We start from the raw sequence: 72,089 nt of genomic DNA, 5'->3' as shown, positions 1-72,089 counted from the left end.
TGAGTCTCCCTGGTAAAAATGCCCAAAGTGAGAAAAGATAATCTGCCACTTAATTTTTATACGTTTATTCAAAAACAAAGGAAAAAACCTTCACCTATTAGGGCCACTCCAAACTTGGGTTCTAATTCCTTACACCTCAAGCCTTAGAGGTGAGCAGTAAGTAGGCTCCGCTGTAATGTCTGTCTGTCAGGCACCGTAAGGAACCCCCCTCACGTGCTCCATCACACTGAATCTCCTGTGGGATGGCACCACGGCCATGCGTCCTGTAACGGTGGAGATGGTGTGATGAAAAACTGCATCACAATTTCGTCACTGGGAGAAGATCCTAGAGTGCTTTCCTACAAACCTCGATGGTCTGGGTCAGTCACTCGAGTGGCATCTTGATGCAGTCAGGCGTCATGGTCAAGGGGAGACGTGAGGCTGCTGCTGGTAAAATGTGGCAAATACATTCTTAGAAGTAGACAAGTTACATTCTAAAATAACCACCAAAAGTGTGCCACAATATATACATAAACCAAGGACAGTCATTTATTACCTTTATCAAGTACTCTGTGCTACTCATAGTGACACGGCTGTCCTTTTCTATGATGGGCACCAGCATCACCACAAACATGAGAGTCACGCATAGCATATGACATCGGGAAGATGACGTCATCACTGGACAATAGGAAGTTCTCAGCTCCGCTATAATCTTATGGACCACTGTCTCTCTGGTCCATGATGCAACACGTGACCATCTTATTAGTACTGTACCCATTTTAGGGAGGAGGAAAACTGGGGAACAGCTCATATAGGCAGCTTGCTCGGGTACATCCTTGTAGCCAAGACAGAAGCAACTCTGTCCAGAAGCAATTCTGGATTGACCCATGCCGCAGTCCAGCTGCAGCAAAATAACCGGGGTGGGGTGGGGGGGGTGACAAGCAACTTGTGTACATTGATACAGCAGGAGTGGGAGCCGTTTATTGTAGGACAGGAGGGGTATATATACATTCCACACAGCTTATCTTAATTAGCATAAACTAGATACAGCAGTCAACCAATAAGGAATCCCCACACTTAATGGCTCGCTGGCGTTACTTCACAAACCAACCACTCCCTCTGGCAGAATGCCAGGCGCCATCCTGACTTGTTTACAGACTCTAACAGACCCAGCTTCTTCCTTGGGAAACTAAAGGACAGAGATATTTGTGGAAGTTTTCAATAGACAGTTGAAGGCAGCCAGGGATGGTTTCTAATTTAAATTCCAGCCTTTCAACCATTCCCCCTAGAGTCAACCTTACTCAAGATTTAGCGATCTTGTGATTTCAGGGAGTCGGGGAGATTTTCTTACACCCCAAGTATTCACTCCAACTTCTCCAGGAACCATGACCTTCCCTAAGCCTTGGGGTGAACATGAGAATGATACATCCATTTACACAAGTAGTGGTCGGCCCAGGTCTGTACTCAGGGGTCGGGTGAAGATCAACACCTATCCTGAGAGCCCACTCAGGCAGGAAGAGAGTCGAGAAACCTGGAGGAGCTGAAAGAGGTCACATGGAGCAGAGAGGACGGGTGGAGGGAGGGGACAAAAGACTAAGCTTTCCACATCCACGGTGCCTGGTGCCTGGCCTGACTCCTGGCTGGGCAGCCCTGGTAATCCTGGGGGCCCTGCAGAATGCAGAAGCAACCAGGGGCGTCCCCAAGTCTGGCAGCCCTAATTAGCCACAGAGACTGGCCTGGCAACCGTGCAGCCAGAGCTTCCGCCCACTGTCTCCTTGTTGCCCATAGACCACGAGGCCTCAAGGCCACTGCTCCTGTTGCCACCAGCTTCTGCTTTGGGGAAAAGACACGTAAATCATCGGGGCCAGATGGCATCTGACAAGCCAAGCCACTGTTAAAGGAAGAGGGCTATGCAAAGCCCTTTCAGATGTTGGAATTCACATCCTCCACAGCATTAAGTAAATCCCAGCTAATTCTTAGAATCTCCAAAAACTCGGGCATCACAATACATGTCGAGTGGTTAGGATTCCCAGGTTTCTCCGTGGGGCTAGTTGGAATTTTCTTATGATCATTAATTCCCTGAAGAGGAAGGTTATTAAAGAAGTTCCAATCACTTCTGTTTTTAAAATCCTAAAGCTCCCCCACCTTTTTTCTTTTCCCTGTGGAATAGGGATATGTAGGATTGGAGAGGTAAGCCAGTCCTTGGAGATGAGAGACGAATGGTACAAGAATCAAGAAAATGAAAAATCACCAGCAGAGAAGCAAACAACTGAAATGTTTTGCTCCAAAAGCAGGCTTCTATTTCTGTCACTGCTTAGACTCGAGCAAGAGAGAGATGGAAAATCAGGAAAGAGCAAAGAGAAACCAGGGAAAGCTCTGTCGTTTTGTAACCTTCGTCAGATGCAGCTTAGATCTCTGCCTGCTGGGCCCTGGGGTGCTCAGGGTCCCTGGGGATCCAATGGATGAGATTCTTATTGGTTTCCTCACTGAAGATTAGAATCCCCTGAAAGGGCTGACCGAGGACAGTGGAGACCCTCAAGCAGGGCTGATTCTAAAAGGAGAGACATTTCCTAAATTCTCACAGGTGGGTGACAGTGCAAATCTATAGATTTCACACGGAGCCACTTAGCACTAATCTGCTAAGTCAAGTATTAGGAGCCTTGCAAACTTCCCATTCATAAATCAAGAATAGACTTGTACTGGGTTTGACCGAGAATGCCAATCCCATATTTAACAAAAAATTGAGATGCTCAGCAGAAGTGCCCAGCCCCCACAGCACAGGGGCAGGTACAGATATTTATTTAGAATCCTATCATTTTTGAGAAGGTGATTTTCAGTTTAATACTTCATCCCTTCTGTCTTACCCGGATAGTTTTGGATGGTTGTCATTCTTGCTTTTTAATGAAAAAAATTACACTTGCCTAGCTTCATTATGACTAATTGAGTTTGATGTCATTAGGAGATTGGCTCCAGAGTATACAGTAATACATTTTGACATAGCATTTATTTTTGGCGTATAATTCCCCAGTCACCAACTAACTTGTGTCCCGCACTGTAGTGCCAGAGCAGCTCTAAGCCTCCAACATGTACTTAAATGGCAGATCCTCCAGGTGACACATGCCAGCTATTAATTCATCCCATTAAGTAATTTGCATCACACTAGCAAACTAAATGTAAAGACATTCCTGGGTTAGCTCCAGGTTTTCGTGACATGACATAACTTGAAATCGCAGGTCTAAGCTCAGATGCTTTTAAATTAAGTGAATAAGGGATTCTTAAATATTGCCAAAACATGTGACATACTTGACTTGGTTTCTCTTTTTCTCCTCAATTGTAGGTGACTGGGATGTTTGCTTTTCCAGTGGGAACGGATAGGTGGGTCCTGGGTGTTCTGCTACCTAACACACGTGTTCTTTAAAAAAAATTGATTTAATAAAGTCTATTTGCAAATAACTGAGATAAAAAATTTGAAGATTCTTCTGTTTGAATAAACATTTTTATCCTGAAAAAATGAGACTTATAACCTTAAAGCAGCATAGAAAAAATCATTTTTTAGAAATGTTGTGCTTGATGATGCTTGTAATAAACCCAAGGATTGTGGCTGTCATATATAATAAAACTTCAGACTCTGTCCCTTCCTGTGTCTTCACCATCAACATCATCACCAAAGGTCTGAAGTGCTACTCCATGTCCTCATTTTTTTGAGGCTATTCCAGAGGCATATGCGGGGGGCCGTAGCGGATATCAGACTTTAAGTAATATTTTTAGTCTCATAAAAATACTGTCTGCTCATGTTCAAAATTTTGGATAGTCCAACAAAACCCAAAGGCAAAATATTAATGGCCAGTCATTTTAACCACTCCCCCTTGATATGTAGGAATATTAATCTGAGTCCTTCATTTAAACAAACATAGATGCAAACATAGATTTTTATTACAAAATTAGAATCATTTTGTGCAGGCTATTTTGTAAGGGGCTTTTCCTGAGTAATATATCAAGAACATTTCCCCAGGTTATTAGATGCTATTTTTGTACAACAACATTTTTATGGCTGTAAAATAAAATAAACTACCATATAAATGTATCAGGGCTCATTTAAACAACGCTCTTGGGCGTAGGATCTTGTTGTTATAGAGGCAGTGTCATGTCATCCTGATAGCTAAATCTTTCCCTTCTTCCATATTATTTTTTTTTATCCTTAAAAAAAAAAAAAGAATTGTTGGAGTTTTGGGTTGAAGGTCAGGCTCATTTAGCAATCATTTGAAACATATAGTCAAGTTTCCTTCAGAAAGAGAATCTGACCTTTTTTGTGCTTTCAAGAGAAATATAGGATGTTGAGTGGCAGAAAGCCCAGTTTCCGGCCTCCGCTGGAAATTCTGCCCTATGGTCAGAGTGAGAATTGGCTGCTTGCTTTGTAAAGGCAATGCCCAATAGTCCTGCTGTGACCTTGAACTATAAAGACTGCCTTTACTTTACACCCATTGTTGGGAATCTAATACAGTGGAAGAGTATAGGGCTTGGAGACTGGATATTGAGTTTCAGTCCTAAGTCACAAACTAACCCATGACAATATTGGGCAGATAATCCAGTGTAGAGCAGCTAGAAGCCCCCAACATGTACTTAAATGGCAGTCCCTTCCAGGTGACAGGTGCCAGCTGTTAATTTGCATCAAACTAGCAAGATAAATGTAAAGACGTTCCCGGCATAACTTGAAATCACAGGTCTACGCTCAGATGCTTTTCAAATTAAAGTCCAAGTCCTAAGCCACACACTAACCCAAGACAACATTGGACAGATAATCCAGTGTCTATGGTCTTTGGTTCCTCACCTATGAAATGAAGAATTCATTCTAAATGATCTCTATGTCTTTAAACTCAAAAATTCCACACTGCTGTGTGTTTTAGACAATCCACCCATCTATCCACAGAGACATATACATTTGTGGACCTTGGGCTCAGTCACTGCAAAAATAACAAATCTAGGTTCCTTCAGATTTCTTGACCACAAGAGAAGACTCAAGATGCTGTTCCAGAAAAGGGGTGATCCATATTTCACAGATGTCACATGAATTTCATCACCTCAAACTGGTAATTTTCCCAAATAATCAAATACTCCTGGATGTTCTTGTTTAAAAGGACAGTATGACCTATTTGGAGCTCCTTGGACATAGGGAACACTGGAAGGTATTGCATGCAAACATGACATTTCACACAAATTTTTGAGTATTGTGACCTAAAACAAGGTGAGAAGCAGAGTCCCATTTATGGCGGTGACTGGTTCTAAGGCCGCCTCTCACTTACTCACCCTGAACAGAGACAATATGTTCTTTCGTTTTGCAACTGGAAAGCAGCCCGCAAGTGATATAGCTCCATTAGCCAGATTGAAGAGGCATCTTGATGCCATGATAGAAGGGAAATCAACGTTCAGTGTTTCCTATCTGTGCCAATTTATTATTCTCACCTACTAAAACCTTCTCTGGGATGGGTGAGGATAAAGTTGAATCTTGCTCAGAAGTCATCTCTTGAGTAGTTTATCAGATCTCACGTGGCTTGTTCTTCACTTGAACTTTTTAGGTTGGAAGAGGAGAAGATTATTTAAATTTTTTTCCATCATAAAACTTATCGTTTATTTATTGAGAGCTTATTATGTGGCGGAGAGTAGGCCAAACATATATTAGCTGACTTAGTCATTAAAATAACACTGTTGTAGTAATGATTATCCTAACATTAAAGATAAGGTAAATGAACAGAAAGAGGCTAAGGAATTTCCCCAAAGCCAAACAATTAAAGGATGGTAAAATTCCGATATGAAGTCAAGTCTGATGGCAAAGCCAATATCCAGTTTATTAGGATTTTTTAAAAGGACTTAGCGGGAGAAAAGTACCAAGGGTCCCCAGGCAGAAGAAGTTGGTGTCTGGGATGAAATTGAATGCATTCTGTTTCCTCAGAATTAAGAATTCTTAAATGTCTATTCCTCTGATCTATCTGTATGGAAGACTTGAAGTGCTTCAACTAGATCTTAGACTCTGTTTCTATATTAGCATAAAAATATTTTAAATGTTTAACCCTTCTCCAGATGTTGACCTCTGCATACTGTTAGAAACAACATTTCACAAAGCGCCGCTTCTTCTTACTACGCAGCATGCAAGCTATTTTCTCTTCTGTTCTATTTTATTTCATTATAAAATGCCATTTATGATTCAATAAGGTGATTCATGATCTCATAACAGGACTCACAGTTAAACACACACTGCTAGTGACAAGGGATTTGGTGACAAGAGGACACTTGCTCTGGGGTCCGTGCGTGACTCCTTCGTCATCTTCACTTTCCCTCTCCTCCTCCCCAACCCTGATGCCTACCCACCGAGAGCGGAACCCAGTGCTTCAGATAAAATATTTTAATTTCTCAAAACCCTCCTTCGTTTCTTATTCCAAGGGAAGTCTGCCCTCTAATGATGCAAAAGCACCATTGATTTCAAAGACTTATCTCTTAGAAAATGAACCAAAAGGGAAATTGCAAATGCGAAAGGGTGGAACAGGACCTCAGAGCTCACTGGGCCTGAGCTACTTATTGAAAAGTAAGGGAAACCAAGATCCAGAGAGGCATCTGCCACCACAGTCCTAAGCGGAGTGACCTCAGGTGAGACAGAGACAATGTCTGCATCCCCAGGTGGACCGGCAGGGTGTTCTGCGGAACTCTGGAATTGTCTTGAAGCAGCTGCATAGAGCCGTGAGAAGGGAGGGAGCCGGGTGCCCAGGCTTGCATTGAATAATGGAAACCAACATCAAATCCATAGCTTTAGAAAGACCCATAAATCCAGACTCAGGGAACAGAGCAGGAGGAGGAATTTAACCTCCATTCTGAATATCTTGACTAACATCACATCAGAAATTTCTAAGGAACTCTAAGAAGTAAGGTGATCGTTCATGGTGAAAACAATATCAGAACATTCATATATTCCTCATTTCTTTGATGAGGAAGGGCTGAACGAGGGGCAGAGGGTAAGAGCCTGATTTTCCATACCTGTCCACCATATGCTGATAAGATCCCTGGCCCCCTTTCCTAGCCTTCTTCAGTATTGATCAAACTGTGTCATGTGCATTGGGCCCTCAGTAGGCATCAAATGGCTACGTGCTATTTATTGTATCATGGAAGCAACTAAGTCTATCATATTAGCCATCCTTAGGTCTGTAGTACTTTTGTAGGTATTTCTGGTGAATGAATGAATGAATGAACGAGAAGTAAATAAATACTTAAGTTTGCCTCGATTGTTCTAGGTATATCTGGGAAAGAAACTTCACTTGCTGATTTCCTATTCATCTTTAAGATCTCACTTAAACATCATCTTTGGTTTAACTGAATCCTCATTTGCTCTGAAGGAATGCAAAATTGCTCAACTGGTCTCTTTCCCAATTTATAGAAGCCTTGCTTATAGCCACTAGGTTATTCGGGGATTTTTGACTTTTAATGCTCTGGCTTTTAATGTAGCAAAGAATGAGGAACAAGGTGAATGCTAAGTCTGGATGCAAGCTCAAAAGAACTTGGTCCCTAACCTACAGCTACCATTCAGGATCCTCCTCACCATCTTATTTCCCATTTTTCATCAAGGTCACCTGAGGATGAATACAAGGAGAATAGCTTTTATGTTTGTGTGTGTGTGTGTGTGTGTGTGTGTGTGTGTGTGTGTGTGTGTGTGGATATAATGGGAGGGACATCCCCTGGGACTGCCCATTGAAAACATTAAAAATTTATAAAAATTCTCCTGGGATCTACCAAGCTGTTCTGACTCACAATTGGAACCACAGACCTAGTTTAATCAACTGCCATTCTGACAGCAGGTTCAGAGACATAAAGGCATCTCTTAATTATCCCTGGGAAGGGACCCTTGGTACAATTCCTGTGAAACTGATTAAAACAAAAAGCATTCCGCTCAGTCCTCTACAGTCAATATTGCCTCCAGTGGCCTTTGCACAGGGAGAACTAATCTGTCCCTCCTCCCTGATAGAGCTTTAGAAAGGCCAAAGGAATTTGGCATTATCAATGTGCTGGTTTATCAGATATGAATTCATTTGTTTTTCTCAAAACCACTTATCAGCGTGCCCAGAGCTGGCTGGCCCAAGTGTGAATTGTGCTTCCAAATACCCTTTCCCAGTTCCCCAGGGCGCAAGGATTTTTTTTTATCTCCCAGTTTGTTTCCCCTGTTTGTTTGTGTTTTTCTAACCTCTTACCCATTGAGGTGGCTTTCTGGGTCAGGATCCCTGTAAAGACACCAGGAATGAATGCCGCTGAAGGAAATGCCCAGCTCAGGCGGTCTGCCCGCCGCAGGGTAGGATTTCAGCTGATAGCAAAGCCCTGGACAGGTGGAAGTGAGATGAATTGCCTGGACTCTTCTCCATGCCACCATCATTTCCTCTCTCTAACTAGACACAATGGAAGACGTACACCATGAAAGGAAGGACTCCGGCCGAGCAGCCCTGCGTGCTAACATGCAGAAGAAAGGAAAGGACTTCCTCAGCTGATCCCATTGCCTGCCTCTCCTCACCTCCAGGGGCTTCAGGGCAACCCACACTGGTTGATGCGGGCAGCTGGGAAGGGCCCGGTCTTCCAGTCTCTTTGATGTCTGACATGGATCCATCTTGCTCTGTGTTTCCCGGATCAGCTCTCCTTGCACATCTCTCTGCCCGCAGAGTTGATCGGTGGAAGGCTTGACGCCCATCTCCTTCACACAGATGTATGTGGAAGGCTTAATTCAGAAAGGTCTGTTTCCCCATCCCTTGAACAGAAACCAAGCTCAGGCAACTTAAAAGAAAATGCCGTCAAGTGCACAGAAATCCCTCTAACAGGGAAAGGGATGCCAACTGGAATTAACTACTAGAAATATTTAACAGTTAGAGAAGAAATAAAAGTCCTTCTTTTTTGGAGGTGGGTTTTGCTTTGGATTATATCATCGGGATTCTATGTTGTTGTTGTTTTTTACAGCATTTCTAAGACCTGTGTCTACACATACCTGACATATCTCATGTGAGAAGGAGCCTGAAATTGTACCTGAGATGAGGTTGTGAGAAATTTCTTGTAGCTCACAGTGATTCTTTGTTTCTAGGGTGGAAGGGGGTGGTTTGCAGCAACAGTGTTGGTAAGGATCTTAAAACTCTAAGGCAATCTCTGAGTCCATGGCTAGACTCATACTATCTGAGTAAGTTTGTTCAGCCTCTCTTATGAAAACTTCCCAAGGAAGTGACTTCACAAGCCGCCTTCATAAGGTCTGTAGAGCTGTATGGTGTCTGAGGACCGCAGCTCAGCAAGGAAGTCAAAGTCTGGGTCAAACTAACAAATCTGACAGCTGTGTGGCCGAGTGCTGGTGGCCTGCAGCAAGCATGAGCCAGCTGTTGAGAGCCCAGGGAGTGGAGGTGAAAGACCACAGTACAGGGACTCAGCAGAGGTGAGCAAGGAGGAAGCAAGGGGTTTGAGGATGCCATTGGTGGAATCTGAGCAAATGCTGGAGAGCTAAGAATACAGTCCAGTAAAATATCTACAGGTAGATAATGATGGCGTGAACCTGATTCTTAGGCCTCTCTGTTGAAGGCCTTAGGTTAGGATGGGAAGATGGGCCAATTCAGAATGGTCCAGCTGAAACCAGCAGAAGCAGACCAAGAACCTGACTTTAAATATATGTCACACACAAGGACCTCACTGGAAATGGGAAAGCCACCTCCCTTCATCAGCCCCCACATGAGGACATTCTCTCCTCCATTTCCATTCCCCTCTGCTACCAAAGTCCTTACCACCAAGTCACACTGACTTTGGATTGTTCTAGAAGGATTCAGTCCAAGTGTATGACATCCACTGAGCCAGTGAGGCTCAATAGGGAAAGACTCTCAAGCTCCCACCCACCCTCACATTGAACTCTGAACAGATCTACCTTCTTGAAGTTCACCGTTAAGATAAATTAAATTTCCAGCAAGGGCTAATGTGCCCGGTTTGCAAACACGGTAGAGTTTAAATTGTTTACTCTCACTCACAAGTTGCAACGCTGTGCTGTAACGCTTATGGAAAAGGAAACATCCTCATCATCCCCATTTAAAATACTGTGATAATTCTCTGGATTGCCAAAAAATTAAATTGGTTATTTATTGTCTCTTGATGCTACCAAAGTTTCTGCATGGGGCCTTCATTCATTTTCACAGTCACTAAATTTAAAGAGATCATAGTTATTTTCTGTATGCTTTGATGGAAAGAAAGGCAATACGGATGTCCTAAGTATTAAGCATTAGGGAGCAGGGTAACTTTCCCTCGTAATTTTTAAAGAACTTGAATACATTTTAGAAAACTTCTGCATGACTCATGATGAACCCTTAGAAAATAGTGATAATAACCGGCATGACTGTAGCTTCCTGGTGACCAGTTTGTCAGGATTTCAGCTGATGGGAAAATGCTGGACAAATTTCCTGGAGGTAGTGCCCAGAGCTGAGCATCTGGGGCCCTTCTGCATGCCACCATTGTTTTCTTTCTCAGTCTGGGCACAGTGGCAATGTCCAATCTGAAAGGCAGCCCTGGGTGCCAGGTCTACATAATTAGAATTAACTGCCGTACCCTCGTTCACACCTGGGCCACCACCACTTCCATGCCAGGCACTTCGGTCCATGTGTGTCCCTAACTCGGACCTCTAGCATCCTGCCTGGAGTCCATAAGCCTCTGGTGAACTCTATAGCTACCCAGTTCACTGCTGCCCACAGGGATAAAGCCTAACCCCCTTCTTTGGCATTCTGGACCTCCCAGCATCGCTCCAGTCTCCAACTTTGCTTCCTGGCCCTGTCCTTTATTTTCTTTCCTCTACTAAACTGATCTCTACTATCCCAAGAACCTATCCAAAGACCCTCTTCTCTGGGTCTTTATTTCTAAAGTCATCCAGCTAGGAATACACTTCCAACTTCTCCAATGATTGAACTGCAACTCAGGTGCAGCCTCCACCATGTGGCCCCTAGAACTGACCAGGGCCACCTGCTTGGCACTATTCCATGGGCCTGTCTTCACTTGGAGGTGTTTTGTCTCCACGCCTTTGATTCTCACTGATTCAATTCAATCTTTGATTTATTGGTTGATTCAGAAATATTTACTGAGTACCTACCAGGGCAAACACAATGTTACCAGGGAAGGAAAATGAATTAGAAGTAGCCCTTCCTGTCAAGGGTCTGAAAGTTTAGCAAGAAAATTTCTGCATGAATTCTAATACCATATTTTATCACATACTCATTGCTGCAGCCTTCATGTATATTCATGAGCACTCCATGCACCAAAGACAGTTCAGTAATAAATGATTTTTAACTGATTCTGGCACAATGTTAAAAAGTTTTAACTATGATTGCACCCCACTTTCTTGCAAAAAAATTTTTTGGCATAAACTCTGCAAAGATTACGCAATAAAATATGATAGCAACTGATTGATTATTGATTATTATTGAATTATTATTATTATTGAAAGCCATATTTAATAAAAATAGAATTTAGAGATATTTTGCTTCAGAATCATGAAAGCATAAGTACATTTTAAAAATCTAGTACATGCACAATGTCATAAAAAGTTGAATTGATGCCAACTCATCAAAGTTGTCAAAATCAGACAATATATATATATATATATATATATATATATATCCTATAACGGATGATTTTACCTGAGAAAAAAATCAGAAACAATAAAAAGTGATGTCAATTATTCAATAGGACCTTGATAACTCAATTGATCTGCTTAAAAATAAGATGGTGTGCAGGGATCTGCTTAGGGCCAAAGGAAATAAATTATTTGGTCCTTTTCTTTTTTCTTTTCAGTATTTCAGTTGTGTCCTGGAAATGCATCCTGCAAGTTGTATGTGCAACTGATGATAATTGGTGCATGACCTCTTTTCTGAAGGCCCTCCTTACAGATAAGAGTGCCCCTTGTGGAACAGAGAAAAGGAAGAATCACCATCATCTCTGTGAGTTCTTACCTCCTCCATCACCTTTAGGTCAGAATTAGCTTGATCACACAAGAGAAGGAAATACCTGTGCTATTAGTTCCTTTTAAGATGAGAGTTTTCTCTGATTTTTTTTAATGACTTTGACTATCTTTCAATAAAAGATATTTATTTCCTATTGATAAAACTCTGTTCTTCATCACCTCCTCAGTTGTTCTTTGCCTTTCAAAAAGATGGACAGATTGTTTTTTAAGAAATAAATGATTTCCCACCCATGTTTGTTGCTTCTTAAAATTGGCATTACCCAGACTGTCTCTCTACAGTCATCTACAAAGTGTCTTCTTGTTTCAGTGGATTTCCTCCATTATGTTCACTCGTTTACGCCATGGTACCCCTGGAATTTAATTTTTTTATAAGATCTAATACCTCTAAGACTCCCTGGGTGAATTTCCATCTGGTTACTTTTTGTTATGGTTTCGATTTAAGAAGTCCCACAATAGTTCCTATGTGAAACAATGTAAGAATTCTCAGCTCGTAAATTATTAGATTATGAGAGCCTTAACCTAGCATTAATCCATGGATATGATTAACTGAGCAAAAACTATAGGCAGGTAGGGTGTGGCTGGAAGAAGTAGGTCACTGGGAGCATGCCTTTGAGGTTATATTTTTCCCCTATCTCTCTGTTTGCTGGTTGCCAGGTCCTGAGCTGCTTTCCCCTCCCACACACACACCCTTCGACCATGATGTTCTGCTTCCTCTCTGACCTAGAACAAGGGAGTCTGCCAACCATGGACTGAGCCTCTGAAACCATGGGCCAAAGTAAATGTGTTTTCCTTGATGTTGTTCTTGTCAGGTTTTTTGGTCACAGTGGTGAAAAATGTGACTAAAACAGAAATTGGTACCAAGAAGTAATTTCTATGACTAACCTGACCTCGTGGTTCAGAATCCTTTGGAGCTCATTTGTGGGGGCTAGGAGGGATTACTGAAAAGTTTAGAGATGCAAGCTGAAAAAGCTTTAGAATGGTATAAGCTGAGTTTAATGGACAATTCTGGTGAGAGCTCAGAACACCAGAATGGCAAGAGGACTGTGAACGGTAAAGACTGGGCTCATGAGATTTTAGAGGGAAAGGACTTTATTGGAAATTGAAGTACAAGTCACTCAAGATATGTCCTGGGAAAGAATTTGGCTACATTTTGCCCATGTCCTCAAACTTTCTGTGAGTCTGATTTTAAAGGTGATATACTAATTAATCTGGTGAAGGTAATTTCAAGGCAGCATAGCATTTAAACAATATCATGGATATTGCTAGCATCTTTAAGTCAAATTTACTGAGATAAAAAGGAGTAGAGAACAGAGCAGAAAGATTTGAAAAACTTGCAGTTTGGCCAGTAAAGTGCAAGTAAAATTGAATCTAAGGAAGTTGTGGTTATTAAAGAGATTATGGCCACTAAAGAAATGCTAAGTCCTTTACCCAGAAACAACAAGAACTATGGTGTGAGGTCATCTCAGGAATTGGAAAGATCATACCGATCTGATGTTCAAGGGTGTAAAGGTAAAAATTCCTTAGAGAAAAGACTATGGGGGGGGGAAGCTGCTTGCACAGGGGGGCCTCAGAAATTATTCTTCAAGGCTCAGGCACTCAGAGGTATCTGCAACAAATGGTCTCGGGAGGTTTGGCTACTGTTTGAGATGGTGGCAGACCTTGGCATCAACCATGTGGTGCTGCTTCTGCAGAAATGCAGGATTCTGGAGTTAGGGGGTCATGGATACATCCTCCAAGACTTCAAAGGAAGACCTAGGAGTCTAGGAAATGTAGAGCAGGATCAGAGTCCTTGCAGGCGGCCCCTGAAATGGTGATGCATGAAAGTGTGAGAAGGAAACTGAGGATGCAGTGAAGATTCATAAATGCTGATAATGTGGGAGGTCTGCCTGGGAAAGCTCAAGAATCAAGCAGAATCAAGCCAAGAGAGAGGCCATGTGGAGTGTAGCCATCAAGGTCCTGTGGAAGTGCTATACAAGCCCTTTGGAGGGAACATCAAGTTTCCATGTGCCCCAGATGCTAGATGTGGAACTACGGGACTTGTTTGTCCAGCTAGATTTAGGTCCTATATTGGTTCCATCCCTTCTTTCTATGTCCTTATTTCTTCCATGTGGAATGAAAACGTTTACTCTTTTCCATTAAAATAAATTAATATATATAAATTATATATCTATATCTATCTATATCTATATAATAAGCATATATATATAAAACTTGCTTTTGATCTCTATAAGGGAAAAATACCTAAGAGTATGCCTTACGACTCAGATGAGATTTTTTACTTGGACTTTTGGGCAATGCTGGGACTGTTAAGACTATGGGGACTCTTGGAAATGCACTAAATGGATTTTTCATTGTGAGATGGACGTGAGAGTTTAGGTGCCCGAGCAGAATGTTATGGTTTAGATATGAGGAGTCCCTCAAAAGTTCATGTGTGAAGCAAGGCAAAAATTCTCAGGGTGAAATGATTGGGTTCTGAGAGTTTTAATTTAATCAGTGCATTAATACACTGATATGAACAAACCGGGAGGTACCTATAGGCAGGTAGGGTGTGGCTGGAAAAAGTAGGTCAGTAGGGACATGACTTTGGGGTTTGTGTTTTGCCCTTGGTGAAAGAGCTCTGTTTCCTGGTTGCTGGGTCCCGAGCTGCATGTGTCCACCACATATGTTATGCCCCACCTTGGACCCAGGGCCATGCAGTCAGCCAATCATATTCAGGACCTTTGAAACTGTGAGCCAAAATAAACTTTTCCTCCTCTCTATTGTTCTTACCAAGTCTTTTGGTTACAGTGACACAAAGCTAACTAAAACACTTTTCAGTGCAATAAAGATCAACAAAGTCATTTCTTTGAACATGTATTATTTTCAGCTCTCCATACTTGAACTTATGCTAACATTTTCTGCAGTCTTTTTCATATTCTAGCAATTAAATGTATCAAAAAATTCCATGCAGTACATCTTCTGAAATTTTAAATTCAATATTTTACATGTGGAAAGTCCAAAATATGTCGACTGAAATCTTTTGCCCTTTATTCAAATACGATACAGAGGCATCAACATGTTACTATTGAACCTTTCAAAAAGTCCTGGTCCTTCGGTAGATCAAAGCTCCCTTTTCTGTATAAAACCGAAATAGTTAATTTGCACAATAGTATAATATCGTGCCGTTAGATTGTTCATTCATTTATTTATTCAACAAATATTGATTAAGCCCTCATAAGGTGCCAAGTAGAGTTCAGCCAGTGGACATAAAAAATGAGCAAAATTGTCTGTGGAACTTGTAATCTGCTGGAAAGTAATAGACATAAAATGAGTAGTGAAATGGCATATTAGCTGTGAATAAATGCCCAGGGGATGCATGAAATAAGGGAAAAGGAGTGGATTCGGTGGCCAATCCAGGGCTCAGTAAGAAGACAATACTGAGAAAAGATCCAAGTAGGTCAGGGTGTCAGTCCTGAGAAAGGCCAAGCAGGGAGCAGGAGGCTGCATGTAGCTGAAGAGCATTTGAAGAGCCGGGGAGGCCAGGAGAGGCAAACAGAGTCCATAAGACAGAGAGAATTATAGATGAGGGGGTTGGGAGGGGAGGGGGAGGAGAACCAGTCCTACAGGGCTCCAGGGGTCTTGTTGGGAAGCTGAGGTCAGAGAGCAGCAGGAGGTGTGGGGCAGAGAGAGAAGATGCTCAGGCTTGGTTTCATGGTTTAGATGCTTCTCTACTCCCCATGAAATCAATAATGCATTTAATACACCTCGCTTCCTGAACAGCCGAGCTTAGCAACAGAGAGCCGCGTAAGTCAGTTGTTGGCCTTTGTGATCCTGATCATGGGGTTGATGGGCAACTGCTGCTCACTGCTACTGCCCCAGGAGGGTTGGACTACATGTCACCAGCCCTGGGAAAGATCCAAATCCCAAGCTCCAAGTGTCGCCTCTACTGAATGCCTATGGCTTTCACACCGTCTCCAAGTAAGAACTCAGAAGTCGAAGCATCTAAAGTCACGGACTCCCTGAGTGAGCAGAATGAAGTTGGCCTGGCGGTATTTCCATGTTAAAGAGGAATTTTGTATAGAAGTATCACTGAAATCAGAAGAATTTCTAAAGAGACTCGTGGAGATGGGAACACAAAGAAAATTACTTTCTTCTTACCTCATGTAACAATTTAACATTTTTCTGAATACAAGTTGATCTAAGGACACGCTGCTCTCTCTTTTCCTTTCAGAGACACTAATCCAGCACCTTCTCTGGTCATGTTTCTATCAACCTATAACTACTGAAAACAATGCACATATATATGTATCATTATCCATAAACCATAGATGTATGTTCCTAACACATATATTATGAGATACCCACAAAAAATTTAAAGGGATAAAATAAAATTGAAATATGTTTTAATGTAGTTTTTATTGGGGGAATTATTTTGTTAAGGTTTCATTTTCTGTTTATAGATGGTACGAAAATAGGTTTTAGCTCCCACTTAAAATGCTCTTCACAATGTCCAGGATTCTTGGTTTTAAAATGTCTTGCTAATTCTAATGGCTGATGTCTCAAAGCATATATTTATATCCTCTTAATGACTTAAAACCGTGTGTCAAACAATATTCTTAACTATTTTGAATTTTTTATTATTTTGACTTCTTAAAGCGTACTAGTCATTGTTCTTTGCCTCCTAATTTGGTTGATGAGAGCTTATAAAGGGTGCAAAAGAGTGAGCCCCAAATTCCTCCCTTTCATCAACATTATTAGTGTTATCTCAGTGATCTCTTTGCCGCCATGTGTGTGTCACTTAAACTTTTGGTGAGACTTGATTTACTAACGCTGGTTAATATCCTCTGCAATCCACTCAAGCAGGCAAACACAAATGACAATATATGCCACTATGCCGACAGCCAGCCATCAGTGACTGCCAAGCCCCTGGCACACCCTGCAGGCCCTCAGGACCCCTCATAGACTCTGTGTGATGTGCACCATTTCTCACTCAGACCAAGGGTAACAAAGATGTAAAGAGCTATGACTTCTCTTTAGATGGAAAAATCAGTATAAATAGATGCTCAATGTTTTGCCCTCCTCCTGCCAAAGAATTGCCCTGATCAACAATCAGGGCAAGACACCCCAACCTGCAGCCTTCTCAATGGAACAAGAGAATATCTGGAGACAGAAAGCTGGAGCCTTCATTACAGGGAGAGAGATCACTGCATTTGACATCATCACCGAGCACTGCGTCTGAGGAGAGGAAAATAATATAGAAATACCAGTTGTAAAAAAAAAAAAAAAAAGAAAGAAAGAAAAATATGGATACCCTATGGGTTGGGAGATAAATAGATGAACAAGAGGCTCACGGTTACATGCATGTGTCTTGGGTCCGACAGACCTATGTTAACTCCAGCCACTTGCCCTGAAGCTGAAGCTGAGGTAACATCAATCATCAATCATCCTCAGTTTCCTCAAGAGTAGAATGAAGATCCTAACAGTGTAGATCTCTTAGAATAAGAAGGAGGAATACAAGCTCATGTGCCTCTGGTGTAGTTACTCTGTTAGGCCTATGGAGCATCTGGAGTGTCAATAACTAAAAGGAAGCTTCCAGGAAGCAGGACATTTTTGACTCTTGCGATCAGACTCTCTACAGTGCCAAGGGCCACCCGAGGAAGTCAGTGGAGCAGACCCACTGAGCCCGGGGCCTGGGAAGTTCAATGCTGTGTCTGCTGAGCACACACCCATCAGACAGTCCATTGGAGTCTGCAAGACAGACCCCTAACATAGCATTTCTCCCTGCAACCCTTTCAGGTGAACCACTAACAAGCAGGTGCGTGTACAAGGGATCTCATGGAAGAGGAAGAGCTAAATTATCCCCTGCAATGGCCCCTGCACTGAGCAAGTGGGTCATCTGGATGGAGGTGGGGTATAGGACCATCACCTTTAATAACCTTCTCCTCTACCTGGAGGGATCCAGGTCATCTTCATCTGTCACAAAGGTAAAACAGAAGAGCGGTTTTTAATCTTCACAAGAAATTGTAAATGCTCTCAAGTAGGCCAACAGTTAACATAATTGACACAGTTGTGAATTCCAAGCACTGGATCGATACACCAGCAAACTGACAAATTCCCTTTGGTATTGGAAATCTAAGATATTTCCCATTGGAGAATTTTCTACAATTCTGAAACTCTCAAGAAGTCATAGTGCTTTTTTTTTTTCATGTATCTATCATGATTTAATAATTTTTGCATTTGGTCCTGAATATATGTATTTATTTTCTTAGCTCCTGATGAGAGTGGAAGGGCATGACTTTTCACCAGGAGAACTCCATCCCCTCTCCTGGGAGACTGTGCATGAATGATCCAGGGGCCATTCCACAGACCCCAGGAATAATTTAGCAAATTCTTGCTTTTCATGCAGACTGGAATAAAAATATAAATTTCTGCACTCTTTACAAACAGAAATTTAAAAGAGACCCATTGAAAAATGCACCTAGTCACACTGAACTCTTAAAGGTCTGTATTCAATTCTGTTGTTCAAGGAACCCACGTTTCCTGCTCGCTCCTTTTCTGTGAGTTCTCAGACCTCGTAAAATCAGGAGCTTGTGTTTCTTCAATTTCCCCCAAGACAAAAGTAGAGGTCCTGAAGGGAATCCAGAAGAGGGCTTATTTAAAAATCATATTAAAATAAAAAATATGCAATTCAGAGAACAAGAAATGTAGAGAAATATTATTTTGCCCAATTTTAGAGTCAGGGACCCAGACAGCACCCAAACATCTCATGGGTGCCTGCCCCACTGCTGTAGGTCATCAGGGACATACTGCTCACGGGGTTGGGGATTCAGTATGGATTCTTCCTCCTTTATCATTGCCAAAGCATTATATGGACCAAAAATGAGAGGGTTGGCACCTCCATAAAGAGGAAGGAGGAGATCAACGTAGTTGGAAATTCAAGTCTGTAGAAGTTTTATGTTCTGTAAAAATGCAAACAAAGCTAAGGCCACAATGGGCTCTCTGAAAGATACTGGTGCAGAAGATGAACAAGACAATGGGCAGCAGATTTTACTGTGGTCCTTTAAGGGCCTAGCAAAGCTCATAATAGGATCTAAACAGCCCTGGTGTTATCCCTACCAAGACTGCTTGTGGGTACACCCCGGACACCCTAGGATGGGACACCATTGGAATTCCAACCTTGACAACCACGTTTCCAGGAGGCATGGTTGAAGGAATGGAAGACTTTTGTGAAAATGAAAGAATTCCCTGATTTCTGTGAAAGTTGCCTCTACCAAAATGGAGCCACTGTGTCAATCCCTATCAGAACGGAGCCAGGCGGCCATGTTGAGAGGGTCTCATGCTCACAAGGTGCCTATGACAGGAACTATCCAGGGAATTGCTCAGCTTAGTGAGACCCTGTTTCAAAATAAAAAACAAAAGAGCTGGGGTTGTGACCCAGTGGTTAACCCGCCACCCCTGGGTTCAATCCCTGGTTAAAAAAAAATAAATAAAACAACAATTTATGTAGACTCTTTTTGTTATTCGTTCTAATTAGTTATACATGACAGTAGAATGCACTTGGACACATCATACATAAATGTGTTAAATGTGTCTCATTCTTCTGGTTGTACATGAGGTAGAATCACACTGGTTGTGTAATTTTATATATATATGTAGGGTGATAATGTCAGATTCGTTCTAGTATCCCTCCTACCTCTACATCCCTCCCCTCCCTTGTCTCCCCTCTGCCTAGTCCAAAATAACTCTATTCTTCCCTAACCAGCCCCCCATTGAGAATTAGCATCCACATATCAGAGAAAACATTTGGCCTTTGGTTTTCTGGGATTGGCTTATTTTTATTAGCATGATATTCTCCAGCTCCATCCATTTGCTGACAAATTTCATTCTTCTTTAAGGGTGAGTAATACTCCATTGTGTATCAACTCCTTAAAAAGAAAAAAGAAAAAAAAAAGAAAAAACCTTTCCCCCGTCCCAGCCTCTTCAGATGCACCACCCATGGTCCACCACAGAATACATATCCCAGATTAAAATCTCCTGATGCTCCCCGACAAACCCTTTATTACGATAGCTGGTTTTCTTGGTCACTTGTTTCAGATGGACATTGTGCTGGCTATTTTAGCTCAATTCCTGAGAAATCACTCTGACCTGGATGAACCCATGAAAGGAGGAACACAGCAGCTGTCAAACAGGAGGGTGACACTAAGGACCAGGAAGATGACATCATTGGAACTTGCAGTTTGCCTGCCAAGTTTGGACACACCCACCAGGAAACTGGGGACAGAGAGAAAGACGGAGGCTGGTGGATATTCCACTGCAATTAGAGCTGTCAGCTCCCAGAGTGACCCAGGTGTCACATCCACAGCCTGCTGAGCAGCACGAGGATGCTTTGGGGAGGGCAGACCCCCATCAGCTGAGCGGACCCTGCTGCCGCAGAAGCGAGAAGTCACCTCCTCTCCCAGGGAAAACCTCTGTGCTGGGCAGGTTGAGGTGCCAGGGAGCACCTGGGTCTCCCTCCAGCCCCAGCTGTGCAGGGGGCTGAGTGTGCTGAGCTCACAGACCCCATGTGTCTTCTCACTGGAGGGAGTAGACGTGCTCAGGAAGACCCCCTCAGAGAGAGGGAGGGACGTCTGGACACTGAACACTGGTTTCTCCATGCCCTGGGCGGGTACCACGTTGTCCGCATCTTGCAAATGACCCAAAGAGGCCTTTTGAAGTCTGTTTCAAGCACCACATTTAAGAGAACCCGTAAAGACTCTGAGTGTTAGGTCTGGAAAAGAAACAGGTCCCAGAGAAGAACAGAGGCCTGATTCCACACCCTTCTGCACTACAGTGTTCCACCCTGAACACACAGGGGACATATTGGTGGGAGATGTGCCTCGGCATTAGGGGCACAGGGAAGAAAGGACAAGACTAGCCGGTGGGCGGAGAAAACAGCAAGGACGTCAGCTTCACAACTTGGAAACGGAACTCAGCAGGCAGCTGTGGCCATGTCCTACCCAGAGGCTGCCTGAGAGATGGCAGGTGAAGATGTGAAGACAGAGTCACCAATAACGGCCCTGCGGTGCTGTCCGTCTCACTCCTCTGCCATGGCCTGGGGCTGAGGCCCACACTGCCTTGCTCCAGGCCCACATTGGTGGCATTGCCCACGATTGGCAGGCAAGGGGCGTTCTCATTTCTGGAGCCACAAACCACTTTCCATTTCCCTATCTATTTGCGTATTTTAATCTCTTCCTTTTGTTTTTGATTGACGAATCACAACGATACCATTTATGGGATGCAGTGTGATGTTTCATGGCACTGGAGACAGGATGGCATGGGTAGATCAAGTGACATTTTCATCTTACATACTTACCGTGTCTACGGTGAGATACTTGAAGTTTGCTCTCTGAGTTATTTTGCCAATTTATAACACCTCATTCATGGCCACAGTCACCTGGCTGTGCAGTAGGTCTCAAAGCCTGCTCCTCCTGTCCCCCTGACTTGGACGGTTCCCTCAGTGATTCTCCACCCCCTCCCTCCCCCACCCCCAGCCTCTGGAAACCTGCACTCTCCTCTCGGCTGCTGTGAATTCAACTTTATTAGATTCCGCCTCGAAGTGAGATCATGCGGTGTCTATTTTGGTCTGGCTTACTTCATTTAGCAGAGCATCCTCCAGATGAATCCATGTTGTCATGAATTACTGAATTCCCCTCCTTTTAAAGGCTGGGAAGTGCTTAATTGTGGGTTTTTTAAAACTGAAGTGACGGGGCTTAACTTGAGATCTACTTTCTTAACTTCAGGTGCACAGTACAGTGTTGTGAAGGACGGGCTCATTGTGACAAGCAGGGCTCTAGAATCCAAGCTTCTCAAGTAACTCAAACATTATGCCACTGGAGTAGCAGCTCCCAATCCCCCCTCCCCCAGGCCCTAATACCACTATCCTATCTATGTCTTCTATGTCTTTGGCTATTTGAGATTCCTCAAATAAGTAGAATCCTATAGAACCTGTCCTTCTGTGACTGGCTTATCTCTGTTAGTATAATTTCCTTCCAGGTTCATCAACGTTGATGCGTATATCAGAATTTTCTTCTTTTTCAAGGCTGAATAATATTCTATTCTGTGTGTTTGTGTGTACATTTTGCTCATCCATCAGTTCATTGATGGGAATTTAGGTTGTTTCCTTGACTATGGTGAATAATGCAGCCACGAGCGTGGGATTGGAGATTCCTCTTTGAGATCATTATTTCAAATCTGGGGAACGAATGCCCAGAAGTGGCCTTCCCGGGCCATTTGGCAATTCTATGTTTAGTTTTCTTGAGGGACTGCCATTCTGTTTCCCCTAGTGTCACTTTGCATTCTCAGCAGCCTGTAGCAGGGTTCCAATCTCTCCTCCCCCTCACCAATACTTGTTATCTTGAGCTTTTAATCGTTTTTTCATTGTTGAGAATAGCCATCCCAACAGGCATGAAGAATCACTTCCAAATTTTACCATAAATAGTTTCAATGTCACTTTAAAGAGTCTTCCTGGTTCAGAGTTGGAGCCCATGTTAATAGTCTTCAGCAGAAAACAGAACTTGAAAACTCGACATTTTGCACTCAACTGTGGAGCCCACCAGAAAGACAAAATAATATGAAGAAAAGACTTTAGGAATTAGGGTCACAAAGACCGAGTTCAAATGCAAGCCCATTAATCATCGTGTACTGTTTGGCAAGTCATATGGTCTCTGATCCTCTGTCACAGACTGGTTAAAAGAATTGTAGGAGATAACGTGTACAAAAGGTCTTCGCAAACAATGGGATTCCACAAAACAGAAGAAATATTAATGTGATAGGTTTTGAGCATGTTAGAATCAGCCAGGTGGGTTTTGAATAAACTTCTCTATTTTTTTCCACATATGTTGGACTTTGCCTTTCACTTTAGATGTACCCAGAAGTGGGGGCAAATGTGGTCCATAGGGAAGCACATCTCAAAATTATAATTGTGCTTGTCAACCCAGAAAGTATATCCTGAAGATGGGTGCAATCGAGATGAATGTAGTAGGAGATAATTAGCTCAGTTTAACCAATAGAGATTGAGGACCTACTAGGTGTCCTAGGGGGCAATAAATAGATGTGTCCAGCATATCTCCCTTACTCGAAAAGAGGAGAATCAGAAAAAAGGTTCGAAGGAGAAAGGGAAGAGAAGGATACATGGGATTCCTGCACACATTTATTTGGTCGATAAGCATTTATTAATCATTGGTTTAGTTGGTGTGAACACAAAGTCAAATACGATGTACAGGTGTAATCTCCAGTTTTGAGGAATTTATAGTTTACTTAGGGGACCAAATATGGAAATAAATCCACTAGCCTATCATGGTTGTTCATACAGACAACTCTAGATCTTTATGAACCAGAGACCTTGAGCCCAGATCTCTAGCAGGAACTCTAGACTTACATAGTCAACTGCTTCTGTGAGCTCTCCACTGAGACATTTGGTGTGTAGCTCAAATTTAACATGCACCAAACTTCACTCCCTATCCAGAGCTGCTCCTCCTGATCCGTAGAGTGAATGGATGGGGGTGGGAAGGGAAGTTCCTGCAGAATGAGGTGGATCAAATGATGTTTTGTGCAGGTACAAATGTGTCATGATGAATCCCGCTATCATCTATGATTACAACGCATCGAGAATTTGTTTGAATAAAAGCTGCTCTTCTTGCTGGATTCCACGTGGGGGGAATCAGCAACCCCAACCTCCCAGGTGCTCAAGCTAAAATAAAATCATTCTAGGCTCCTTTCTCTTTCTCTCTCTCCCCGTGTGTATGTGTGTGTGTGTGTGTGTGTGTGTGTGTGTGTGTGTGTGTCCCTCTATAACACCTTACATTCAAAACCTGCAGCCTCTACTTTCAAAATATATCCTGAAGCTAAGCCCTTCCCACCATCCCTGCTGCTGCTAAATTACTACCATCTGTTTGCCGGACCGCTGCACCTGCCTCTCACCTGGCCCTCTGGCTGTTTCTTTGCTGAGGCACGGCCCACTCTCAACACAGCTGGAGGGATCTTTTAAAACCCGCATCAGATCATGTTAGCGTTCTGCTCGATGGTCCCAGTGGCTCCCCATCGCTACTCGAGCAGAGTTCACGTTCCTGTCCCTCTGACCTCATTTTCCAGTTCTCCACAGTGATCATGATTTCCACCACGATGGCCCCCTTGCCATTCCTTTAGGTGTCTGGAACCGGCCGGCTCTCTGCTATTTTATCAGACACAACCTGGCTTGCTCTTTTATTTCATTTAGGTCTCTCTTCAAATGTCACCTTATCAAGGAGACTTCCTGACCATCTAATATAAAATCACATCCCTTCTCCTCAATCCCAAGCCTTCTAATTTTGCTTCATCTCATTCCCTAGCCTTAATCACAGACTGATTCACTATATAGTTAACTTTTTATTAATTGTTTTTATCTCTTTTACTAGATGCAGACTCCAAGAGAACAGTGACTTTATCTGTTTTGTTCAGCACTGTATCTTTAAGTGATAGAAGAGTGTGTGGTATGTAGTTAAGTGTCTATAAATACTGATTAAAGTGATAAATGGAAGAAGTGGCATAATTTCCATATGATTCTGAAGTAATTCATGAAAGGATGCACACAGAGTTGATCGTTAAGCTGTGTGTTGAAAGTGATGGTAAGTAATCTCTCCTTATCTATGGGGTGGGAGTATGTTCCAAGGAATTCACTGGACTCATGAATAGTACCAAACTCAGTAGATACTATGCTTTTTCTAGGCATACACAACTATAGCAAAGTTTAACTAATAAGTTAGACTCAGTAAGCTGGGTGCAGTGGGCGCATGCCTGCAATTCCAGCAACTCAGGAGGGTGAAGTAGGAGGATGATAAGTTTGAGGCCAGCCTCAGCCACTTAGTGAGGCCATCTCAAAAAAAAAGAAAAAAAAATGGCTGAGGATGTGGCTCAGTTGTAAAGCACCTCCAGGTTCAATTCCCAGTGCTAAAATAGAATAAAATAAGGCTCAATAAGAGATTAACAACAATAGTTAATAACAAAATTATAGTCATTTTGCTACTATAAAATTATAGTAATACTATAAAATTACAGTCATATAATATAAAATTATGGTAACATACTGCTATAAAAGTTTGCACTTGGAGGAAACCATCAAGTGAAAGAAGGGTTTCTTGAACATTAGCACTGCAGCACCCCGAGCTGATCTCACAACCAAGAGGGCTGCCTAGTGATGAATAAGCAGGTAGCCGTCTCAGCGAGGATATGCTGGACCAAGGGGTGATTCATGCACTGGGCAGGCGGAACAGGACAGTGAAGGATTTCATCATGCCTCTCAGAAAGGCATGAAATTTTAAACTGATGATTTGTTTACTTCTGGAATTTTCCACTTCATACTTTTTGGACTGCCGTCGACTGTGTGCCACCGAAAACACAGAAAGCGAAACCACGGATCCGGGGAACTACTGTGTGTGTTTACAGGTGGTCAAGGTCAAGAAAGCCTGCCAAGCAGAGTGACGAGCGTGTGCACAGGCGTGGTGACACGACCGGCCGAGCCAGTTTTTGGATGTCAACCAGTTCAGTCTGTCTGAAGTTCAGTGGGTAAAGAAAAGAAAAGAGAGCAAACTAGATCCAGTCCTTGAAGAATCTTCCACGTCCTTCTCAGGACTCTGGGCTTAGGTAAGGGAACTATAGAAAAAAAATTCCAAGGGAGGCGGAGATGTGCTCAGTTTTGCGTTTTTAAAAGTGTGATGAGTTGGTAAGCATAGGATTGAAGAAGGAAGTTGCATTAGGAAACTTGCAGATGCCAAGTTCAAAATCCACACTAATAGGAATGAATATAAGAAAGATGCTGAAGATTTCTCTAGATATAGATAGAATCCGGCATGGGTCATGGAGGCCAAAAGAAAAGGAATGAACCAAGATGTCACCTGGACACCTGGCTTGCGTAACTGGGTAGGTTTGGGTGACTTATGTCAGGATTAGGAAGCAGAAGTAAGAGTTCCAAGAGGAGATATAAAATGTTAGAATGTCAATGAGGGTCTTTCCAAAAACTTCCTTACTTCCTTTTTGAAGGATATCTTTACTGGACATAGACCTCTGGGCTGGTCATTGTTTTCTTGGCCTTTTAAAAGTGCTGTTCCTTCGCTTTTTGGCTTTCTTCACTTGTGGTGAAATGCAGCTTTCAGTGTTACTCTTGTTCTGTTTTGTTTCCAAAGGAAATAGACTCCCCCACCCCCACCTCTGTGCACTTTAAAGATCTTAAGATTTTTGAATCTAATTAATCGGACTATGATTTCCCTCTCTATGTTGATCCTGTTTAATATCTGCTAAGCCCTTGAGTTTTTATTTTTTAATTTTTTTATTGATCAATTAATTTAAATTAGGTACGTATGACAGCAGAATGCATTTTGATTCATTGTACACAATTGCAGCACAACCTTTCATTTCTCTGGTTGGACACAATGTATCCTTTGTACACTCATACATGTACCTAGGGTAATGAAAATTCTCCCCAATTCCTTTTCTTAAATCTGACCCACCAGCTAAACTGCATCTACTACACATGCTTCCTGTTCTATTTTCTCAAGCTTGATAATCACAGTTTGAATAAAGTTTTTGCCTGGTACCACGGTATATTGATCAACTGGGTTTTCTGTATCTATGGCATGATTTTTTTTTTTTGATTGTTCATTGGTCGTTGTTGGTTTTTTTTTATGATCATTAATTTTTGAATATTTTTCCAGATGTTGGACCCTAAAAAACCATAGCTACTCTAGAAGATGTTTTCTTCCAAAAGAGAGTGTGCCTCCTTTGCTGTGAGGCAGAGCAAGGTTTCGATCAGGCTAATTTGGTCATAACTGAACTGTGGTTTGCCTCAGAGCCTTGGGCATTGAATATTTAGCCTTTTAATTGAGAGTCTGAAGAGTCTCCCTGCCCCAGGGAGAATCTAAGATTCAGCTGAGCCCCACATAGGTTCTGACCTACCTCTGCAACCTCCCAGCCCAGGTGTCTTCCAAATCTGCCAAAGATCTTGAAGGAAGGTGGCTTTGTTGCCAGGTTAATGCCTATTTTCTTTCCCAAGAAAGAGAGAAAGATAGATATCTACATATATATACCTACATATATATACATATATGGAAATATATATCTGTATCTGTCTAGCTGTATCTGATGGATAAGAATGGATGTACCTAGATATAGACATAGATATAGATATAGATATGGACATATCATTCTTTGTATCTTCTACTTATATCTCCATCCTTAGGATGTAACACCCAAGTATAAATCCAAACCCATATTGAATCAGAAACTACAACAGAAAATATTCACCAATCTGGATAAATTTTGCCCGATAAAGTGTCATAAGCAAAGTCTCAAAATGAAGAGCAAATCAAAGGGGAAAAAAATATTCACATCCCATTTTAGGCAAAGGGCTGATTTCATTGATATCTATAGAAATCCTACAAATGAACATAACCAAGATCAACAAGAGATCCCTCTCTACAGATTTGTCAACCCATTAGGTGTGCACCCTCACAGTGAGGAGAACACAAATAAAAACTTCACGGAGATGCCGACTTCGTGTGTCACATTCACGGGGGTCAAGCAGCTTGCCTGTACGGTGTCTGACAACCACCTTGAGAAAGGAGCACTTCTCTGGCTTTGCTGAGTGGACACTGGGACCCTTGCAGGGGGCCGTTACCAAGATCAGCTTGCCGTTCAACAAACTCGGAACACATCGCGAAGCCACAGAGGCCCTGGATGTTCTCGGGGATCTTCCAAGAAAAAGTTTTCGGGGATCTTTACTGAGAAAACAAGAATTTGATGAACACCAATAACAAAATGTGGAGAGGACCGCAGCTGGATAGCGCATCGTCACAAGTGGAAAGAGAGGGAGAGAGAGGAAGAGCCATGGTTATGCCCCAACATGTCCCCAGTTTGATCTCAGACCCAGTGTCCAGTGCCCTTCATTTGAGGCTTCCCTTTGGGTCCTTAGAGGCCTTTCCAATAAAACAAATGTCACACAGAGTATTTCCATGTCCCCTTTCAAGCCTCTGATAACCGAGCACACGAGGGAGGATTATTACACTGATGTCCCACTCCTGAGCCAGGTCCGTGCCACTGTGCCAGGATCAAGGAAGCCTCTGTTTGGCCCATCCGTTTATGGAGGCTGGTTATACAAAGGGATCCTTGTACAGTCCAGACACATCCACAATAAAGAAAATGCCAGAGTCGTTACTACAAAGTGCAGTTAAAAAAAAAAAATCATTGCTGTGTCTCCAGACCAGTTTTCAATTATTTATTGAAATTATTCTAGGAAATTGAAGTAAAGTGTTTAAAAAAAATAGAAAAGAACAAAAGTAGATAAGAGCCATTCACAGTCCGGTTAGGAAAGGAAGGAAAAGGGGCGCTCTAAAGAGAATGGGCTATAAATCTCTGTCAAGGCTCTCAAGTTGGAGAGCTGAAGGGCTGTAGTTTGCCATCTGTCTGCCTTTCCTAATGAACTGTGGCTGGGAAAAGGTAATCGGTAAAGGTGAAGCGAGGACCGGGAGGAGAGGGCAGAAACCATAGTCATTCTGATTTTCCACTGTCATTTAGCCAAAGTTCACCATCCTGGAGGCCCTCCAGGGACAGGTCCCTTTCCACAATGACTGCATGCTGGGCCACTCAAGAACAATTCCGGGGTCAAGGGCCCAAGTTCAAATCCGGGCCTTGCAATTTAGTAATATCACAATACGACTAATGAGGCGAGTTCCTTAGCATCTCTGTGCCTCAGTATCCTCCTGGGTAAAATAGAATATTAATAGCAAGATTAGAAACCGATTCTATTTGCAATAGCATCAAAACATAAAATACTTAGGAAGGCAAAAGACTAATACACTGAAATCTACAAACTCTCGCTGAAAGAAAACTGGAAGGTGTCAGTACCCTCCAAAGTCACCTACAGATTCAGCACAATCCCTATCAAAATCTCAATAGCACTTTTTTTTTTCAGAAACAGAAAAATCCATCCTAAAATTCACATGGAAGCTCAAATGACTACAAGTAAGGAAAACCATCTTGCAAATAGAGTGAAGTTGGAGATCGCACACTTCCCGATTTCAAAATCTGTTGCAAAGCTCCAGGAATGCTGTGAGACTGTCATAAAGGTAAACACATAGACCAGTGTCATTTAACAGAGAGCTCAGAAATAAACTGTCACATAGAGCCAAATGGTCCACGTACTGAACAAGGGTTCCAAGGCCATTCAGTAAGCACCGTCTCTGTGGCAATCATTGTTGGGAAACCTGGATATCTACAGTAAAAATAAATAGATTAATAAAGTAAGACCTTATAGTACGCCACCTGCAGAAAATAATTCAAACTGGATCAATGACCTAAAACTAACATCCCTAGAAGAAGAGCAAGATTCAACGTAAGGTGAAGCTCTTAGGCCTACAACTGGGTAAATGTCCAGATTCTTGCCTAGGTCACAAACAGAGAGAGGGCTCTGTGACGTAAAAAAAAAAAAAAAAAAAAAAGGGCTATTTACTCTATTTAGAAGTGCTGCAGAAAGAAGAGCTTATTTCCTACCCTTAGTGAAAACAAGACCAAATAGTTAGAGAAAACATTAATTTTGAAATTTGAGTCAACAAAGGAGAGCTTTTCTGAAAGACCTGAGCTCTCTGTCCTGCACAAGGCATGCACCGTGCTTCTTCAGGAGGATCACGTTAGGTGGAACTACCCCAACGGTACCCAGTGTTGAGATGCTGTGACTTCTCAAGAATCTTCTTTGGCTTTGCCAACTTTGGGAGATGCTGTACATTATCAAATTCCTGGCCCTCACAACTTATCCTGTAGCCCATAATAGAATAATTCTCATTCCTATTTCTTAGGATTGGAACTGATTGGCCAAAGGACAAATCCTAAATCCCTGGCACTCCTCTATTCCTTCTAATTTTTATTTTTATCACACAGAACATCTCAGCTCCAGACACGACAGAGACTTCCAGGCAAGAGATGAACAATCTCATCGAAAGCTTCCTTTTCCACACGTGAATCAGAACAAACATCTTTGCACCAATTTAAGAAGAGCCACCCAGTTCAGAGATGGCATGTGTCCTGTCCCTAAATACCACTCTCATGGCTTCTGGCCATTTCCCTGCTTATTGTCCTATAATGTGGAAAAGGAGGCCTCACTAAGCCACAGCTACCAGCACACAGAGCCCCTGAGGTAGTCTCAGCACCAAGGAGAAGGCCAATAGTAAGGCCCGATTTCTCAAAATGAGAATCAAATACATACTTAGGGCAAGCACAATCATTCATTACTTTCAAAATGCGTGTGGCCCAAACAAGCTTGCAATTCTGTTAGACCCTGTTCAGAAAGAGCTGAAACAACCTATCACATAAATCCCTTGTGCTGAACTGAGGAAGAGGGAGACTGTTCTTCTGAGTGGATTGAAGTCCCAGATGAACGGAGATGCCCTGATCCTCTTCCTCTAGCCCACCCCTGCTCCAGCCTGCGCTTGTCCATACCTAAGTCAGTAAGTCTGTGCATGACTTCATTTTCTCAGGAATAGGGGATATAACAACACCACTTCTCCTCCCCTTCTGGGCCTTCCTGAGACTTCATAAGTTTTGCATCCCTTTCTTTAATCCCCACTAAATCATTTCACTTAGACCCTGATGGCCCGCCTCAGCAGGAGCACGTAAAGTCTGGGAATATCTCTGATCACTGCAGTATCCTTGGAAAATCAGCACAACTTCATGCAGGTGTTTTCACAACTTACAATAGGGAGTTTGAACAAGATTCTTGGTGTGCTTGCCATTTAGGTCCCAGATTTGGTGAAAGGACAAGATGCTGCCCTTGGCAAGCTAAGGCCTCTGATACGGTATCAGGTTAGTAATGAACCAGCTCCAAGGTTACCTCGACTTCTGAGACGTTTATGGCGCTTCTCGGTTGATGATTTACCTTGCATGCTATCTTGGTGAGCTTCAGTGACCTGAAAAGATAACCCTGGGAAACTGATGATTCATCCTTTTCATAGGAATAGGATGACTTCCTCAGGCAATGCCACCGATTTTCCTACCGTTCTGCAAGCTCTGTTTTGAGGAAAGAGGTCTGAGCGTCGGTACTGCACTTCATCAATCAGAACTAACTTTAGGACAAGGGTTGGGTGAGTCACGATCAAAGCTACCCTTCCTACAACTTCTGTTTATTATCTCAGTAACACTTTTAAAGTTTTATTTAATAAATTGAAGGAAGACTGATAGAGTAGAGGAAGGGATTCAGGGGAAGGGAAGAGGGAAGGGAAAAAGGATTGAAATGGAGAGAACCATGTATTATGCATTTGTGAGTATGTTAAAATGAACCCCACTATTGTGTATAACTATAATTCACTAAAAAAATAATTCAACTGGCCAGTGACCCCTGTGGTTGTTCATTCAACCAATATCTACCAAATTCCTGCCCTGTATTAGACCTCACGCCAGATACTAAGTATAAGCTACATGAAAAAATGATGGATGTGATTCCTAGGAACAAATCATGGAACAAACAAGGAAAGAAATAATTATTAGTTGTGATAATTCTAGAAAGGAAGCTAACTGAGTATAATGATGGAGAATTATAAAGAAAGTAGAGATGACTACATGGAGGTGACTAGGGGAAGGACTAAGGAGGAGAAGACACATGGGATGGGAAATTCCAGGGAGGGAGTTCAAGAGGGGGGAAAAAAGAATTGCCTTCGTGAAGCCTCTGGGGTAAGAATAAAGTGATTTTATTGTTTTTTGCTGAAAGTGTGGTCCAGGCATCAGCGTTCCCTGGGAACATTAGGGAAATACAGAATCGTGGGCTTCACCTCTACTGACCACAGTCTGCATGCTGAACAGGATCCCCAGGTGCTTTGCTGGAAGCTGAGGAGCACTGTCAAAAAAAAAAAAAAAAAAAAAGTACTGTCTCCAACGCTGAGTGCACATTTGAGTCCCCTGGGGAGCTTTAAAAAGTCCAGACACCTGGGTCCTATTCTCAGCCATGTATTTGGTTCGGACCATAACTCGGGCATGAGGATTTCTGTACACTGTTGGGTTCTATGTAGAACGCAGCAAGATTTGAGAATCACTCGTCTCAAGTCCAGCCCTCGCCCACAGTAGGCACTTGATAAATATTTGTGAGTCAAACTCCTTGACCCTTTAGCTTTCCAAGAGATTCCTGCCAGGAGACTGTGTACCACCCTCCCCCAACTTCATACCCTAGAGGGTCACTCTCTCTAGCAGGACGGAAACGAGTCATGATCCATTCAGAGAAATGAATTCAAGGAGAACTATCTCCCCGAGACTGGTCAGCTTCTTCCGCCTGCCAGATAGCTCTTCATTGGACCCTTTTGTGAATTCCCTGGGGAAGTAAGGGATCATCTATCTAGACTCTTGACACAGGTGAGGAAGCGCAGTTGTGAACTGGCCTCGTGCAGACAGTCCATGTTTGGCTCCCCTTGCCCAACTGGGAGGAGCCCACAAGGAGAAAACCCCCTTTAGGGCAGCCTGGTAACATTCTTCACTAACGAGCTCGGAACAGAATGTCCCTGCCTGGCTTTATCAGGGAAGACATGAGAGAGGGGAGGTGTGAAGGAGTACAGGATGTGATCAAATCAAAGACCTGCACTCTACGGGTCTGTGGGGAAGCCCCGGGGTGTCTCCTGCACCTGTGCATCATAGGCATATACAGCCAAGAATTCGGGCGCTGCTGAGCTCGATACAACCCCAGCCCTGGGTCGAGGGTTATTTAGTGACTACGGGCACATTAGCTTCCCACTGCCAAAGAGCAGCTCAGGACCAGCTGAAAAGCACCCAGCAACCCCGGTCCTGGCCACAGGAGGTTGCAAAAGATTTTCAGGAGAATAAGGCTCATTCATTTCCTCCTCACTGGGCCCCTAATTTTCAAGGGTTTTTCCCCAAAATGGCTTTACTACATTAAAAAAAAAAGTCATAAGTTGGGTAATGATTTCATTTGCTGCTGCGGAGGAAGGGACGAGAAAGGGAATTCGGGTGACACAAATCTGTCTTTAAGGACTTCCTCAACCATAAGGGGAAAACTAAAGGTTTCACTTCTTAATAAAGTAGGCAATATCCTGGCCCAGAAGAAATGTCGCAAGCCCCCGAAAGAGCCGCATTAGCCATTTCAGGCTTTTCAATAAACTCTTGACTCCGCAGAATAAACCGATTTCCAGGTGGGGGCTGGACATCCTAGTGGGTGGGCACTGAAGAAGGTCCCCATGTTTTAAGTGGCATGGAAATGTTTAAAGCCTGCACCTAAGCTGATTGAGTGTCTCTTCCTGCAATAAAAAAATGTCTTTGAAAATTGGAACGTCAGAATCTAGTGTGAAATGAGGATCAGGGAAACAAAGTATTCTTTGTAAGTAAAGGACTTTCCTTAACCTAAATCATTTCTATCTGGTGTGCTGGTTCTGCACGCATCCTAAGGAACTAGCAGGCCAGTCTCCCCAAGGGCTAGGTACACAACAATGAGTGCAACCTGAAGATTCATCTCTTGGCCAACTCACCTGCTTCCAGACAGGCCACGGAGACCAAAGAAATACTCCCTGGGTCCACACTGAACTTGTGATCACAGACCTCAAGTGGATCTGAATGCTGCCAGGCAAGGATGGTGTGGTCAGACCGTTTCCGCGGCCATCATCCTTGATGTCTGTTTCCTGCCTTATTTTTCCTGAAATGCTTGATCCCTCCCTTTTACTCATGTCCCTACGCTAATGCTTGACTTCTCAATTATTTTACCAAGTAGCAATTGGAAGACACATTCCCTATCTTTCCCCCCATCACATCTACCTAACTGCTGGCGCCTGCACCCATCCGTCCATTCTGCTTCCTCTCCTTTGGCTCTGGACAAACTGTCATTGCTGCTCATCAAGACCTTGTCCCCTCGTCTGGCACCAGGAGTGAGTCCCCTCTCTGACATCATCAGGTCCTCCCTGCCCACTGGATGATTCCCGTCGGTACGCAGCTGGGCTCTCATGCCCGCCCTCCCCACCCCCGCATTGGTTCAACCCTCCTTGGTCTCCACCTCCCTTCTATGACCACCTCATTTTTTTATTGACAGCAAAGCTTCTCAAAGGACCTCCAAAAAAGATACGTCTACAGATTCTGCGTTAGGTGCTACAGCAGGAATGCGGAATTTACATTCTGGCGGAGGTAGACAAGATGGAAAGTAACTGAGATATGTCTTGATGATATGAGCTTCAGGGAAATTCAAAACCTGAAGAGGAAGAAGGCAAATGCTGGGTGGAAACTGATATTTCACCAAGGGTGACCAGGGAAAGTTTGCTGAGCAGGGAATATTTGAAAACTCATTGTAAGGCAGAGAGGTAGCAAGCTATTGGGCTACCTGGGGACAGGGGTGAGGATGGGAAGAATTTTTTAAAGCATGCAGGCAAATTAATGCAAATGTCCTAAGGTAGGTGTTGAGCATGTCTGAGGAGTAGCTAGGAGGTCACTGAGGCTGGAGTGCATTGGGCAAGTGCAAGCATAGCCAAGGGTGTGGCCAGACTGGTGTGTGATAGACCCTGTCTGCAAAGTCGGGTGGGGCCCTGTTGGAAAGGGAAACAGTTTAGTCAACTAGAGGGTTTTAAAAAGAGGAAGACGATGCATTTAGAAATGATCACTTTTACTCTTCTGTGCAGAAACAAGGGGGAAAATGTCAAAGCAGGTGGTCACATTGGATGTGATTAAACTAGTCAAGGACAGAGATGAAATCAGACACATTTAAGATATATTTTTAAGACGATACCTATTTTCATCAGCTTTTTTGCTGCTGTGACTGAAGGACCTGACCAGAACAATTGTAGAGGAAAAGTTTATTTGGGGGCTCATGGTTTCAGAGGTCTCAATCCACAGACAGGAAGGAAGAGTGTGGCAGAGGGAATCAGCTCACAAGGTGATGAAAACGCACAGACAGACTTAACTCACCAGACACAAAATATATATCCCATAGCCACGCCCCCAAGGAACTGCTTCCTCCAGCCACACCCCACCTGCCTCCAGCCACCACCCAGCTAATCCCATCAGGGATTAACTCACTGATTAGGTGAAGGCCAATCATTCCTCCTCCAAACTTTCTTGCACTGTCTCACAGTGAGGTTTTGGGGAATGCCACATCTAAACCATAACAGTGCGTATAAAATTGACTGCATAATTGTCTTACGGGATTTATACATAAGAGAAAAAGGAGAGCTAGATGGGATTCTTAGGTCTTTGGATTGGGCCACCATAAAAACCGAATTTTCTATTTAATGAGACTGAGAAAAAGAGAAGATTTGACAGGAAAATTGGGCCTCTGAATTTGGACGTATTCCGTTTACTTTGTCCAGCTCAAGTCTAAGTAGAAATGTCAAATAAGGAGAAGGATGTTAGAAGGTTAGTGGTCAGAGATGTTTCCTGCAGTGAACTTGATGACATCACCTGGGAAGCCAAGGTAGGTAGGGAGAAAGGTTGGGCCGTGCCAATATCAAAAGATGAAGCTGGTAAGAAAGTAGCAAGGGAGACCGGGAAGTCCTCGGTGAGATAGGAAAACACCCAAGAGTTTCAGAAGCCAAAGAAAGAAATTGTTTCAGTGTCTGGGATGCTTTGCAGGAGGTGAGACTCCAGGACTAGAGCTGAGGTTAAAGGAGCCTTGGTTGGGGACTGGAGTTGTGGCTCAGAGGTAGAGCACGTGCCTGGCGTGTGTGAGGCACTGGGTTCAATTTTCAGCACCACATATAAGTAAATGAATAAGATAAAGGTCCATCAATATCTAAAGAAAATTTAAAAATAACTTACATTAAAAGAAGAAGAAGAAGAAGAAGCGTCTCGTGGGGAAGTAGAGATAATGAAAACAAATCACTAGAACAGTCGCAAAGACTTAGAGGAATTGCTACATGCATAGGATTTTCAACCCTTTTGATCAGTTCAACCCAAATGAGTCAAGTGTGAACGATTATGAAAGATAAGCTCTCTCTGCCCACTTTGACCGGGCTCCAAGGGAAAAGTCAAGGTCGTCTCCAAAACCCCATTGCAAGTGTCCAAGTGTTGCCAGTTTTTAGGACATTTACAGTTCCCTCACAAAATTAGTCAGAGATGGAATTGGCTTCATCCCCAGGCCTTCGACTTGCCCATTGTTCCCAGTGGACCAACAGCTAGCTCTTAAAAATACTTTTTTAGTTTATCTTTAACCCAGAAGCATGGGCTTTTCCTGGTCTCTGGCTGGTTCCCTGTTTCCTCAGCCTAAACAGAATCCACCCTGTGAGAGATCCCTGCTGCGGCCGCTGTTCCTGCTTGCCACCAAAGGAATCTCAGGAAAACGAAAGCCTGGAGCCCGCTCACCCTCTGCAGCCCCACCCCAGGAGGCATTTCTGTCTCAAGATCCTGCTGCTAGAACCTTCCACAGCTGCAACTCACCCGGCAGCAGAGCACCTTAGCTGTGATCCTCCTGCACAGGCCTGGTGAGGCTGGAAGGCCCCGGGAGCCTGCCCTGCAGAGCATTTTGCAAAAATCAACTAATCTAGACAACAAACTCTGGCAGAGCCAAGGAACATGATGTCTACAGTCACGCGGGGGAACTACCTGAGGCAATGAGGGGCCTGGTATTTGTAAGACAGGAGGAAGTCTCAAGTACACACTGGACAGTATGTCAATCATGTGCATAGAGTGAGTGTGTACTCGTGTGTGTGTGTGTGTGTGTGTGTGTGTGTGTGTGTGTAAGAAATGCATATAAAAAGATTATGTTTTTATTTATTCATTCTATATTTTATTTTAAATAACATATTTAATCATATACTAAAAGCTATAGTAAAAATAGTTTTTGTGTGCACACATCAACACACACATATGTATGTACATATGTGCATTTATGTTTTTATGGGTTGAATTGGGTCCTTCCAAAATTCCTATGTTGAAGTCCTACCTTCTGGTACCTCACAAGTGACTATATTTGGAGACAGGGACTTTAAGAGGTAATTAGGTGAACTGAGGTCATGGGGTGGATCCTAATCTTCTAGGACTAGTCTCCTTATAGAAGGAGGAGATAAGGACACAGATAACTCAGAGGGAAGAACTTATGAGGACCCAGCAAGAAGGAGGCCATCTCCAAGCCAAAGGAAGAGGCCTTAGTAGAAACCAACCCTGAGAAGGATTTGTTTTCCTCCAGAACAGTAAGGAAAAAAATTTCTTTTGTCTGTTTGTGTGGTTTTGTTATGGCCGCTCATGCAAACTAATACACACACGCCCGCGCGCGCGCGCGCACACACACACACACACACACACACACACACACACAGGCCACCACGTCTGGAAATACAGACCAACACATTTAAAAATATTTATTCTTGACATTTTTTTAAGTGATAAAACAATATTATCTCAGAGTCCAGACTTTATGGTCCCCTCTCAAGGTATACACATGTACAAACATCTTGGCCTTATCCATGCACTGGGAGAAAGGAGTGTAAAGCAAATATCAGTGGACTGATAAGGCTGGGAATGAGCTAAAGAATGCTACCACAGAGTTTTCTGCTAGATTTGAGGGTGAAGTGTTCTCTTCCCCAGAGAATTAAAGTCACCTCTTTAGAGTTACCTTTCCCTGGAAGGCTGCTGGGTTCCCCAGAGAGGCCCACACCTGTGCTGCACCTGGCCTTCCACCAGACTCTCTCCTTTTGGCTTTGGACTTGTCTGTGCCCTATGAATGGTCTCCCTGGACCTTCTCCAGGCAAGTCTTGGCCAGGAGGGAGGATGGGGGAAAGTCAGGCCCATCTGGAGGTGGTTAATGGTTACCAAGAACTTGGAAATCATTCCACCCTTGTAATACACAGAAACTGAAAAGGATCATTACAAACAAAACCTAAAACTCCACCTGACCAGCTCTGGAAAAGCTGTAGCTTTGGGGGGGAAAAGGAAAAGTTCCTGTCTTCTGCCATAACAGAGTGTAAAAATAGCAGTGTCCCCATTTTTGTAAAGTGAGGAAGTCCAAAAATAAGCTTTATGGACGAGTTAACAACCGACTGACCACAGCATCTCGGGTCCCAGAAGGGGAAGGAAAGGCAACCCGTCTATTTAAAGAACCTGTGACATGTCAGGAGCTCTCTGTAACTCACCTCATGTCATTTCCACCATCATCACAGAAAGTTGACTTTTTTTTTATCCTTATTTTGTATGGGAAGAGCGGAAGAGAAATTACTTACCGACGTTGCTTTTTCTCTCATTGCCCTTTTCTATAGAAGTTAGCAAAGGTGAACATTTGCTTTTTTTCTGCCTTGTTTGCAAAAAGAGGAGCCCTGACTACAGGCAGAAGCTAATGATGTGCAGCCAGGTGCAGAAAATTTCCAAATTTACATCTGCAGCCTGAGCTTCTGGTCTAATCTAGACTGAAGCATCTCCCGTGGTATTGCTAATAGGAACCTCGACCTACACCCCCAAATCTGTCCTCCTGACCTTCTTCACTGCCTCTGCCGCTGCCAGTGTGTATCATGAGGTATTCCCTGGGCTTCTCCAGAAAAGCAGAGCCAATAGAAGGTCTCTATGTGAGAGGGGATTGATTAGATGGGTTCACATAATCCGAGCCTGGTTTGTCCCCCAGTGGCCCTCTGCAGACTGGAGAGCCAGGAAAACCAGCAGCTGCTCAGCCAAGAAGCTGGAGCCTCAAACAAGAGGGACCCTAGTGTGGGGCTAAAGGCCTGGAAGTCCCCTAGAGGGTGACAGGTGAAGAGCCTGGAAGCAGGTGTCTGTGAGTGATGGCTGTAGTGAAAGATGCACCCACTCAAGAAGAATGGCGCTCACGCACGTCCGCAGCCTTCTCCCTTCTTACGTTTCTCACTCCATGTGGCCACCCAGTTTATTGGATGTCACCATCCACATGGAGGGTGAGTCTCCACGCTCAGTTTGCTGACCCACATGTCAATCATCCCTAGAAACACCTAGACAGATACACTGAAAGGTGGGCTTGACCCATTTTCTAGGCATCTCAGTCCCATCAAGTTCACGGCCCAGGTGGACCATCCCGCCATGTAAGTGCATGGCAAGTCAGGGGCTCCAGGTACACAGGCCACACGCTCACCCTCCTTGCCCACTCTTCCTCTCACGCTCTATGTGCAATCAACCCTCCAACCCTGCTAGCCCAGGGCTGCTGACCTGGTCCGTGTCAGCAGCATCTTTTGCTTGAAGCCTCGAAACACTTTCTTCACGTGGCCCCCTTCAGTGTGGGTGGTCTCGGCACAGCACCCAGGGTGAGGGTGTGAGATGTAGATCCGACTGTGTGCCTCCTCTGCTCCCAACAGTCCTAGGCCTTCTCACCTAGCTCAGAGTAGAAGGCCATGTCATCCAGAAGCCTGGCCGCTCACCTCCTTGAGTCTCAGTCTCTCCTGGCCCACTCTGCTCCAGCCACACCACTCTCCCCACCCCACACTAGATGCTCCCCCTTCTGAAATGTTGGCCCAACTTAATTTGCATGGATTATTATCTTAATCCCAGCTATTTTTATTCAAATGCCACCTTCTTTGTGACAGTTTTTCTGACCCACCCAATTTTTTTTATTCTTTTTTACTGGTACCTTATAGTTGTACAGAATGGTGAGATTTGTTGTGACATGTTAGCACATGCACACAATATAATAATATAATTGGGCCAATATCAACCTTCAGCACCTCCCCCCTCTCTCCATCCCTCCCACCTCCTGATTCCCTTCCTCTATTCTACTGATCTCCCTTTGTTTTACATGGGCTCACCCACCCCCCATCTTCTTCTTCTTCCTCTGTAGCTTCCACATATGAGAGAAAACATAAAACCTTCACCTTCTGACTTTGCTTATTTTGCTTAACATGATGGTGAAGCAAAATCTATTTTCCTGCAAGTGCTATAATTTCCTTTTTCTCTGTGGCTGAATGGAGCTCCTTTGTGTTTATACACCACACTTTCTTTATGCATTCATCCATTGATGGACCCCTAGGCTGGTTCTGTAGCTTGGCTATTGTGAGAGCTGCTGCTATGAACATGCGTGGACCTTCGCAGTTCGCTGAGGAGTGGGACAGCGGGGTCACATGGTGTTTCCATTCCGAGTCTTTTGAGAGGCTCCATACTGATTTCCATAGTGGTTGTGCTAATTAACAGCCCCACCAACAGTGTAAAAGTGTTCCTTTCCCTCCACATCCTCTCCAGCCCTTCTGATTGTTTGTATTCTTAATGACTGCCAATCTCACAGGGATGAGTTAAAATCTCAGTGTAGTTTGGATCTGCTTTTCCCCGACTGCTAATGATATTGACCATTTTTTTTGCAAACCTGTTAGACATTTGTATTTCTTCTTTTGTGAAATGTCTGTGTAATCCATTTGCCCATTTATTAATTGGGTTATTTGGGTTTTTTTTGTATTAAATTGTTTGAATCATGTATTCTAGATAGTAATGCTCTCTCTGACTCACCCAATTTAGAATGCTACGTCTCCCACCCCCACCTCCTAGAACAACTTCATTTCATCTGTAATATCTATCACCGATTCTACATATTTTACTTATTTATTTTGTTTAGTGCATGTCTCCCCCCACTTTGCTTCACTTGGACAAAGATTTTGTTCTATTTTGCTACTACAAGAGCACCTAGAATAATACTTGGTGTATGTTTCTATAAATTTTTGATCAACTAATTAATCAAAATAATACTAGGGCATATATCTGCTCATAGATATAAGGGACAGGCTTCAGAGAAGTCATTTCTATTTTTTAAGTGCTGAAAATAAAGCAAAAAAAAAAATAGAAATCATACCCTGCCATCAAATGTCATTTTTGACCTCTATGTATCTGATGTCTAAGGACAATATCCCCTTATTCACTATAATAAGATGTCAGAAAACTATGCCGGACGAGCAAACTCTGGGCTCCTGCCTCCTTTGTAGGTCAAGTGTGATTGGAATATGGTCAGGTCTATTCATTTACCTAATGTCCCTGGTGGCTTTTGTGCAGCAGCCACGTCTTGTGACCCACAGAGAGAGCCATGGACATTTACCATCTGCCCCATAACTTTGTCAAAAGTTGGCCAAGTTTTCTGCCGTTGCCAGTCAGGAGCGTGGAGGTGGCTGTGCGGAGCTGGTGTCCCGTTGCAGGGAGCACAGTTGAATTCTGGCCCCAGCTGCTTCTCTCCGGACCCACAACCACATCACCAGGAGTTACACTTCCTGACAACTGTTTCTACCCAATGGCTGAGCACAGATGGCAACCCCGGGGGCTGCAGCTCCTCCAACAGCCGCCTTGGGCTGGAGGACTTCCGTCAACCTGGCCACATCTCCATGCAACTTCCCTGGAATCCAGGCGCTCCCATCCAACCCTCTTCATTCTTCTCTCCTTCATGGGATCCAGACGGACATCACGGTGTGAAGACTCTCCGACCGCTCCTTCTCCCACTTTGATCCTTCACAGGCATCTCATGGCTAACCCTGGCTTCTGTTCTAAAAGGACCTCCGCCCACGCATTCGTGGACAGATTCCCTACAGTCCCCAAGCAGTAAGAGCTGGTAAGAAGTGAGCCTCCGTTTCCAATCAACAAAACGACTCGTGCTTTTCCAACATACAGCACAGGATAGAATACAGAATACAGCTGTTCTCTTGGGCACTCATTTTGCCTACCTCCTCTTTTCATTTCCTCAGCAAAGAATCCACAAGAGCATGAAGCTCACAGAGAGAGACCACCCTGTACTCACATGGGTACTCCAACATCTAGCAGAGCTTGCCCAACAGCAGGCACCTGTATGAGTATGGTTGTCACTTAAGGATGGGGACGCATTCTGAGAAGTGAGTCCTTAGGTGATTTCATCATTGTGCAAATCTCATAGCCTGCTACACACTTAAAAGGTATGGTGTGTGTGTGAGTGTGTGTGTGTGTGTGTGTGTGTGTGTGTGTGTGTGTGTGTGTGTGTGAAGCCTATGGCTCCTAAGACTATGGGAATAAAACAGGACAAGATTGAATCAAGCATGAGTGGAGAGGATGTGATCAGGAGATGTGGTAAACCTGAGATGTCACATAGTAGGATGTTTGACAATAAATGTTTTGTTGTTGTTGTTGTTGGTGGTGGTGGTGGTGGTATTAGTGGTGGTGGTAGTGTTTTATGCTTTTGGTTTATTTTTGTACTGGGGATTGAACCCCAGGGACACTCAAGTACTAAGCTACCTCCCAGCCCTGTTTTTGTTTTTTTTATTTTCAGACAAAGTCTCCCTGATTTGTTTTTAGGCCCTTGCTATGTCACTGAGGCTGGCCTCCATCATGCAATCTTCCTGCCTCAACCTCCTGAGTCGCTGGGTTATAGGCGTTGCACCACTGAGCCTGGTTTATAGTAAGATTTTTTCCTAAAAGTAGGAGTGTGAGCTACAGTAGCAATGAAAAGTCTAGTACAGTAAACACCTAAATCAATAACAGTGTTTTATTATCTTTACCAAACATCATGCACTATGCAAAATTGCAAGCGCCTGACTTTTATATGACTGTCAGAGCAATAGGTCTGTCCACACCAGCATCACCACAGATTATGGTGACTACAGAGTCACAGGGCGATAGGAATATTTAGCTCCATTACAGTCTCATGGTACCACCATCACAAGGGTGGTCTCTATTTGACCAAAACATCACTTTCTGACACACGATGGTATTGCATGGATGCATGAATAAATGGATGAGGAAACATGTTTGCATACTAAACTGTGCTTATTTGGCTGAAGGCTTTGCTTGTTTGCCATCAAGTTGAAGAGATATTATACAGATGACAATTTGCAAGAACAAATGTCCCCATGTATGTCCCAAAGGTCAAAACTGTCCCAACAGGTAAGAGTCTAAGGCAATGGGATCAGGACAGAGGTTGCCACAGAAGCTCTGCCCGATGGGATAAGGTACGGATTCCATCACACCTGGAAAGGTGACATAGAAGGAGATTGAAAGTGAAATTTTACAAAAAGCGATTAATCGAGAGGCCATCAGTAGGTCACAGAAGCCAAACAAGAATAAAGAACAAGATGACCACAGTGTTTTGAGCCTGGAAGAAAGAGCCGTCTACCAAAATGAGGATCCTGAGAACAGGATTTTGGTATATCAGGCAACATTTTGTGAATTCTGGTAGGAAGCCGAGACTCTCGAATGAAGTTATTTAGAAGATGATTAAAACCAAGGAATTAGCCTTTGGGGAGAGACTGTTGGGTGGAACTGAGCTAAAAGTCGTCCCCCTGGGAGGACAGTTGAAATGTGAGGATGCAGGAGTTTCAGAACAGAAGATTTGCAAAAAAGACAAAAGAAAAGCCAAGAGTAGGAGCAGGAGGAGGAGAAACGCTGATAGAGAAGATGAGAAGTATACCGGGAGAGCTGAGCCAACAGAAAATGACGTGCTGCCCAGGGTGAGAGGACAGATTTCCAAGCGGAGAGTCCTTTCTGATAGCAACGCCGAGAACTCTGAGCGTGCGGGCAACGTGGCTTAGACATTGGGAGCTAGTGGAGAAGATGAAATGAAGGGAAGCTTGGTGCTCCCCGAGATCCACCATGCCTGATGGGTTTCGTTGGTCTGTGCTCTTGCCTGCTTGCTCTTTCTTCAAAGTGGATTGTTCCAATAAAGAGCAAATCCTCGAGGGACAGAGTGGTGCACACCTATGATCCTAGCAGCTCCGGAGGCTGAGGCAGGAGGATCACGAGTTCAAAGCCAGCCTCAGCACCTTAGCGAGGCCCTAAGCAACTCAGCAAGACGCTGGCTCTCAATAAAATATAGAAAGGGCTGGGGATATGGCTCAGTGGTAAAGTACCCCCCGGTTCAATCCCTGGTACAAAAAAAAAAAAAAAAAGATTAAATCCTCCATGGAAGTAAGACATTGATGAGGATGAAGAAAAAAGATGAGCTAGCAAGTTCCCAGAGAAAGTAGGAGGGGAGTAGATAGAAAATAAAGATAGAGTCTAGCTTTGGAAAGGAACGTGAAACTGCTGCTGCAGCAGGTCAGAAAGGAAGAAAGAGGGTTATCTAAAGAAGAGGTCTCCCTGCCATTCCTTCTCCATGTCAGACCAGAGCTGTTTGCAGAGAGTTATTCAGCATCAAAGTGGCATTGCAACTGAATTTCGATATCCTCCAGTCCCAAAATAAGGTTAGTTCTGTCCTAAGCCAATCTCTTACCTGCATGTTCTTATCCAGCCACGTAATCGCAAAACTTGATATCTACTATGTCTTTCTCTTCTATGTGAATATGTTGTGGACCCTTGTTAAAAACAAGTGATCCAATTAAGAAAAAAGCAGTCATCGTATAGGAACGGTGAAAAGGGCCTGATTATCTCCGAAGAAGAAAACGGCCTGATTATCTCTAAAGAAGCAAACGGATTATGCCCATTCATCTGGATGATGGATTTCTGAGAAAGTCATTCACATTTGCTTCTAAATCATGATACCACTAATGACTTTCCTTTGAACTGGAGGGAGGCCATTAAAAACAGACGCTCTATTCAATGTCTTCAAGAGTTCCGCTGGGATTTCAAGTCACCACTCCGGCAAGTCTTGAAGTCATGTGAGTTGGCAGCTCAGACTTTGCTGGAGGTCTTGAATGAGTGTGCCAAGATCTCATTAATGCCCTTTCCAAGTCGGTGTTTCCAGATACACCAGTGTCTTTATGAGTCTTGTGCTGATTAACTTTTTCTCCATTGTACTGGCTTCTTAAATGTGATTTAAAAAAAAAAAAATGGAAACGTACCAGAGTAAATGCCCCCAAAGTCTGTTAAGTCAAGAGTACTAACCTAACTGGCAGGTTTTATCCGTGGGGGTAGGGGACAAGCTGGTGAGAAGTGGCAGGGGGAATCAAACCTAGGAGGGCTTGGCGTGGTTTAATCATAGCAAAAAAAAAAAAAAAGTTGAAAGAATAAACCCCACCCTCTTGGATTCTGTCTGATGTTTTTAGTCAGTGGGGTTGCTCTACTGAGTTCAATTTTAGATTAAAGCAATGGCTGCAATTTTATTTCAAAAGCTCCTGCCAATAATGATGTCTCCATTTGGAGGAGATGAAGTGGAACAAACTAGTGGTTAAGAATCAAAACATTTGGGTTTGATTCCAAGCTCTGACCACTTACTCCTTCGTAACCTGAGGGCAGTGGTTCTTCCCAGGCATGGGTAAGCTGGACATGCTCCCCAAGTGATTGAGATGAGCACCCAAGAACACCGCCCCAGGCACACCGATTTCACATTGTGAAATGGCATTTCCTTAACTCTATAAAGGGAGGCTAGAACTCTCTAGAGATTCTGATTCATGCTGTGCATGGAAAAAAAAATCTGGGGCACTTTTAAAAAATACCAGTGCATGTTGTCATGCCATATCAATTAAAGCAGGATCTCTGTGGGCAGGTACTAATGCTCTTTATTTATTTGTTTATTTACAATGCTCCAGCTGGTTCTAAGGTGCAGCTAGAGTGTACTGATCTTCAGGCTCTGTACCAACACTTCTGCATCCTAAGAAACTCTTACCTCAAGGCTTACATGCCCAGTAGAAGACAAGAATACATTTGGATGGATTCATGTTTGTGTCACACTCACACAGGTACATGAGCGTGTGTAATGGGTGCATGTTCTCGTGTGTGTGCATGCACACACACACACACACACACACACACACACACACACACACACACCCTTCCAACTTGGATCAGCACAGGGCTGATTTGGGAGAATCTTGTGAATAACAGGACATGCCCCAAATCAAGCTTGTACTTTTCCTACCAGTTTTCTTTTTTCAACTAAAAAATAATAATATCAAAATAGCTGAGGTTCAGCTGGATGAATTTTTGCATATGTACACACCTGTGCAGTCATGGGTGAGATGAAGGTAGACAACATTTCCAGCTTCTCAGAAGGCTGGCCCTACTATTTTGAGAGGGTTGTTCAAAATAAACAATTGAATGCGATTCTCTCATTTCTCTTGCCACTAATTGTCATGCACTGTTTGCTTGGCTCCTGTTTGTGAAGCTATCACACATGATTTTCTTGTTCCTTTGAAAACCATGTGCCTGATCCTCCCTTTCTGTCACGGGGATAATAGTTCCCTAAGCCTAGTCCACCTGGCTCCTGAGCACAAAGACTGGGCCTGTCTCTGTTACTCAGAGACAGATGTTACCCCTGCAGTATCTGTGCTTCTACACATTTGTTGAATGAATACAATAGAAGCATGACATACGGGGACATCAGAAACAATAGAAGACATAGTCTCTGAGTTCAAGAAGTTTCCTATCATATAGATAAAGGAAGGGAGTTTGGTTGAAATATATTCCAAATATACAAGAAATAACTTTTGGTCCCTGTGCACATATGGAGAGGCCCACCCTGTGCCTGACCCTATGCTGGGTTCCTTATTCACCCAAGTATGGCTCCAAGCCCAACATCAGGGTACATATAGGCTTGAGGCTGTCGCCATCATGAAACTGGGACACTTCTACTTTTATCAAGGGACAATAATAAGGACCTGGTAAAATGTCACCAAGGTCCCTGTGGGCCTGGCTGCACCAGAGGTATCTCTATGAGGGGTGCTAACAGTTATCCTGTTGCTGAGGTGACAGGGAGTCTTGCAATGGGGTGGCCTCTCTCTTGTTTCTCCTACTAACAGCCATCTTCTTATGATCACCCTCTCACTAGTCCTATAATCTAATACCTCCATATTCCACATCCTCCCTCATAAACATCTCAGCCACCCCCAGCCACCCGTATACCATTAGAAACTATAAACCATTGTGCAAACCTATTGACTATGTGGTAGAAGATAACTGAACTCATCCTTTCTGCTTACAGAAACAAAACTGTAAATGTGAAAATAGAAGCTGACTGATCTATGGCTGCACATTGGGTACATTGAATGCTGTAATATTGTTCTCCCCCTTAAAGGTGAGGTATTGGTAACCTGCAGGGACACTCTGAGACACTAGTGGGACAGAAGCTGTAATACCTTGGATCTACACTGCAAGAGAGGAAGACACATAGACTAAATAATATGCTATTGCATGAACAATGGATTGCAAGGTAAATCAAGGAGAAGATTAAAAAATACTTAGGGGTGAATGAGAACATTGATACAACATGTGGAAAACTTTGGGACACTATGAAGGCAGTTCTAAGAGGAAAGTTTATTGCATGAAGTTTATTCTTTCAAAGAAAAAGTCAACAAATAAATGACCTAACAGTACATCTCAAAACCCTAGATAAAGAGGAACAAATCAACCCCCAAAGCAGAAGAAGACAGGAAATAATTAAAATCAGAGCTGAAATAAATGAAATTGAAAAAAAGAAACAATTGGAAAAAATTGACAAAACAAAAAGTTGGTTCTTTGAAAAAAATAAATAAAACTGATAATCCACTAGCCATGCAAATGAAAAGAAGGAGAGAGAAAACTCAAATTACTAACATCCATGATGAAAAAGAAAATATCATGATGGACAATACAGAAATACAGAAGATAATTAGAAATTATTTTGAAAATTTGTACTCCAATAAAATAGAAAATATCAAAGGCATCGACAAATTTCTAGAGGCATATGATATGTCCAAATTAAATCAGAATGATATACCCAATTTAAACAGATCAACTTCAAGCAAGGAAATAGAGGATGTCATCAGAAACCTACCAACCAAGATAAGCCCAGGACCAGGTGGATACAGAGCTGAGTTCTACAAGACTTTTAAAGAAGAACTAACACCAATATTCCTCAAACTATTTCATGAACTAGAAAAAGAGGGAACACTTCCAAACACATCCTATGAGGCAAATATCACCCTGATTCCAAAACCAGACAAAGACACATCAAAGAAAGAAAACTTCAGACCAATATCTCTCATGAATACAGATGCAAAAAAAAAAAAACTCAATAAAATTCTGGCAAATAAAAAAAAATATCAAAAAGATAATGCACCATGATGAAGTAGGGTTCATCCCAGGGATGCAAGGTTGGTTCAGCATACAGAAATCAATAAATGTAATTCATCACATCAGTAGACTCAAAAGATAAAAATCATATGATCATCTTAATAGATGCAGAGAAAGCATTTGACTAAATACAGCAGCCCTTCATGTTCTCAACACTAGAAAAACTAGGAATATCTCAACATTGTAAAGGCTAGCTATGCTAAGCCCCAGGCCAACATCATTCTAAATGGAGAAAAATTGAAACCATTCCCTCTAAAAACTGGAACAAGTCAGAGATGCCCTCTTTCACCACTTCTATTTAATAGAGTCCTTGAAACTCTAACCAGAGCAATCAGACTAAAGAAATTAAAGGGATACAGATAGGAAAAGAAGAACTCAAATTATCACTAGTTGCTAATGATATGACTCTATACTTAGAAGACCCAAGAAATTCCAACAGCAATCTTCTAGAACTCATAAAAAAAATTCATCAAAGTAGCAGGATATAAAATCAACACCCCTAAATCAAAGGCATTTCTGTAAATAGTGAAAAATCCTTAGACAGAGAAACTAGAAAAACGCCCCACTTACAATAACCTCAAAAAAATAAAATATTTGAGAATCAACTTAACGAAAGAGGTTAAAGACCTCTACAATGAAAACTACAGCACGCTGAAGAAAGAAATTAAAGAATACCTTACAAAATGGAAAGATCTACCTTGTTCTTGGACAGGCAGTTATTGTCAAGATAACCATACTGCCAAAAGCACTATACAGATTCAATGCAATCCCAATCAAAATCCCAATGAAATTCCTCATAGAAATAGAAAAAGCAATCGTGAAATTCATCTGAAAAAAATAAGAGACCCAGAGTAGCCAAAGTAGTCCTTAGCAAGAAGAGTGAAGCTGGTGACATCACTATACCAAACCTAACTCTATACTACAGAGCAATAGTAACAAAAACAGCATGGTATTGGCACCAAAATAGACCTGTAGACGGATGGTACAGAATCGAGAACACAGAGACAAACCCACATGATTACAATTATCTCATATTAGACAAAGGCACCAAAAACATATATTGGAAAAAAGATAGCCTCTTCAACAAATGGTTCTGGGAAAACTGGAAATCCACATGCAACAAAATGAAATTAAACCTCTATCTCTCACCATGCACAAAACTCAACTCAAAATGGATCAAGGACCCAAGAATTAAACCCGAGACCTTGTGCCTAATGGAAGAAAAAGTAGGCCCTAATCTCCATCATGTCGGATTAGGCCCCAACTTCCTTAATAAGACTCCTATAGCTCAAGAATTAAAACCAAGAATCAATAAATGGGATGGATTCAAACTAAAAATCTTAGCAAAAGAAACAATCAGTGAGGTTAATAGAGAGCCTACAGAATGGGAGCAAATCTTTACCACAAGCACATGAGATAAAGCACTAATCTCTAGTATATATAAAGCACTCAAAAACCTTAACACCAAAACACAAATAACTCAATCAATAAATGGGCCAAGGAGCAGAACAGACACTTCTCAGAAGAGGATATACAATCCATCAACAAATATATGAAAAAATGTTCAACATCTCTAGCAATTAGAGAAATGCAAATCAAAACTAAGATTTCATCTCACTCCAGTCAGAATGGCAGTCATCAAGAATATAAGCAACAATAAGTGATGGCGAGGATGTGGGGGAAAAGGCACACTCATACATCGATGGTCAGACTACAAATTGGTGCAGCCAATCTGGAAAGCAGTATGGAGATTCATTGGAAAACTTGAAATGGAACCACCATTTGACCCACCTATTCCACTCCTTGGTCTATACCCAAAGGACTTAAAAACAGCATACTACAGGGGCACAGCCACATCAATGTTTACAGCAGCACAATTCACAACAGCTAAACTGTGGAGCCAACACAGATGCCCTTCAGTAGATGAATGGATAGGGAAACTTTGGCATATATACACAATGAAATATTACTCAGCATTAAAAAAGAATAAAATCATGGCATTTTCAGGTAAATGGATGGAGTTGGAGAATATAATGCTAAGTGAAGTTAGCCAACCCAAAAAAATCCAAAGGCCGAATTTTTGTTTTGATTTGAGGATGCTGACTCATAATGGCGATGGGGGGGAGGAGCATGGGAGAAATGGAGAAACTTTAAATAGAGCAAAGGGGAGGGAGGGGAATGAAGGGGGCATGGGGGTAGGAAAGACAGTGGAATGAGTTAGACATCATTACCCTAAGTACATACTTTGTGTATAACCCTAAGACTTGAAAACTTGTGCTCTATATGTGTAATATAAAATGAATTGCATTCTGCTATCACATAGAACAAATTAGAATAAATAAATAATTTACTAAAAAAATTTTATAATTATAAAACAAAACCTCATGGTGTGTGAAAACATTTAATATTCACTCAAATTTCAAAACTTAGAGGGTGAAGGAAGCAGAGTGAAAAGATACTAAGGAGCCTAATTAAAGAAAGTCATGTATTGAATGACTTGTTCAGGTCTCAGGGAGATATTGTGAGTACAGGGGAGAGAACACTGCACACATATGGAAAGACCCGAGAGATTATTTAAGAGCAAACATCTAGTGTCACTTGTGAAGTTTCCAGCACATGGAGTTGGAACCAGGGATGTCATGGTGGGGAAGAAAGAGAGGAAAGAGAGAAGCAAATATAGGGCCAGTTAATGGAGATCTTAAGCAAGAGATTGATTTTTTTTTCAATTACTGGATGCACAACAAAGAGCAAAATTTTCAATTTGCAAACGCTTGTTCCATCAGTTAAATGGAGAACAGAGAGAGAATCTATCTGCAGGTGAACCCATGAGGAACTGCTTCCTGATTCAGATGGTGATGACCATGAACAAGAGAAGAGAAACGGCCTCAAGGTCTTCCAGATTGCACTGCAGAGGCTGGCATTAGCCTCAGGAAGGGGAAACCTTTGGAAGAAACTGATCCTTTGAACTCCCTGTTGTTGGGCCCAGGCAGGTTAGACGTCTGGTGTTTGGGAAACAGCAAATGCATCAAACCCAGAAGGACTGGGCTGTAAAGGTGATTATCCCCATTGCATTTCCTGCCCTGAGATATTTTGAATCAACAAGGCTACCGTTGAGACGACCTTACCCCCAGTCGTCATCTTCTAGAGCTATACTCATACATTGTCCTCCAGGAGATATGTGAGAGACAGTGCATCTGGGAACACTGGGGGGACCGCCACTTCCCAACCAGGTAAAAGGGGTCTTTGCAGCTTTCAGATTTGACTGAAACCTTATCTGCAAACACTTGACCATCCCTGATCTGGAGGCAATGAAAAAAAGCACTAGAACCTTCCATGGAGGCCCATCAACCTGCAGTGGCACTGAAAATTAGACGCAGAGGAACATGTCTCTGCAGAAGGCACCAGATGATTCGTAACTGTGTTTATGTGTTATCCGTAGGTGCGCCAGCAAAGCTCAGCACAACCACCCTGCGTCCTTTCGGGTGGGTTTTGGTCACAGGCTAGAACGTATGAAGCCCTTGCCTGTCAGGGACAGTGCTGATTTCAGAATTGTCCCGTTTCACAACTGGTGGTCATGCTTCCCTGGAATACCAAACCGGAACATTCCTAGGGGCAGAGGAGCAGAACCCAAGGGCGCAATCACGAGGCTTGGTTTTCCCTGCGATGGGGAGTGTGGGAGGGAAAGCTTTCTTCTTCGGATATCTAAGCAGTAGACGGAACATGTGAAAATAATACGGCCCGGCCGGGTCTCCCCGGGCTCCCGAGGGAACACAGTGTTCTCATGGCAGTAAAGGAGGGAACAGGGGACCAACGTGGCCCTGTCTGCCAGGAATGTCTCCAGGGAATTGTTCAGGTAACTTATGTCACTGAGGTCTGCAACTACTCATCTTCCAGACGGGGCGGAACAGCCCAACACACACACACACACACACACACACACACACACACACAACAGACAGGGAACTAGAATCCAAAAAGAGCAAGAAATGGTGTTCTCGGCCACGTGAGACTAAATGCATAGCCTTGCCTCTATGATATTTTTAAGTGAAATAAGCCCTCTATATCAGGGGCTTTCTTCTCTGTGGATTCAACCACCCTCTGTGCAAGATGGAGTTAAACCTACACTCTTGCTTCTGTGTCTGCAGATTGAGAAATTTTTTTCTTGCCATCATTCCCTAGACCATTAAGTCTAAAAACTCTTTTACATAGAATTCACATTGTCTTCGGGATTTTAAGTCATCTAGAGATGGTTTCAAGTATGTGGGAGGCCGGGTGTCGCTTCTGTGCAAAACACGATGCCATTTTACAGAAGGGATTTGAGCCCCCACTGATCTTGGTGTCTCCCAGAGATACTAAGGGGAAACGATATTCCCAATACCAGTCTGTGCCCATTTTATAGTTGTTAAAAAAAATTAAAACTCTTTTATTGTCACTAAGACATGGCTAGTGTATATTTAATTTGAGCTTGGCATTGTATTTACTGATTTATTCCTGACTATCCCCATCATAAATGAAGAACATAAACATGATGAAGTTAAAAGTTATTGTTTGGACATGTTTTATTACATTCAGGCACCTGCTTCTGTGTGGAAAGTGACTTTGGTCAACTACCTTAACTAAATGGTAGTGATAACCCAAGTTCACAGCAGGTTATGAGTGTGTTTTCATGCAAAACACACAACATAGAAACTTGGAAAAATATTAATCTTTTCAGGAATATTTTGCCTGTGTAAGTCATTCTTGGATTCTAACTGGTGAAACAAATCCGTTGTAGAGTTTCGGAAACTGGCAAAAACATAGCAGACACCAGAGGAAATCCAGTGAAGACTCTTAAGTCAAAGGTAACATAACAAGTAGAAATCAGTCCTGAGAAATGTTTCTCGAAAGAGGCAAAGTGGGGCTTGGTGCTTGCATTAGTCAGGTTTCTGTTACTGTAACAAAATGCCTGAGATAATAAGCTTATAAAGAGAAAGGTTTATTTGGGTTCACAGTTTTAGAGGTTCCAGGCTCCAGTTGATTGACCCCATTGTTTGGGGGCCTGTGGAGGAGTACCACATGGTGGCAGAAGCACATGGCCAAGGAAGCCAGTTCCCCTCATGGCAGACAAAAAGCAAAGAAAAAGAGGAAGGGGCTAGGTCAAGGGCACATCTCCAGGGACCAGAGGGCCTCCCCGGGCCTCACTTCTTGAAGTTCCCACTTCCTCCCAACAGTGCCAAGCTGGGGGTCAAGCTGTTAGCACATGAGCCTTTGGGGACATGTCAGACCCTAACTAAAGTGACTCCTCCCCTCTGCCAGACAGCATCATTCCTGGGACTTGCCTTCATCTGCAGGTTGTTTCTATCTGATCCTCGGACGTGTTATCAACTGATGACCAGAGCCTGGTGCTAGGGTGAACCTCCCTCACCCTGCAAGAGAGACTAACTACAGTCTTTCTACTTAGAGGGAAGAAACGTGATGTTAACCCATGTGGGAGGCTTTCTTAAGATCTCTGGTCATCCGAGCAATGTGTTCACATCCTGAGAAAGGAAGGGTGGAAACAAACGTTGAGTTCATTTTCAAAGTGCAGACTTGTATTCTTTTTTTTTTTTTTTTTTAAGTACCAGGGACTGAACTCAGGGACCTTAACTACTGAGCCACATCCCCAGCCTTTTTTAATATTTTATTTAGAGACCTTACTCAAGGCCTCGCTAAGTTGCAGAGGCTGGCTTTGGAACTTGCAATCCTCCTGCCTCAGCCTCTTGAGCCCCTGGGATTACAGACTTAACATTCTTATAGAGTAAGTATGTAGTAATAACCAGGAAAGGCTACTGTGCGACAAAGTGCAACTTATCCCCACTGGAGCATTGTTATATAGACGATCGCCATGATCATGGAAGTGACCACGCAGGAAAATAGAGGGATGATATAAGGAAGAGAGATGCCACCGTTTGGATTGGGGATATGAAGACAGAGAGGGTTTTTTCATGGGGAAAACGGATCAGTAGGCTATATCCAGAAGGTCATCAGTGAAGGAGAATCGATAGCTCAATCCCAAGGCCACCTGCCAATCAGGGTCATATTATAGTCTGTGTTTGCAATAACCAGGTCACCAGGAAAGGACCACAAAACGTTGCCAAGTGTCCGTCCAGAGAGCACGTGTGTTTTTGACTCTGGGTTCCCAGGGGTCTGTCTTTGCTTCTTGGTTGTGGAGATACATTATTTACACGAAGGGAGAGGGGAATGTGTTCTCTAAGCTTGAAGCGACAACGGAAGTGTTTTCTTGCTAGCTGTTCTTTTTTTTTTAATCTTTTTTATTTAATTTGTTCTGATTAGTTATACCTATCGAGTGTGTCTTGACAGCCCTGTACTGTCACAGAACTTGTCCGGGGGTAGCTGGACTGCAGGAGCGCATCATTTGTAAAGTTAAGACACCCTCGGCAACAAAAGGTGGTCCAGTCCACACACCTGAGGGGCCAGTTCCTTGCACTCTCAATGGATGGCAAGGAAAGCTTACTAGCACCACCTCTGAAACTAAGAATAAAACACTCATAAAAGTGAAAAAGAGGCGACCAAGCCCACTTTACGGTCAGTGTTGTGCAAGCGTTTGAGACAGAATCATACTGGGCAGGTTTCAATGCCAGCCCCATAAAGCAAGGCGGGGAGGGGTGTCTGGCTTACACTTTACCAGAAGGGCTCCTTGGGGTGTTGCTAGTAATCCAGAGACACACAAAAACACACCTGAGTATCGAGAGCAGTTCTTGACCTCAGTGTGAAGCTTGCAGGTCACGAGTTCCTATCCCACCTCCACCTCCACGGCTGAATAGGCTGTCATAGCTCCCGAACCCCAAGCCCGCCTCGTCCCCAGCCACACATTCTTTCATTGACTCATTCCACAAATATTTATTGTGCCTCTGGTATGAGTTAGACACTCTGTTATGCTTTGAGGGTGTAAAGATGAAAAGACACAGAGCCGAGGGTGGGACATGGAAATCAACAATTAGTGTAGCCCGATGGCACACGGTGATGGAGGGGTGCCCACCGGGACCACACAGGTGGGGGCATCTAGCATCCCGGAGGCAGACGGGGGGAGCTGGGAAATAGCATTCCAGGCGGAGAAAGCTCCAGGTGAAAACCCACAGGTAGGAAGCAGCATGAGATGGGAAAACTCAGAAGCATGAGGGATCCCTGGAAGAGCAAAGGAGTCAATGTCACCTACTTTAGGGGGTCTTAAAGGCGCTCGTGCCTCTAAATGTTCCCCAGCGACCGGACGCTGGAAACAGCCCCATCTCTAATGACTTTGAATTTGGGAACAGGCTCTGCTCACACCAGAAGGTTTCTTTGAAGAGATAAAATGCCTGAGCTTGATTAGCCACCAGTATGACACGTACCTTAGCCAGCCTGCAGAGAATCAAGCATCACACAGAAATCGCTGGGGTACAGAGAAAGAACATCTGAGAATTGTCCAGGTGTAAGATGTTCGTGTATCATAGGCGGGTTCCACGGGACACTTGAAAACAGAGAATCCTCCCGGAGGCCTGAAGAAATCGGCACACTAGAGAAAGAACAGACGGAGAATAAGAAAGCAAGAGGTTCGACATCCAACAATGCCACGGTGACTAGCAACTTGGGCGGAGACCTGGGCACCAGCAAGCCTGCCCCATCACCACACAGACGCATGGGCAAAGCCTTCTTCTAAATGGAAGGTCTCCCGTTCTAAAAGGTCTGACCTCTTTGGTGATGCTCGAACACAGGGTTGGAGATGTTGTACCTTCTTCTTTTTTTTTTTAATCCCCCTGGCCAGACAAGTGGTCTGCAAACAGTGCTTCTGAATGTCAAAGGGCATGTGGATGCCTACTCAGTTGATCTGGGTTAAGGTGCGAGAATTGGCATTTTTCACAATATCCCGAGTGATGCGGGTGATGGTGGCCCTAAGGCCGTGCTTGGAATCACGCGTGTCTGGAAAACTCACCTCCTTGATGCATCTCATGTATGTTCTCTTGTCTTCATCCCTCTGCTACCATCTTAATGCAAGTCCCCTTTGCCTCTCCTAAAAAGGACTCTTTCTAGACTCAAGTCTACTCTCTACACAGCCTCAGAATGATATTTCAAAAAGTGAGCATGACCACACTATACTTTGTCTAAAGCCCTCCAGAGGATTTTTGCTCAAGAAGCTACTTCAAAATTTTACTTTTTAATTTCAGAAATCATTCTGAAATCCAATATAGGTTGAGGATCTCTTATCCAAAGTGCTTGGGACTGGAAGTATTTCTGATTGGGGAGTATTTGCCCAAATGTAATGAGATATCTTGGGGAAAAGATACTCATCTAAATTTAATGTCTGTCTTAGGCACATAGCTGGGAGCTAATTTCAAACAATATGTAAATTTTGTGTAGGAAACAAAGTTTCATGGTGTGAAATTTCCCTTCTGCAAGCATCACATCAGAGCCCCCTGAATTTCAGATTTTGAAGCATTTTGGATTTGGGGAATTCCAGATTAGGAACTTGTATTGAAAATGTTACATCTCTGGCCAAAGCTGGGGGGGAAGCCTAGATTCCTTAGTCTCCCGGGGTCAGACTCCTGTTTGCTGATAGAAGCTCTGAGACACTGTCATGTAATTCTGGATTCTGATGAACCAGGAGCTCTACAGTGAAGTTCACAAGCCATTTCAGGTTGAAACCATCATGTCCCTCTGAAGAGGTTACTGTCATTGTCCTCCTTGGTACAATGAAGATAAACTACCTCTTTGTGGAGTTGTTTTGAAAATCAAGTTGGATCATGTGCACAACCTGATAATTGGGACACAGAAGGTGCTCAATAAATGTTTGTTTCAACCCTCTTGAAACTTGGAGGTAAAACTTCTTTCCCTTAATGAGGATAATAATGCCAGTCTTTGGGGGAGGGCTCAGGTATTGGCCTTACTAGTGGACGTGCATGTACTTTGCGCTCTTTTCCTGTGAGCAGGCTTTGCTTTGCTTGAGGGGTGGACAGTTGCTAAGAGGTAGCACAGAGAAACCAGAGAGGGAATGGAGAGACGGCGGGGAGGACAGACAAACAGACAAAACCTGGAACTTACACCACTGAAAGGTGGGCCAGTGTCTCGAAATTGCTTGCCACCTGTCTGATAACTTTGATATTCATGAACATTCAATGCTTCAGACGTCTTGAACAAGATGAAAATTAGGAGACAATGATCTTTGTTGTATACCCAAAGTGACATAGTCACTCAGGGGCACCCAGCCTTCCCCAGCCTGACGAGGCGGAGGCAGTTCCTAGGCCACTGGAGTGTTCCGGGGTGTGGACACTGTTCCTCGGTGGGGTACTCACTTCTTGAGTCCTTCTCCTCATCCACCTCTCTCTCCCCTCCCTGAGTCCACGTGGAATCCTCACCAAAGGCACCCTCCAACCCAGTCTGGGCTCACCACCTTCTAGAATTGTTCTTCCTGAACTCTCCACAGCAAACAGGTGGCAGGGCAGGTTGCAAGGTGCCCTCGGGCAGCACAGAGGAGTGTCCACCTATACCTGAGCAGGCTGCTTGTTTTGACTAAATGGGACAGTTCTGTGTGAAACCTGACCCGCCGTGGCCCAAAGGATTCTGGCGGCTTGAGCTTCCTGGTGTGAGATCAGGAAGTCAGACTAAGCCCAGTGCCCTCCCTGCCCTCCACCGCCAGGCATTTCCTCCTGGGGAAATTGGGTCACATGACGGCCATGGGGCCAGTTTGGGGTTTCTGGGACCCCTCCCCCCAGGAGAACCGTCTTGGAAAGTGCTATCAAGCCGAGGCATCTCAAGCCCCCCGCAGTGCTATTAACTTGAAACAATAATCTACCTGCAGAGTTAATAATTAGTGACATGAAAAGCCAGCACATGCCCACCCCCTGCCAACCTGCAGCCAGGAATATCTCAGCCAGCCACCAGCTGATGGGACAGGCCACAGGCAAAGGACAGGAGGAGATTCCACCTGCATCCAACTTGCACATGCCAGGGAGGCTGAATGCAGACCACAGACATCAGCCCACCTGGCTCTGCCCCTCTGGAAACCTGCCAGCATTGAGATCCGTGACCAGCCATCCATTTCTTTTCTTCCTTTCTTTTTTTTTAAAAAATTTCTTTTAGATGTTGATGGACCTTTATTTTATTCATTTATTATATGCATTATATGCGGTGCTGAGAATCGAACCCAGTGCCTCACACATGCTAGGCAAGCGCTCTACCACGGAGCCACACCCCAGCCCCCGCCATGCATTTCTACACACTTGGGAAGCATGGAGACCTTCTCCATGGGAATCCCCACAGAACCAGCTGGCTGTGGATGCTGAAGTTCCTAGGATTCATGGGCAATTTTCTCCTAACAATAGTCTCTGAGCAGCTGATCCAGAGGCACAGCCACCCTGGAGGGGAAGGGAGGAAATGGGTGACTTCTTCCAAGCCTCAGGAGAGACCCTTTGGCCTCCACCTCATGGGGCTCCCTCACTTTTAGCGATCACAGGGGAAAAGGGGCCCTCTCCAAACGCTCTCCCATCCATGGAGAGAGGGCCATACTGGGGGCATGGAAAGGCCTGGCATGACCTGGTTCAATTAGCTGTAAATCCACTTCATGTACAGACACAAGCATGCTTTGTTCCTCCATAGTGTCAGAGAGTGGCGTAGTCCTCGTAAATGAAATTCCCAGGTAGCCCCGCCATATGCACCCTGAAGCAACGCCATTTTTATGGGACGATCATTTTGATAGAATGGTTTCTGAACTGTGTTGCACTTGTCCCTTGCCTGTTACCTCAACAGTGTGCCAAACATGTGTAGCCTCTTTATAAGGACTGTTAAAAGAGTTGTTTCACTAGAAAATGACAAATAAAAGTCTATGGGAGAGAAATGCCCCTGGGGGCCCAGAGGAGGTACTGAGTCCTTTTGTATCTCTCCTCTGTGACCACAGGTGGCGATGCCTTTTGGATTTTCTGCGGCATGGGTCTTTCTCTCAGTTTTGGATGTCCTTCTCATCTGCCTGAATGGGCTGAAATGGAAACTAACCGCTTGTTCGAATGGTGTTTTGAACATGAGGGGAGGGTCATCTGAGTAAAGGACTCAGCCACGGAGTATATCACAATGGATTCAATGACGGTGACTTTGTACCTGTGGAAATCTTCCTGGTCTTGCTCTCTTGGGTGTGGTGGAAGTTCCTTGGGATGGATGAGATGCTACTGTCCGTTCCAGCTGGGTAAATGTGTGAGGCTTCTTATCTAACAAGATGATGGCAATGTCATCAGAAATTTCAGAGTCCTGAGTCCTACAGTGAAAGACGAGGATCCCTATGCCCTGCTGATATTTAAAGAACTTGAGGTCCACAGACAGAGCCTCCCAGTTTCCTCCCTGCTGGAAGAGGAGTGGCAGAGGAGGGGTGGCATTCCAGGGTACCTGGCCTAAGACTCGGGGCCATCTACGCTGAGGGGTGGGGACCCTGGTGGCGGAAATGATTTTAAATGTTGGAGGCAATGGATATGCCAATAACCCTGATCAGGTCATTACACAGTGTGTACAAGCATTGAAATGTCACACTTGGGCTAAGAAAAGAGAGGGAAATAAAATGTAAAGCTTGTTGCTCCTGTATTAAAAATAATAATAAAAGACAGGACTTTTAAATCAGGATAAAGTCCAGACTTTTTATCACGGATGGCAGTTCCTGGTCTAGCCCTTTTCTAATAAGCCTCTCTTTTTACCACTTCCCCAATTAAAAGGATGCCATTCCCTCTTCCCAAAAAGCCCTCCACCCTCGCCCACCACCCCTCCTCACTAGCTCAGGGGCCCTGCTCTACCCTGCAGGGAACAATGTGTCACTCCTTTGGGATCACAGCTGGCTGGACCAGGGATGGATGCTTCACATCCTGTCCCAAGACAGAACGTTCACGGCACTGGTGTCTGAGGGTAGAAGCAAGTCTCATTCAGTCCAGCCTTCCACAGCCCGCCCCAGCGCCTGGTAGAGTACTGCTAGGCCCAGTGGGATGAATGAATGAATGAATGCCCATTTTAATCTATGAAGGTGGCCTAGAGAGGTGTCTGCAATGAAGACAGGGCAGAACTCATGGCTCTATCCCAGTAAGAGCAGAGAGAGGAGACTGACCGTTACCCGTCATATAGACACCTCCAGGACTGGACCGGCAGAGGGACAGCTTCTCCAGGGCAGCTCCCTTGAGTCTTTCCAGCATCTCCGCCTGCTGGACCCTAGTGCCCTTGCTGAGCCTAAGCTTGGCTTGGCTTTCCCCTTGGGGACGGGGCAGGTGGGAAATGGTGTAGCTTGGACAGAAACTGTGGAATCCTTTCTCATGTTCTCTGGCACAGTAGGGGAACTGTGGTTGACAGCTATTAACTGAAATTTTCAAAATAGATAATAGGATTTGGAATGTTGCCAACACAAGGAGATTTTAAATGTTGGAGGCAATGGATATGCCAAAAACCCTGATCAGGTCATTACACATTGTCTACAAGCATTGAAATGCCACACTGTACCCTGTAAATGTGTACAATTACTATGTCAATTTAAAAAATAAAAAATAAAATGATAGAAATTGTTAATGGCAGTATCCTTCTAATGAAACTCTTTTTTTTTTTTTTTTGGACCAGAATTGAACCCAGGAATGCTCAACCACTGAGCCACATCCCCAGGCCTTTTTCATTTTTATTTATAGACAGGGTCTTGCTAAGTTGCTTAGAGCTTTGCTAAATTGCTGAGGCTGGGCTTTGAACTTGCAATCCTCCTGCCACAGCCTCCCAAGTTGTTGGGATTACAGGTGTGGGCCACCCACCCAACTCCTCCAATGACGTATTTCTGACTCACACTGAATGCCTTTGTGCCATCTATCTATAGGGTAATTCTGAGTTGGTGTTTCTCTTGTTAATTTCAATTTATTTAATTGAGATATAATTTAGATGCCCATGAGGTGCACAGTTGTGAGTTTTACAAATAAGATTCAACAACTACATATGCCCATGAAAATTTGCACACCCAATATGGGTTTCAACCCCAGAAACTTCCCAAATACCCTCACCTCATCAATCTCCATTGTAAGATGATTTAGAAAATAAATGATAAAAATATAATTCTGGCTCCTCTGGGGCTTACCTGTTGGCTGAAGGAGACTGTAATTATGCAAGTAAAATGATTAGAAATCCACACAATAAATGACAGGAGTGAATGGAAGGTTCCGGATCACTACAATGGCATGGTTTTAAAGAAGAGAAATGCATGAAAATGTCACCTGAAGGCTCATTAGGAATTCACATACCTAGGCCCACTCCAATCCCATTCAATCAGGATTGCTTGGCCTGGGACCCAGGAATGCTTGAGAAGTCAAGTCTCTGGGAATTCTGACCTGGAGTTGGGCTGAGGGTGTCCTAAGCCACACTGTGAAAACCATTAAATTCTGTTTCGTCTACACAGAGGGCACCCTTCCTGCTTGGGGAAATGAGAGCCACGGAGCTTAGGGACTTGTTAAGGTCACACAGTAATTCTCTGTTTGGGAGAGGAGTAGAGAAGGCTGGGATCTCAGCCACCCACACTGCCCCCAGAGCCATCTGCCCTGAGGGGTATGGGGACGTCGGGAGCCCAGGGCCACACTGAGGTCCCAGGTGCTCCTGAATATCAACCCCCCATGGAACTCTTTGGAGACAACAGAGTGTCTAAGAGAATGGAAGGAAGGAAAGCACCAAGTGTCCCCTCCAGCTGCCGGGCAGCAGCCCACCCCCAGCTCCCAGGACTTCCTCGTGACAACATAATCTGACCCCACTTTGATTCTGCTCTTATCCTGATGGTGCTTTCCAGAGAGACAAGAGGGAGGCTCACTCCCGGAAGCTGGCAGGGACTGGCCGGGGCAGACAATCCACCCCCGAGTGGAACTCCTCCTGCCAAGACTGGCTGAGTAGTCCAGCTAGGGAGCGTGTCCAGCCTCCCAGCCTCTCCAGCTCTACCACAGCACCCCCAGCATGTGGGTGACACCTTGCGCAGAACTGTCCTCTCTCTGCACCTGCACAAACCCAAAGAGCTGATAAATCGCTAGGACGAACCGCCATCTGTCCTATTGAGCCCTTAACCTCACCAAGTGTCACTTTATACCAGAGAGTGGGCCTCCCCGTGGAGGAGACTGCACAGAGGGCAGACCCAAGACTACAGAAGCATGTTTCACTGTCCCTGTCCCCTCAGTAAAAAGGGACACTGAATGACCAGAGGCTGCTGGTCACCAACACCAGAATCCAAGGAGGGGCAGCACCCAGAGCAGCCAAGGGGCCCTGTCCTGGACCACGACTGTCATGGTCGTCATTTACCACGAGACACACACAGGTCCTGTGGGCTCTCTCCTATCCAGTGGCTGTCACAGCCCCTGCCACTCCCACTGTGGCAGATGGTGAGAAATGGAGAGCATTAGTGTCACTCTCTGGAATTCTACCCTGTTGGAGCTCTGCAGCCTCAAGAAACTTGGTAAGCAAGCCACTTGATCCTCTGGGCTTCGGTTTCCTTGTTTGTAAACCACGGAGTCAAATTAATTGCCTTTTGGTTCACTTCCGTCATTGTGGGTTAGAGTCCACCCCTCCCCAACCCAGGACCTTGAATTTGTTTTGTTATGTTTTTTTTTTTTTTCCTATTGGGTTCACGTCCACCAGGCACACAGCCCAGATGGGCAAAGGTCTAGCAATCATTTCAGGTAGGAAGCAAGACATCTGTTTGTAAGGTTCTGAGTGGTAGAGTTCTTTCCTTGTTTATCTGACATGCTGAGGACAAAATAAGTGTTCAATAAATGCTTCCAAAATAAATATGTGATTCATGAAAACCAGGGCTCCGCTTGCCCAATTTGAGAATCACTCCCCTATTCAAAGGAACCCCAGTACCCACCGAAACAAAAACGAAAACATTGCAATTATTACTGTCTCCAGAAAATTTAAAGAAAGGGGTTCTGCTTCAAAAACCCCCCAAATGCTTCTTAAAATCCCCATCCTCTTCTCTCCAGCTGTCGTACTCCTGCCGCTGGTCACGAACCTCTTGCAATTGGTACCCCCATTCTCTCAGCACACTTTTTTCCTGTTACACTATCACAAAAGCCAGGTGTGAACCAACACAGACTGGATTTTCCTCACAAGCATGGCAAAGTAGGAGCAAAGACAAATGATTTTAGAAGACCCGGACTGAGGGCAAAGTTGGAGCAAAATGACTACGAGGCCTATTTATGAACCGCTGTCTGTCTCTCGGATGAGGGCTGGTGTGAATGAGTGCATATTGGGGTGCGATCTGCCTGGTGAGACTAATCTCAAATTAGTCTCTCACATGTTGCGACCATTTCTATGGCTTTAATGAGGTGCTGTGATATCTGAAGGAGTCAGACTCTTAATATCAACCTAAGATCATCTTTCTAAGTACATGGCTTCATTGCTTTAAGCCTCAGAGACGGGCACTTTAAGGAGTCATTTAATAATAACAGAGGCGGTGTGGCTGGAAGCTCTGTGTGACTTCCTGCAGCTTCTGCGAGGATGGTAGGAGGTATTAAGCGATGTTTCTTCCAGAACGGGCTGGAGAGAACCATTTGGAGATGTTTCCTAACCCCTTCGTTTCAGCCCACTCCTCCATCCAGGGGAGAGAGAGGGAAGGCCTTTGTAATGGGTAAATGCAAGCTATAAAAATTCAGCAAAAGCCTTGGCACGTGCCATGCCTCCGATGAGTGTCAGATGTGGTTCTTAACGTGGTTCTCCTCCAGTTTCTCTCGGGCTGAGCAATCCATGAGCCTGTGTTGGACCTCGAGCCAAGAAGCCACCTGGTTGAAGAGGGCCAGTAAAACATGCATGGCAGCCAGAGTCGAGGACGGGCCAGGGACAGAAAAGGCCTCCTTAAGCATTTGTTTAAGTTATTCATTTCTGGTTGGGAAGAGAAAGACCCATGGACTTGAACCACACAGGGCAAACATTCTGCCGTACCTGGGTCCCCGAGGGTTTCCCTGCTTCACCTGTCAGAAGCCAGCCTTCCCGGCAGGAGAGTGACAAAGAAGACCCTCCCCAGCTGGCAGCTGGTGGCTCCACACTGCCTAGGGGAGAGACGAAGGTATGGAGACCAAACCGCCTTCTTCCCCACTGGGTTTAAGGGCCTCTGTATGGCCTCGTGCTGAACAGGTGGAATTTAGCTGCCTGCTCTAGCTTCCAGGGCTGGACCTAGATCCTTTTGGGATGAAGGCCAGGTGGGCCACGTGACAGCAGAAGCAGTCAGACCCGTGCCTTCCCTCTGCCTCTCTGTTTGCTCTTTTGTTATGGCTACTGGTCAAAGCTCCTCCTTTGTTTATTTGCTGGTCTGCAGGTTGGTGAGATCCTGCCAGCCCTCGGTCAGCTGGGCCACGAAAGGCTGTAAGGAAAGGGTCACTGGGCCAGCCCTGACCTGCCCAGGGGGAAATCTGGACTGGACTGCAGCCTGTCCTCATTTCATTCCAAATAAGCAAAAACAAAGGAAGAAATGTACCAATAAAGCACAGTTCAGAGCTGCAAAGATGAAAAGATCGGCTTGTGAAAATGTAACAGGTGAAGCCCTGAGTTAATTGCAGAACAGGACCCTTGGGCACCCCGTTGGGGGCAGGCAGCCTCGGGGGAGATCTGCACCAGCTCAGGCCTGCTCCTTCCCACTCTCCCCTCTAGCTCTGACAATGGCCCAGAGTCCCAGGGAAACCCTGCAAGCTGAGAGGGTTTGCCTTTCCCTTGAGTGCATGTTTCAAACAGTCTTGAAGGGCTCTGAGGAAAACCCACTCTCAGTCCTCCTCGGCTTATCAAATCTCTTCTATCCTAAGATAAGATGGGCTAATACAGAGAACAAGGGCTTTGGAATCCACCCAGCCCTGGCTACACCTCTTGATTTACTAATTAAGTGAGCTGCGCTGAACAATTTAGCATCTCTTAGGCTTGCTTTCCTTACCTGGATGTAATAATGATACATTCAAAATAATAAGAAGGGTATCATCGGGCTGCCGTTCAAAGGGATTTGAGATAGTAGATGGCACAGTGTCATCTACTATCTACATATTAATATATTACATTAATAGAGGGTACAGATGACCCTTGATTCAAGTTTTTCTGGTGGCCACCAGTTTATGAACTGGTCCTCTCCATTTGACCCTTCTCCTCGATGCCCCAGACCTTGCAAAAAATTCTTGGTTGGGATTTGCAGCAGGGAAGCAAACCCAGCAGCCTATTAGCAGTGGGCTCATTTCTGTGCTGATGTAAATAAGTTACTCCCTAAAAACACAAAACCTGCTCTGGGAGCTTTCTCATGGCAGTTTGGAATCACCCAAATAACTGTCACAGGAAGAAACACACTAATTCAATTAAATCCATGAAACCTCTGGAGTTGTACCTGCTTCCAAATAACCGTGAGCACCTGGACGTTCACGTATACATAACAGGAAGTAGAATCCACAGACTGGAGATTCCCGTAACTTTATTTTTTGACACATCATGGTGTATTCTGGGCTTCTGGTTGTAGCCATAGCAAAGTCCAGTGTGCATAAAAAAAAAAAAAAATTGAAGAATGAGACAAAAAAAAAATGTGATTTGAAGTGGGGATTATTTCTGAGATAAAATTGCTAAGGGATGGCTTGGTAACCAGTTTTTATTTCGCCATACACAGTGTTATTCCTTCATTCATAAGACAGTCTGTTATCTCTTCTGTTTCAGGCACTGTGCATGGTGTTAGGGATACAAAGACAAATTAAGCATGAATTAGGCCATTAGAGGTGGCCTCTGCCCACAGGAGGTCGTAAGTGAGTCTGGAGCCACACGCAGCTAAGAGGCATAAGGTCATCAAGAGGGACCACAGGGGGCACGGAGCTCCTCTCTAGGGGAGGGCGTCAACAAAGGCTTCTGCGTAGCTTCTGAGCTGGCCCGTAACGCGAGCAGAACTTACTAGAAGAAAAAAAGAAAAAGGTGAACATCTAGGCAGAGAGGTGTCAAAGTGCAATAGGAATTCAGCGTACAACAGTGTCGATGACACACATACTGTGTGTGTGTATGTGTGTGTGTGTGTGCACGCAGAGCCAAGTAGAACATGGGAATGTGAACGTGGACACTCAGAATCCACCGTTAGAAGTTTAGAATAAGCAAGAAAGAGGGAAAAGCCAGTGTAAGATGAAAGAGGAGAGAGAGTCCAGCAAACAGAGGAACTTCTCTCGAGACCCCTGCTCTTGAACCTTGGAATAACAGGGAGAAGCAATGTCTAAGAAGATGTATCGTTCCTCCATGAAGCCCCGAACCAGAGACAGACTGTCCCATGTCTTTGCCTGGCCTTGCTTAGTCATCCATGTGCACATTCACGTAAGTTTTTGAAGGCAGGGTGGACATTACATACCAACTGGTTGTGGGGGATCAACCCAGGGGTGTGTTCAGACCTCTGTGCTCTGCCCGGGTGGTGGTGTGTGGTGAAACAAAGACATGCCTTTCTCTTTCTACTTGATCTAATTACTAAAAGCACCTTTTTGTTTATTCCTGATGTCAAGACATATATGCTACTATTTAAAATATGCCAACGAGGACACACAGAAGGAAAAGAGACTTTCTATGTGTATTCTGTCTGTCACACATTCAAGGTGGCTCTTTGGTACAGAGCTTTTTGGTGTTTAGAAATGGTTTCCCACCCAAGAGATTAGATAAAAGTGATTATTTTGTATTTTCTTATAATCCTTAGATGTTTTTAGTTTTCATATTTTACTGATGAATCCATACTAAGTTTGTTGTAATGAATGGTCTCAGGTAAACTAGACTCATGGTGCATTTATGAGCCTTGGACCTCTTTTTGGGGAGAGGGGTACTGGGGATTGAACTCGGGGGCACTGGACCACTGGGCCATATCCTCAGCCCTATTTCATATTTTATTTACAGATCGGGTCTCATTGAATTGCTTAGCACCTCGCTTTTGCTGAGGCTGGCTTTGAATTTGCAATCCTCCTGCCTCAGCCTCTCAAGCTTCTGGGATTTTAGGCATGCACCACCGTGCCAGGCTTGGGCTTCCTTTTTCAACTAAGTTGCTCTTCTTTGGTGCTGGGAGTTGAACCCAGAGCCTTGCACATACTCAGTACTCACCTACCACTGAACCACTCGTTATTCTTATCATCAGTTGTGTCTATTTCCTGTTGGTGTAGAGGCCAACATGTGTTTCCTGGGTGTTTTTCTTTGCAGTCATAATGAAATGCTAAGATGTACCTTCAATTTCTGTTATTTCTGTCCTCCCAACAGGACCTTGGCCTTTCCCCCAGTGGCCATCATCTTGAGTCACTGAAGTGTTGTCAACCACTTAGAAATACACAGCCGGTAGAAAACTCCTCCGCTCTGGACACTTTGAAGGCTTCTGTCTGATCTACCCGGTGAAGGAGAGATCTCCTGAGCAACTGCCAAGCCCAGGATGGGTTGGGACTATCTCAAGAGGCATCGCTCGCCCACCCCTGCCCCCTGAACAGTGTCACACCTTCATTCTTTCCTTAAGCAAGCATCCTGCTCCAGGGTACAGGGTTGAGTGAGACATAGTCCCTGCCCCCAAGGTACTCTCCTGCCCTTCTAGAATGATCCAGAGGAGCTGCCCAGGTGAGTGACCTCATGGCATGACATCATGGGAATCTGCCCAATCTTATTCAATTTACTCCACAAATATTTGTTGAGCTCCTAGTGTTTGCCAAGAACTGTGCTGGGTGCTAGGATAGAAGAGCTGAAGGAGCTCGCTGCTCAGGGGAAGACAGATAAACAAATAGGCGGTCACACCACAACGCGGTAAGAGCTAAAACGGGTGAGAGTGCTGGACCTGGGATGGTGTAAGTTCCTGGGCTCTGCCTCCTGCCTGCTTTATTAACCAGGGCATTTCTGTTACATTCCCGGGAATGCAAAGTCAGTTGTCACCGCATTCACACAAGACTCTTGAGAGCTACCTCGACCTCCCTTCAGACCAGCTTGTAGAGTTAAGGAGGGTATCAGCTAGGGAGGTGAGTGATGGGCGAACACGTGGTTCAGAGTTCAAGGAGGTGAGGGGTGAGCAAATAATGCGTTGATTGTCCTGGTCCTGGAACCTCAACTGGCCACTTGGCCTCTTGGCAGTCAACACCAAGAGCAAGATCCCGAGAAGAGGAAACACTAGCCAGGCACCAAAGACATTTCTTTTCCTTTTATCCCAGTGACTCAAATCCATGGGCCCCACTGATGTTTGTTTTGACTCCTTGGTTCTGCGGCCTGGGGCGGCTCTTGTGCGATGGGGTGACAGGTCTTTTAAGGGACCAATTAGCAGTCTTCTCTGGTCACCTGTTAGGCCAGGCAGTCTCGAGCCGCCCACAGGAAACTGGATCATGGGTTCCCCTCGCACCCAAGGCATTACCAGAACTTGATCCTGCTTTGATAAAAATCTCAGGAGCATCTGAGTCCGCCTCTCTCTGTCCATTTTCACAGTAAGGAAAGTATAACATGCATCCCGAATGGAGCCACTCGATAGCAGTATGCCAGCAACTCTGCTGAAGGAAATCAGGAATGAAAATGAGTTTCTGGGATTTCTTTTGCACATGTATGTTCACCCACACGCCTTTTCTCCCCTCTGGGTCTTGAGGATCCAAAAGGAGCTTTCAGAACAGATGGGCAGATGCTTGGCCTCCTCACAAGCCCCTTATTTGGAGATGTTCCCTTAAATCCTCTTTTTCAACCAGGAGCTGACTTCAGAGTCTACCTGCAGAGTGGCCTGTGTCGACCTAAATGCTTGAAACTCATTCCCCAAAGAAATAAGCCCCTGACATCTAACAAGTCACGCCAATCACCCATGCAGTGCTGTCCTTCTAACATGGATTTCTGGGAACACCGTGAGTCCCTCCTGTTGCTTTCCCTCCAACCTGCCAGCCACCTGTCCTGGTGCCTGGTCACACACAGGACATTGTCCAAGATGATATGAATCTAGTCCTTGCACTTTTCTCCTTCCCGTCAACTCATCACCACCCAGAGTTACACATCTACTCGGCTCTAGGTTGTTCGTGGGCTTCTATAAGAGAAATAGCCCAGAGGGATGCTTCCAAGCCACAGAAAGTTCTGGATGCACTTAGTGTTCCTCAAGTCTCAGCTGCTTCTTCATTTGTAAGTGGGATAATCCCCACTTACGATGCTGTCCTGAGAGCCGGAGGTAGCACATGGGACTGAGCTCATAACACAGGCGCTAAGGAACTAGCGGCCGGCCCACTGTCATTGTCATGCATAGTTTCTTGTTGTCTGTTTTAAGCGGTGGCCCAAGCATCTTTGATCAAGCAAAAGGTCCAGGCACTGCGCTGTTTTATCTCAAGCCAGTGATGCATGGAGGAGAACGAGGTACAAGGGTGGGGGACCATTCCCTGGTGGAGAAAAAGAAGAGAAGTACAGCTGCTCCCCTTCGCCTTTCAACTGGCCGACTCATGAGTGCGTGTATGTATGTGCATATGTGCATATGACATATATGTAAAATATGTGTGTCACGTGGAGTCCAAAATCCTTTCTCACTCCTCCACTCTTCCCCATCTTGCTTCACCTTTCTGCTCTGCTTCCCCAGCTGTTACAGCTGCATGTCACATGCCACTCCCTAGGTCCCAGGCATAAAGAAGCCTTAGGCATCAGAGCCTTGTGGCGTGGAGGCTCCCCACTGGACAGAATGTAATCATGTAGAACCCCCTGGAAGGAGGCAGACCCACTCCCTCGGCTTCCCTTAGGAGGACTCATTAGATAAGATAAAACACACCTCTTCTTGTTTCCTTATCCTTTCCAAACCAAAGATAAAAGCAAATTTAAAATATCATTTTTAATGCCTTTATTTTATTTACTTATTTATATGTGATGCTGAGGATCGAACCCAGGGCCTCACACATGCTAGGTGAGCCCTCCACCACTGAGCCACCACCCCAGTCCTAAAATATTATTTAAAAATGATTCCTCACCACTGTTGCTATGGACCCTCAAAGGGAATCTTAGGTGCTGCCTGGGTTTTTGCTCTATTTTAACCTTCTCTTCTGCACTCTAGGGCCCTTCCCTGTATGACCTCATTGATCCATTCAATACGTATGTATGAATATCCTCAGGGAATTTCACACTCAAAGCAAGAGCATCCCAGCAGAGAAAATAGTAGTATTTGTCAGAGCGCACTGAGAAACAGGCACGTGGCAGGAGAGGAGCTCAGGAGAACATCTAGGGGCACACCCTGCAGGAACTCACAGGCCCCCCGCTCAGGAAAGTGGTGGAGAACAGGTGGTTGGAGCGACCACAGAGGAGCCATCTCAGAGCGGGTGGAGGCCAGCAGGGCTGCTTCTTCCCACCCACCCACATGGAATTCACATCCCATCAGCCAGACCTCTCTGCAGCAAACCTTCCTGAGAGCATCATCCGACCCCGATGCCATCCTCAGCCCCTGCTCTCCTTCCTGCCTCCCTGCTCCCTCTGGACCTCAGATTGCATTCCTCTCTGCTGTGCAAAGATATGCATCTTCACCCCAGCTCCTGCTCCTCTAGAAAACAGAATCAAATCCCTCGTGGTATTTGGAAAATAAAGAAACCTTCTATTAACAAGATCTCCTCTCCCCCTAGCACAATGCAGGAACCTTTGTTACTGGAGGGTGTTTTCCTTTTCTTACTTCAAACAGTTCATCCAAAGTGTTTTAAAAAAAAACTACTATAAACTATGAATATTTTTGAAGACCCAGAAGAGAGGAATTTGGAGACTCAAAACCTAAAGAAATGACAAGGAGAGGGAAGTGCTAATTACTTGGATTTGATCACTACCCATTGGACACAGGGAGTGAATTATCACACTGTACCCCACAGGTGTATATGGTTATTATGTGTTGATTAAAAAGGAAAATATAGTAACAATTCAGAAGCAATTTTGATAGTTGAAATTTTCTACATCTTATGACACCTGTACTTAGCAAATATTTATTTTATTCTGTCTGTGATTGTTTGCTTATTGCAATGTCTTCCGATACACTTAAATTTGCTAAGAATAGGCAAATATGCTTACCTCCCCCCATACCTTCATCCTTATCACAGAATCTGTCATTTAGCCAACATTGATGGAACAGACCCAAATGGACAGAAATCATGATCTTACTATTTTCTGTCGGGCTATATTACATAGATTTGAGGCCAATGGGTTGATTTTTTTTCCCCCTTGAGCTTTGTAAAATTGTGGTCCAACTAGGAACTCAGGGCTGCAAAGCAGAGTTCAGAGGTCTAATGTCACTTAGGTCTTGAGTGAGACGGTAATAAAATCCTCACCTTCCTCCTTCTCTTCTTTCTTCCCTTCATCCCTGGTCAGCCTACCCCGCTCCCCTGCATCCTCTTGCTGCTCAGTCCAGCCTCCTGCAGCATGCTCAGACGGGAGCACCCGTGTGCCACGGAGAATGGGAACTTCTCGGGATGGGGCTCCAGGCCCTCCATGCTCTTTCAGCACCTGGGACGCGTGGCTTTTGGTGTCACTCCAGGATATTCACTGTCACCAGCATCTTGTCTCATCACGTGGAGCAGAAGATGGGTGAATTACTTCACTCAGGAGTCTCTCTGACCTCTAGCATCTGGTGGCAGAGCTCTGAAGCAAAGACGCCCGCTGTGGATTGGCTGCCGTGCTTCTCTGTCACCATCTCCCTGTCAAGGTCTCTTGGATGAAGGGCTGGGAATGAAGGGTGGCCACCAGGTAGCTGCGTGGTGGGCCACCTCACCTCATCTGTAAGCTGCAACTGTAGAAAGGCACGTGGCAATATCTAGCAGCACTCCTGCATCCAGCCTCATCCAGATGTAATATCAAACATTAAAACCTGGTGTGTCGACCTAACTATGCATGTAAAAGAAACCATCGAAAACCATTGAGAAGCCTCAATAAAGGGGGCCCTGATTTCTGTGACAGGTAGAATATGAGATGCACGAGGACTAGAGGTTGGATCCAGCTTGATTTCTCCAGAACACTTTGCCCACAGCCCTATCTCATGGCAGGTGCTTAATAACCTTTCAGTGAAAGAACAAATCATCCCTCTGATTATCCCTCCCTTATCCTGCTAATTGTAGAGGAATAGTGCTTCCTCATGTTCAGAGAGCCAAGGAATAAACCCTCGAAGCATCCTTTGTCTTCACATCAAGCGCCTGATCCTTCTTCCAGCGAGGAGTCCTTGTTAGTCTCTTCCAGCTCTCCGCAGATGCTACTTTCTAAGATATGGTCATATTGTCACCCCATTTCCATTCCTTTTTCTTAAGCCACTTATAAAATAAGACATCTAATTCTG

General features: G+C 44.2%; 2 long non-coding RNA genes across 2 annotated transcripts; one reads left to right on the top strand and one right to left on the bottom strand.

Moving 5' to 3' along the window:
• The first annotated feature begins 25,256 nt into the window (after positions 1 to 25,256).
• LOC144366360 (uncharacterized) lies at positions 25,257 to 36,745 on the top strand. The gene is made up of 3 exons (XR_013425434.1): positions 25,257 to 25,609; positions 28,932 to 29,085; positions 29,894 to 36,745. It is a non-coding gene; the product is annotated as an uncharacterized LOC144366360 (long non-coding RNA).
• A 17,973-nt stretch (positions 36,746 to 54,718) lies between these two features.
• LOC144365915 (uncharacterized) lies at positions 54,719 to 57,473 on the bottom strand. Its single transcript, XR_013424637.1, has 3 exons — positions 56,909 to 57,473; positions 55,222 to 55,385; positions 54,719 to 55,018 (listed from the first exon to the last, which is right to left on the bottom strand). It is a non-coding gene; the product is annotated as an uncharacterized LOC144365915 (long non-coding RNA).
• Positions 57,474 to 72,089: the final 14,616 nt, after the last annotated feature.

This window comes from Ictidomys tridecemlineatus, chromosome 8 (genome assembly GCF_052094955.1).
Source record: "Ictidomys tridecemlineatus isolate mIctTri1 chromosome 8, mIctTri1.hap1, whole genome shotgun sequence".
NCBI lineage: Eukaryota > Metazoa > Chordata > Mammalia > Rodentia > Sciuridae > Ictidomys > Ictidomys tridecemlineatus.
The sequence above is the reverse complement of the archived record's forward strand: the minus strand, read 5'-3'. Positions and strand labels throughout refer to the sequence as shown.